At 38.3% G+C, this 72,089-nt stretch overlaps 1 long non-coding RNA gene across 7 annotated transcripts; it reads left to right on the forward strand.

Moving 5' to 3' along the window:
- The first annotated feature begins 25,953 nt into the window (after positions 1-25,953).
- LOC147359072 (uncharacterized) lies at positions 25,954-44,055 on the forward strand. Of its 7 annotated transcripts, none has more exons than XR_015140166.1 (5): positions 25,954-26,105; positions 30,277-30,354; positions 37,216-37,290; positions 37,373-38,127; positions 38,736-38,892. It is a non-coding gene; the product is annotated as an uncharacterized LOC147359072 (long non-coding RNA). The 7 variants fall into 7 exon arrangements; XR_015140167.1 differs by having other exon boundaries at positions 37,373-37,475; XR_015140168.1 differs by lacking the exons at positions 37,373-38,127; positions 38,736-38,892 and adding an exon at positions 43,007-44,053.
- The last annotated feature ends 28,034 nt before the right edge of the window (positions 44,056-72,089 follow it).

The raw sequence follows: 72,089 nt of genomic DNA on the forward strand, positions 1-72,089 counted from the left end.
TATGAAAGGATAGCAAAAGGGAACAAAAAGAAGAAAAACATGTTAAATTTATTTTTAAAATTTCTTTGCCTTAGATGGGTAAAAGGGCAGGCAGTGATTTTCATGGCTACATTCCTGTATATTGAATTAATTTAATCATTAAAGGATAGTATAAATCAAATTAAGGTTTGTAATCAATTTTATTCCATTGAAGTATAAAATTACATTTAAAAAATTTGACAAAGGACCTGAAAGACCTGTTCTCTGTAAAGTGTAAGACTTTGCTGAAGGAAATTAAAGATGACGTGTATAAATGGAAAGATGTATTGTGTTTGTACGTTCAGTTCAGTTCAGTTGCTCAGTCATGTCCGACTCTTTGGGACCCCATGGACTACAGAACGCCAGGCTTCCACGTCCGTCACCAACTGCTGGAGCTTGCTCAAACTCATGTCCGTCGAGTTGGTGATGCCATCCAATCATCTCATCCTCTGTTGTCCCCTGCTCCTCCTGCCTTCAATCTTCCCAGCATCAGGGTCTTTTCCAATGAGTCAGTTCTTTGCGTCAGATGGCCAAAATATTGGAGTTTCAGCTTCAGTATGAGTCCTTCCAATGAATATTCAGGGTTGATTTCCTTTAGGATTGACTCGTTTGATCTCCTTGCAGTTCAAGGGACTCTCAAGAGTCTTCTCCAACACCACCGTTCAAAAGCATCAATTCTTGAACACTCAGCTTTCTTTATAGTCCAACTCTCACATCCATACAAGACTACTGGAAAAACCATAGCTTTGACTATACAGACCTTTGTTGGCAAAGTAATGTCTCTGCTTTTAAATATGTTGTCTAGGTTGGTCATAGCTTTTCTTCCAAGGAGCAAGCGTCTTTTAATTTCACTGCTGCTGTCACCATCTGCGGTGATTTCGGAGCCCAAGAAAATAAAGTCTGTCACTGTTTCCATTGTTTCCCCGTAATTTGCCATGAAGTGATGGGGCTGGATGCCATGATCTTAGTTTTTTGAATATTGAGTTTTAAGCCAGCTTTTTCATTCTCCTCTTTCACCTTCATCAAGAAGCTCTTTAGTTCTTCTTTGTTTTCTGCCATAAGGGTGGTGTCATCTGCATATCTGATGTTATTGATATTTCTCCCGGCAATCTTGATTCCAGTTTGTGCTTCATCCAACCTGGCATTTTGCATGATGTACTCTGCATATAAGTTAAATAAACAGGGTGACATTATATAGCCTTGATATACTCCTTTCCCAATTTTGATCCAATCTGTTGTTCCATGTCCAGTTCTAATGTTCTTGACCTGCATCCAAGTTGTGCATTGGAAAAAGTATTAATTGTCCATATTCCCAAAGCAATCTATAAATTCAGTGCAATGTCTATCAAAATGTGTTAATATCCAAAATATATAAAGAATTCACAATATCAAAAAACTCAAACTACCCTATTAAAAAAAATGGGCAGGGGGCCTGCATAGAGACTTTTCAAAGGAGGACATACAGGTGGCCAGCAGACACATGAAAAGATGCTCAGCATAACTAGCCATTAGGAAAATGCAAATCAAAACCACAATGAGGCATCACCTCACACCTATGACAACGGCTATTATCAAAAAGGCAAGAAATAACAAATGTTACTGAGGATGTGGAGAAAAGGAACCTTTGTGCACTATTGGCAGGAATGTCAATCAATGCAGTCACTATGGAAAACAATATGGAGTTTGTTTTCAAAATTAAACTCAAAATATTAAAAATAGAACTACCATATGATTTAGAAACTCCATTTCTAGGTAGTTATTTAAAGAAAATGAAAACACTAACTCAGAAAGATATAGGCATCTCCATGTTCACTGCACATTATTTAAAAGCCAAGATACGGAAACAACTTAAGCGTCCATTGATGGATGAATGGATAAAAAGTTGTGGTATATATGTGTGTGTGTGTGTGTGTGTATTAATATATGTGTATGCACACATATGCATTTACATACATACATTTACAATGGATTATTGCTCAGCCATAAAAAGAATGAAATCTTTCCATTTGCAACAACATGAATGGACCAAGAGGATTTCATGCTAAGAGAAACAAGTCAGATAAAGACAAATACTATACAATTTCACCTATGTATAGAATCTAAGAAATAATACAAAGAACAAAGTAAACAATACATAAAGAGAACAAACTGGTGGTCACTAGAAAACCCAGGTGTGGCAGGGTTGGATGAAGTGGGTGAAGCGAATTAAGAGGTATATGCTTCCAGTTTATATATATATAAACTGTTATATATATATATAAAAACAGTTTATATATATATATATATATATCACAGGGATATAATATACAGCATAAGGAATATAGCCAATAATACTGTAATAATTTTGTATGGTGACAGATGGTTATTATACTTATCATGGTCATCATTTCATAATGTATTTAAATGTTGAATCACTATGTCAAACCTAAAACTAAAATAATATTATACATCCACTATACTGCAATAAGAAAGAAATGTAATGACTATCCAATTGCTTTTGTTGGAATGTATTTGAGAATAAGTCCCTTTTATTTAATAAACATCGATTCAAGTAAACTGCTATAATTATTATCAGTAATATGCTAGAAATAATGATCTTCAGGGTTGGGGTTAATAACCTGTGGAAATGACTGGATTTGATACCTTGGTTCTTGAATCCTCCCAGCACGTCACCAAGAATGACAACCATTTTAGACATTTTGACTTGAAATTAGGCTTGAAAATAGCTACCCTCTAGGGGTGAGTTAACATTTAATGCTGGGCAAGTAGAAATGACTGCTGATTTTCATTCTTTATATTAATTCCATGGGGAGGGTGAGCTAGTAAAACATTTGTGTGAGCTGGTCATTATTTGAAATTTATTTACCAAAGTGGCTTACGTAATAATCAGCCCTGTGCTAAATCAGTCAGTCAACAAGTTTTTATTGAGTCCCCACTGGATTAGAGTAATGTACAGTAATGATGTATTCAGTAGTGTACAGATGTATGCAGCAAAGATTAGACATGAGCTCGACCCCCAAGGCCTTACAAGCCATTAGAGGAGACAAACAGACACATATCATCAGCTGAAATGTAACCAGATGACTTAACTCTCAGAGCATGGAGGAGGAATGGCTGGGCTGGGGTTGTTCTGGTGGGTGATGGGCTGGGTGAAGTGTGGGAAACGTCCATGTTGTAGGTGCCTCGGTTTGGGTTAGGTAAAAGAAAGTTAGTGGTTTGGTAGATGAGGAAAGGGATTTACCTTAGTGAATATAGTATAATTCAGACAAAGACTGAAGTGGGGAAGAAAAGTCTTAATTTATCTGGAGGGTAGCAAGATAGACGAGCATATAAATAAGACAGGTAATGGATAAAGTTATTTGAAATCAAAGTTTGAGCCGGGGATGAGTCGTGTATCACAATGACAAGGTCCAGTTTAACTTTGTTAAATGCAGGGCCCTTCACGAAAAGTAATTAAATGAGAGGCTTTTCTTTGGGGATTGCTCATGTGGGAATCTTCCCCATGCTTCCCATATCTGACTAATTTGAGACAGGCCTTGACTTGACAAGCATCAAAGAATGAAAAATTTGTTTGCCATCTGGAGGTTTCTGGATGAACATCCTTTGCTCAAGCAAACCCACTGGTTCCGAATTGACCACCATCACTCAGCATCATGCGAACGTTGTCGGGCCACTTTCCCTTTTATTATTAGTTCCTTCTCACACTTTAATACTGTCCCATATGGGCACGTTCAGTTACATTCTATTTTTCCTGGCATTCTACCTTCTTTTATAATTTTAAGGAAATAGCCAGTTTTAGTTAAGAAGACTTTCTAACTTGCTTGATTATGGAATGAATGAGGACAGCTGCTTAGCACACTTTATGGTAAGGTCACCCAACTAAGACAGGCAGGGTCAGTAACAAGCACTAGTTGCAGGGAATGACAAATTTGCACTGGTAGCTGAGCCAAGCAACTCCAATCTGAGCCTCATGTGCTAACAAGGTTCAGTAATCACTAAGCACCGCCTTTACAATTTTTATTTTATATTGGAGTATAGTTGATTAACAATATGGTATTAGTTTTCTCCTTTTTCTTCATTAGGTATAAAATGGGTATCAGTTTGGCCCCTAATGATGCTGGTAAAATCATTCTCCAACTTCTTAATCTTCGATTCAGAAACTCTTTTCTGACTCTTAACGAGATCTACAATTGATGGGTCACTTAACACTAACTGGCAGCTTTCTTGGGCTTTACTTTTAGTATCTTAAACTACCCAGCAGGCCTGTGAGGTACGTACTATTAGCTCTGTCTTAGGACCCTTAGCTATTTCTCGTGCTTGAAGCATCCTTTCTCACCTCTTCACCTAATTAGTCTCTAAACTTTCTTTAGATACAGCTCAGGGGAAAACAAGGAAACCTCATCTTTCTGGGACATTTTCTCTGATTCCTGTCATTCCACAAACATTTATTAAGCATTTACTATGTTGGAGAAGACTCTTGAGAGTCCCTTGGACTCAGGAGATCCAACCAGTCCATCCTAAAGGAGATCAGTCCTGGGTGTTCTTTGGAAGGAATGATGCTAAAGCTGAAACTCCAGAACTTGGGCCACCTCATGCAAAGAGTTGACTCATTGGAAAAGACTCTGATGCTGGGACGGATTGGGGGCAGGAGGAGAAGGGGACGTCAGAGGATGAGATGGCTGGATGGCATCACCGACTCGATGGATGTGAGTCTGAGTGAACTCTGGGAGTTGGTGATGGACAGGGAGGCCTGGCGTGCTGCGATTCATGGGGTTGCAAAGAGTCGGACATGACTGAGCAACTGAACTGAACTGATGTACTGTGAACATAAGATCTAGCAGAGTGCCTGATGTTAATGTGGGAGTGTATCTTTGCCTCTGATAGGTATTATCTTGTCACATTGGGTCTGGAGCTTCAGTTTTTCATTTTTTCCTTTCTCTCTCTACCTCTCTGTGTTCCCCGCTTACCCTTGCATAGAGAGATACATATATAGATGGATAATATATATGTGTATATAGAAAAATAAATGTTATATATATATATATGGTATATGTATATGTGTGTGTATCAAGTTTTTGTGATGCTTTCCAGTTGTATATTGGTGAAATTGATTATGATATAGGGGATAAAGCTTACAATGGACTTAAATTGTGGACTATAATCTTAGATAACATTAAAAATCACAAGTGCTCCAAGATGCTGAGATAGAGGAAAACAGTATATGTCGGGGGAGGGAGCTGGCTAACAAATGTGTGAAAAGTGTGGGGCTTTGAGTCAGACTCTCTCAGATCAAATGTTAACTTCATTACTTACCAGCTACATGACAGAGAGCAAAACATTTAATTTTTCCACATCTCAGTCCCTTCTGCATGTATCTCAGTATGCTCAAAGGATAGTTTCTGTTCAAGGGATTGTTGTGATAATTAAATAAGATGATGTATTTAAAGTTGTTGTGCCTAAGGCATATCAAAGACTCAATAGGTGATAGAAAAAATAGAGAAGAAAAATAGTTCTTTATATTGCCTGAAAAAAAAAATCAACCTTCAAGGCAGTGAAATGGGACACAATGATGTCAAAGTCAAGTTTAGAGGTTGTTTGAACACAAATTCTACCGGAATTTGAGATTGAATTTTACTGCGCTTTAGCCAGTGTCAAAAATATTTTTACCAGAATGAAATGGTTGTTGTAATAGCACTTGCTGCTGTAGGATTTGACTTAGATTCCTAAGTAGTTCAGTTAATAGTGGAAAAAATGAAGAATCCTAGAGTCTTAAATGTCTTAATATCTTCTTCACCACTTTTCACATACTTCATTTTCCATGGCAATTCAAACTAGAGGGCATTATTTTTCTACAATATCTAAGAGGCTTCTATCATATTAGTTAAATAGCTGTGCAAAACTTGTACATTACTGAAAATGGTTTGATATGTTCTGTTCTTGTCTGCTCAGTTGAAGGACTTTTAAATAAGCCACGGGAACAACTATTACTGGAAAATAACTGGCTGCCTCATCTTTGGCTCAGGTGGTTCCAGTATCGTCAATTTCTAGTCTGTTTCAGAATAAACCAAGGGAGTCTACCACTGATGCAAGATTTAAGAATATTGCTGAACTTGGTTTTGAAGGTACTTGGGATATTACTTATAATTTTTTAATGAATTCCAGCAGCTCTTTTAGATAATTAGGGAATAAGCAAAGCCCTCAGCAGCATGCCAGTACAGTGGAGTAATGGCCGTTAAAGACATGAGCTTTGGGACTATTTGGAAACAAATGGTCATTTCACCAGAAAAGTAAAACAAACTGAGCAGTTTTACTCAACTTTCCTTCTTCGGCTCCATGCCATATTTATAGGTCAACTCCAGCTAGTCAGTCCTGGTGAGTTTTTTATTTGTCAGCTGTAGGAACTTTCACTATGGCAGCACCTAGCTCTGTTCCAAGTCTCTGCTCTGATATCAACTACATGTTTATTTTCTTTATTTGAAGAAAGTGCCCCACTAATTTTTTCATATGAGATAAAATTATGAAATCATTATGCAAAGTCAAAACTCCTGCTCACCCTGGGCAAAGACTGCAGATAAACTCATGTGGATTTGTGTCTCCCTGTTTGGCCTTTTAAGTATTAGTAGCATTTTGCTTTAACCCATTTATATTAAAGGAAGCATTGTAAGTAATTTTAAGTGATAGATATTAGTTCCTCTACCTCATTCAGGTGGGCTTCCCAGATGGTGCCCTGGTAAAGAATCTGGCTGCAACACAGGAGATGCGGATTCGATCCCTGGGCTGGGTAGATTCCCCTGGAGGAGGAACTGGCAACCCACTCCAGTATTCTTGCCTGGAGAATTCCAGGGACCAAGGAGCCTGGTGCGCTCCAGTCCGTGGTGTCACAAAGCATCAGCCACAGCTGGGCGACTAACACACACAAACACAAGGACCTGCTGTACAACACAGAGGACTCTACTCAGTACTCTGTAATGACCTACATGGAAGAAGAACACGAAAAATACTGGATATATGTATGTGTGTAACTGATTCACTTTGCTATACAGAAGAAACTAATAGAACATTTTAAATCAACTGTACGACAATAAAATCTTTTTTAAAAAGTGCTGTGACAACTAATGGCAATTCACATGTAAGCCATTACAGAATCCCATTGGCCATCCTTTCCCTACATACTTCTTAACAGCTGTCCAGGACTACCAAAATGTCCCAACTGACTATTACATATCTAGAGGACATAGGGAGTTACAAAAGCTTATTTGGCACCTCAGATGAACCTACAGCTCACCCAGAGTGAAATCTCAAAAAAAGCTTGCTTTTAACTTAGCACATTGTGAACATTCATTTCATTTATTTATTCATGAACTCATTTACTGAATAAATTAGGGATAAAAATATCAGACATAGTCCTTGCCCTTCTCTCAAGGGATTAATAGACAGATAAATCAATGTGATTCAGTATGGAAAATGTTGTATATTATATTAAGAACTGGAGAAGACTAAAAGAGGAAGTAAAGGGTTATGAAGAGGTTTTAAAAAAGAAGTGGTTCCAAGATTGAGTAATACTGGGACCTGCTGAGAACATGAGGACATGCTGAGAAGATTTTTACTGGGGGAGGAGCCTCAATGAAGTCATAAGAATGTGACAAAAGAAACATGTGTGGGAAATGTTGGGTTGTCCAGTGAACCAGAGGGTAGGGAATATGGGGAGACTGTTGAGAAATGGGTCTAGACAGGCAGGATGAGGTCAGATCATGAATGTCCTTGGTTAGCAGGAGATTGGTCTTTGGGAGGCCTGGGAGACACTACATTTATTTTACAACTATTTTTTCTCCAGTTAAAAATGAGACAAATTAATTATTTAATTATTCAAACAATTTGAACATATACAAAGAAAGCTAAAAAAAATAACAATCTGAATCTCTAGAAATAACAATCATTACAATTAAATGAGTGAACGTTGTTCAGTCATGTTGAACTCTTTGGGACCCCATCGACTGTAGCTCACCAGAGTCTTCTGTCCATTGGATTCTCCAGGCAAGAATACTGGAGTGGGTAGCCGGTCCCTTCTCCAGGGGATCTTCCCGACCCAGGGATTGAATCTGGGTCTCCTTCTTTGCAGGCAGATTCTTCACCATCTGAGCCACCAGAAATAGGTGAACACTATTCTAGATGGCTTTCAATGCACACATACAAATAGATAAAAATAAATACTTTTAATTAAAAAACTCCACATACTCTTCAGTTTCACAATTAAACCATAAACATGCTAGATACAACACATAAAAATAAAGTCTAAATATAGAAATTGATTTGAAAAAAGATCATTTCTGGCGTACTGTCATGTCAGAAATAAAGGCAACATGAGATCTGAGCAGTAAACTTCTGAGCAGATGCTGTCATGGTCTTGAAAAGTATTAGATTGGTTAAGGGGATTAGAGATTGAGGTTTTAATGTCCATGTAAAAGTGGGCTTTCCAGGGGTCTCAGTGATAAAGAGTTTGCCTACCAATGCAGGAGACACAGGTTTGATTCCTGGGTGTGGAAGATCCACTGGAGAAGGAGATGGCAACCCACTCCAGTATTCTTGCCTGGGAAATCTCATGGGCAGGAGAGCCTGGTGGGTTACAGTCCATGGGGTCTCAAAGAGCCCGACATGACTTAGTGACTAAATAACAACAGACGTAGGAAATATGGCACCGGGCTTGAGTGAGGCAGAGATCCTTACTTTAGGATCATAGAAAGAAAAGGCTGCTTTCTTGGTAAAAGGAGTGAAAACTTACCAGTTCAAGTCATGCAGCTAGAAAGTTTATTACTTTTTGAAGTTCTGGATGGGAAGGTGTGAGAAGAATTAAAGCTCTCGGTCACCAAAAATCTTGTGAAGTTGGAATTTATAACATTGATTTAATGCTGAAATGTCCAAGATGAGAAATTAATATCAAAACTAATTCTAGACCAAAAGCAAAAGTAAAGTGATTTTGTAGCAAGACTGTTACACCTCAGAGTGCACAGGCATTTTGGAGTAAAGGAGGAAGGTGGGGAAATAATTAAAACTTATAAATTTTATGTGAAAATAATCTATTCCAAAAGAGTCAGCAGACACTATAGATAGGAAAACTACTATTCCCATGAACTTGATGTGATAGGGAAATCCAAGAAAGAATATAAAACAACTGTTTCAAATGGCTAAAGGGATAAAAGGAAAAATGAAAATTATAAGGAGAGAGCAGTACACTGTGAAGAGACAGATTTGAAGAACAGATAAAGCTTCTAGAAATGCAGACATGACATTGATGCCTTTATGGATGAGTTAAATACTAGATTTTACACAGTTAAAGAAAGAATTAGTAATTTGTGACACAGAACTGAGAAAACTACCTAGAATTCAGCAGAGAGAGAGTTAGATAGAAATAACAGAGGGGGCAAAATGGACAAGAGTTTAAGAGATATAGACGACAGACTAAGAAGAGAGAATGGAGATGGGGAAATGCTTAGAATTTTCCAAACATATTAACAAAAACCCACACACACAATTCACCAGCTCTTAGTTCAAAGAACCATGTACTCAGTGGCACACTGATAAATGTTCAACAACTAGCTTGTCAAGATAAAAAGTTAACTCTGATTTACAGTGTTTCTTGGCTGCTGTACTGCAAATATTGTCATCATGGAGGATTTCAGATTACCAGCTGAATTTAGGTGAATTACCACCTGAAATCAGGCTGCTGCTTTGATTGTGGTGTTAGAAAGAAATATGCATAGCTGGCTTTTGTGAGCCAGTTTGAGCTGACTCCAGCATACAATTGCATATGCCGAATCCATGTGAAATATAAGTAAAAATAAATCAGTACATAGGTGCATTGTACTGCAACATCAGAAAAGTATAATACCTTAATCATGGACACAAAAGACAGATTTTCTTCCCCCCAAAAAGTATCTGACAGCAGACTTACTGGGAATGATAGCTGGAGGACAGTGGAATACTGTCTTCAAAGTACTGAGTAAAACATTAACCTAAAATCCTATACTTAGTTTTATAATTTTTTTAAGGATTGAGGTTAGAGGAAAATTTCAAGCAAATAGTGTATTTACTAAGTACTTATCGTTGCTGAAAGAAGTGTGTATTTTAGAAAGAAAAGAACCAAACTAGAAGGAAAGGCCTATGATAAATGATAAATTTATCATAGGCAAACTTAGAGCAATGATAAATAAACTCATGAAAGTGAAAGTTGCTCAGTCGTGTCTGACTATACAGTCCATGGAATTCTTCAGGTCAAAATACTGGAGTGGGTAGCCTTCCCCATCTCCAGGGCATCTTTCCAAACCAGGGATCAAACCCAGATCTCCCGTATTGCAGGCAGATTCTTTACTAGCTGAGCCACAAGGGAAGACCAAGAATACTGAAGTGGGTAGTCTAACCCTTTTCCAGTGGATCTTTCCGACCTAGGAATTGAACCAGGGTCTCCTGCATTGCAGGTGGATTCTTTAACAACTGAGCAATCAGGGAAGCCATAAAGAAAATCATAATCATGAGTAAATATAAATAAGCATTTTCTTACTTTATTCTCTATAAAGTAAACCCATGGTAATTAATAATTTGGAAGAAGATTTAACATCAAAGGTAGAATTTAAATATTATATTACATTTAAATGAAAGATGAGATCCTTGTAAAGCACTGTAATGACTGGTTAAAGTGCAGAAAGCAGGAGAGACAAGTGAAAACACCAATTCATATTGATGTATGGCAAAACCAATACAATATTGTAAAGTAATTAACCTCCAATTAAAATAAATAAATTTATATTAAAAAATAAAATAAAAAGGAAAGTAAATATAAAACAAAATAAGATGGTAGAAATAAATTAAAAAGTATTAGTAATCCCAATAAATGAAAACACTTTGAATTCACCTATTGAAAGAAATAGATTCTCATATTGAATTTGAAATATCCAGCTATAAGTAGATTACAGAAAAATGCAAATATATGATACAGAGATTTGAATGCAAAACATGGGGAAAGATATAATAATATCTAATGCTAAATACTCAAAATACAGCATATACTCTCACATACACAAAACAATATTATAATAGCAATATTGCTGTCAGACAAAATAAATATTAAGACACACTCCCACCCTGCACACCCACCTTGAGAAGTCTTTCAGTGGAGTGTTGTCAGTATGACATCTACTTGTGACTAGCTCCTGGAGTTGGTGATGGACAGGGAGGCCTGGAGTATTGCAGTCCATTGAGTTGCAAAGAGTTGGACACAACTGAGCGACTGAACTGAACTGAGCTTTCTCCGGTATCCTAGAGGGTGAATTTCAGCCAGTTCCCCAAATATTTTGAAATATAAAGATTTAATTTAACATCCACTGAATTTATTAAGAGAGAAGTGAAGTGAAATGAAAAAATTGCTGTGTATACATGTATACAGCATACATATATATGTATACATACACACATATACATACACACATTTATGGTAGTTCTCACTATAAGAAATATTTCTAAAACTTCTCTGTAGATTTCACATACACCCCCCCAAAATATAGGATAATTTTTCTTCAATATTCCCAGCAAAAATCTTAAAATTTACCTGATTTGACACATTTATTTCCCATGCCCAACCTGAATCAACACCCATGGAATTTGCAAGACTGATATAAACCAATCAAAAGTGACCCTTGGCATTGGACATTAAAGCATATAAGTCATGTGGTGGGAGTGGATATATAGAAGGAATAAGGGAAATGGATATCCAATGGACAGACTTGGTATATACACATCATTGTGTATATTTCTAATCTGCAGACTCAAAGTTTTCTTCATTTGGGGGAAATGTTTTCTTCTCATAATCTTTGAATGATTTCGTCTCCCATGTTTTGGATTTTATGCCTAAGGAATACTAATAACATCTGTTTTATTCTGGGCTATCTTTGTCATTCTTATATATTTTACTTTTATTGTTCTAATCTCCACTGTTTTCTTCTGCATTTCCTAGGATTATCTGAAGTTTTTGTTAGTAATTTGATATTCAACTGAATTTGTCTTTTTATTTTCTTAATTTTTCAGCTCCTGTTTCATTTTATTCACTTTGTCTTCTTGAATTATCACACCCATGAAATTATTATATAGACTAAAGTGCTCACTGGGAGCTGTCTTCTCTTCCATAATTATGTTTTTGGGCAAACTAGGTTCTTTGCCTGTCTTGCCTGTTGAATTGCTTCCTTTCATTCCTTTCCTGTTTGTAATCTGTTTACATGATTAGCACACCATGTTTCCATCGTGCTTATGTTCAACATAGTGAGCTTGGTTTGGAAATTTTTTTGCATTGATATATTATAGATGAATTATTTTGACTCACTCATCTTTATGTTCATTGTATCTAGTTGGAGATATATCTTCCTACGTTGGGGATATACTCTTGAGCTTTGGAATATTTTCTTCAATCTAGTGTAGAGTCCTAGAGTCATCATTCCCACTAATGAGAGCCAGATCTGTTTATTTCACTTCCTAACCGTTATCTCCCCAGCAACCTCAAAAGAAGGAAAAGATGAGAGAACTCCACTTAAGACCTTTCTTTCTCACATCAGGAGTATCAGTAGGAATTTTCAAGATTCTATGAAATCACCAGTTCTCTCTCTGGGAGACTTGGGCATATATTGTGTCAGAATACTCTTTCTTCAGCTTTCAATTTTTGATAATTATGGCAGTGAGCTTTTTTCCTTTGTTTGCTTGGTGGATGTTAGTGTTTACCTTGCAACTGGCCCTCATTTTTGTTAAGAGTTATAGTAGAGAATCATGTGATCCATTCTAGTTCCCACACATTTGACCAGAAATCCATTGAAGGTTTTAATCAAGGGAGACTCATGTCTTAAACCATGATAGCAGGCATATGGAGATGATTAGAAATGTTCGTGAAATAAATGAATGAATGAGTAAACAGTAGAGGTTCATAAATGAAAGTGTGGGCGGAAGAGAAGGCATAATGTGTGGAGTGGGGAAGGAAATTGGTAAGTTGACTTTGGAACTCTGTCCAGCCATATTGGCATTCATTTAACCTGCTCTCTGCCTTTGGGTAGATAATAATGATTTGTAGAGGCATTAATCTTCAGCCACAGAGGCAGTTGTTAGAGGAGGGAAACAATTAGTGACATAAGTGGAAGCCCATGGACCTAGTCACACTTTCGTTTGGTTAGCGGTGTGATAGACCAAGTTCTGACTTTCAGGGCCTTTGGTGATGCCTTGCCTCATCCTCTCCCGACCAACTGTCAGCACATGGACCTTGACTGACAGATCTGCTCTACACAGAAAACAGCACTAAGTTCTAATAACTTGCTCCCATAAATTTGGTACTATGAATCTGAAGTCATAAAGAAATTAATTAGCCAGAGGTAGGCTTCCTTAAGTTGGAGAATCTGGTTTCCTCTCATCCTCCTGGTGAGACTTTGACTTTGCTTGATGTCCAACAGATTATAAAATTGCAGACTTCAGAGGATGTGGTGGGTTGATCAGAATTCTTTTCCTTGAAAGTGTCAGAACTCCAGTCTGAACTGGCATAAACAAAGTGAAACTTAAGAGAAAGATGCTCTAGCTTATGCGCTGTGGAGGAGAGGCTGGCCTCTGTGTGGTTTGGTCTGTCAGGCACACCAGGTTTCCCTTATCATCTCTCATTTCTGCTTCACTCTGCTTTTAGCCCTGTCCTCTCATGACTGACTTTATGATACTCTAGGAATCCAAGATCCTATATTCTCCCAGTGGCAGGACCTGAGAGGAAGGAAAGCCCTGTCCCTCCAGATCGCGTGAGAAATCTGTAAGAAGACTCCGACTGGCTCATAGTGGTCACGTGTTCACCTGTGTGGTGAGATTGAGGGACAGTAAATTTTGTAGCTCCCACCAGGAATATATTCTCTAAAAGAGCAAAGGAGGAGGTGATAGTCTGAACACATAAAATAACACGTTTTCCATGAAGGGAGGAATAAAAGCCTCCATGTGCTTTGCAGGAACTAAATTCACCCCTGCTGAGCTGTCAGGGGACATGACCCTTCATTTATGTCCAATATGTCTGGATGCCATTTGATACCTTTACATTGCTCCCCTTTGCCAAGCCCAGAAAATGGCACTTGTTGATTTTGTAACTTCAAATAAAAATGAACCCCAGGATGTTCCTAGGTTCCACTTAATTCCAACCTGTTGTCACTTCTTCAGCCCAGGAGCTGGTACGAAAGTAGGCATTAGGCATCTGCTGCCTTGTATTATGACTAATGCATGAGAGAGATGCTTTTTCTAGAACCAAAGGACCCGAGGAATACCACTGAGGATGAAGGAAGACTGTAGGGGACCAACTGGTTTTCGTCTGGACCATGATTAAGAGAAGGCTCACTTGCTCTAATGCTTTTAAAATTAGCTCTGCTCCAAAGAACTTGGGTTACGTATTTGCCATCTTGCAGAAAAATTCAGCATTTGAGATTCAAGCCAAATGCTTTTCAGCCCTTTTAGAAAAAGACATTGCTACCATGGGCCCTGCCGGCTTCATGGGCAGACTCGGCTGGAAGCCAGCTCTGAGGCTGACCATGATAGCTCATGCCATTTAATATGAAGGGAAGAATGGTGATGGTTTATATTAGGAGCAATGCTAAACATTTATTGGATATCTTACACATGGCCCAAGCACTTTTTTAAAAAGCCGACTTTCTCTCATTATTGAATAGTAAAATCTGACATTTTAAAGGGTACAACTACATGTATTATTTTACTCTTGAAAAAGTTGATATATAGCAAATTGGTCTCCCAGATTCATAGATTAAAAATCAATGCCCTGAGAGAAAATGTAACAAAATTATAAAGACTATAAGTGGAAAGATAAGGAGTTACTAACTTGGTGACCTTAAGTTTCATGAGGGTAGAATACTGCTTTCTTGTTTTGTTTAATTTTGTTTTCCTGTTTTATGTCTAGTGTTAAGCATAATGCTTGACACATGGTAGGCACTCATCAGACATGAATATATAAAACCTTTTAGGAGGAAGCACTGACCAAAGAGTAAAATGAAAACCCCAGTAACACCAAGTCTAAATTTGAGCTTCTTTACAGAGACAGTTGGTTATATGAGAGAAAAATCTATTTAGCTGTCTCTATACAGAAAACGAAGATCATGGCATCCGGTCCCATCACTTCATGGGAAATAGATGGGGAAACAGTGGAAACAGTGTCAGACTTTATTTTTTGGGGCTCCAAAATCACTGAAGATGGTGATTGCAGCCATGAAATTAAAAGACGCTTACTCCTTGGAAGGAAAGTTATGACCAACCTAGATAGCATATTCAAAAGCAGAGACATTACTTTGCCAACAAAGGTTCATCTAGTCAAAGCTATGGTTTTTCCTGTGGTCATGTATGGATGTGAGAGTTGGACTGTGAAGAAGGCTGAGCACAGAAGAATTGATGCTTTTAAACTGTGGTGCTGGAGAAGACTCTTGAGAGTCCCTTGGACTGCAAGGAGATCCAACCAGTCCATTCTGAAGGAGATGAGCCCTGGGATTTCTTTGGAAGGAATGCTGCTAAAGCTGAAAGTCCAGTACTTTGGCCACCTCATGTGAAGAGTTGACTCATTGGAAAAGACTCTGGTGCTGGGAGGGATTGGGGGCAAGAGGAGAAGGGGACGACAGAGGATGAGATGGCTGGATGGTATCACTGACTCGATGGACGTGAGTTTGAGTGAACTCTGGGAGTTGGTAATGGACAGGGAGGCCTGGCGTGCTGCAATTCATGGGGTTGCAAGGAGTTGGACACGACTGATCTGATCTGATCTGATACCTTTTTAAATCTGGAGTAGAAAAGTGGATGTCCTAAATCCTCAGACAAATGAATTGTTCTTCCAACATGTCTGTCTTACCAGAAATTCCTAGACATTGTATGACTTCAACCTGCCAGTTTTCTTGCTATGGTTTCTTAACTAAAGTGTTTCAAGATAAATTTGGATAATTTTTAGTCAATTGCATGACCCAATTGCATACACCCAAGTGTAAAGAGTAACTTAGAATCTCAAGTTAGTTTTGGTATTAAATATTTATAAATTTGGACCAGTTACATAATTTGTGGGGATTGGTACAAACTGAAAATGTGGGGCCCTTGTTCAAAAATTACTAAGAATTTCTATACAGCAACAGCAGAGCATCATTCCAAATGTAGGTCCTTCTAAACTGGGGATCTGTGTAACTATATAGGTGGCATGTCCACAAAACCAATTCTCTATAGATTGCTTGTTTTGGGGGGGCCCGAAACATTGGTGAGGTTCACATTTAATGAAAGAGTCCATGGAAATTACTAGGTCATTTGATTATTTTCAACATGGAGATGAGAAGTAGGGAAAATGTAATGTATTGGCACAGATGGGACTAAAATGTAGGGTTGAGATTATGACCAAAAATTTTCATGTATTTAGCTTACCTCCATTCATTATCAAAACAACATTTTTAGAGTTTACATTAAGCATTTTGCTTTTGAGTAACTTGAGAGTTGAAATATTTAAGTTGAAAGACTTAAAATGTCTTTGATAAATTTCATTCAAAGTGTAGTAATTGCAGTCATTAATTGAAACAGTAATGTTGCCATGTTGTATGACCTTATTTTCTAATGTGAAACAACTCTACCATTATGAACTAGCTGAAACTAAGCTTGCAGTTATTTTTCTAAGACTTGGTCTCATCTGACCATACTTTATGAAAGCTTACTGCAGAAGACTGAAGTGTATCCTGTTGGCCCAGAACTGGAGATCTGAGCCTTTTGTGCACTCAATTGTGTCCAACTCTTTGCAACCCCACGGGCTGTAGCCTGCCAGGCTTCTCTGTCCATGGAATTTTCCAGGCAAGAATGCTGGAGTAAGTTGCCATTTCCTCCCCCAGGGGATCTCCTAAACCCAGGGATCAAACGCATGTTTCCTACTTTGGCAGGTGGATTCTTTACCACCTGCTCCACCTGGAAAGGTGAACTGGAGAAAAACGAGTCCTTTTGGCCTTGTAGGCTAGTAACACTCAACAAATGTTTCTTGCATGATGAAAGTGAATGAATGCACAGGCAATTACCATAGATGCTCATCTATGACAGTAATATTAAATGATGCCTCATCTTTTAACAAGTTTTATTGTGGTTAACACTTTAGAAGTATGTATTCTATTCTGAAAATTTATCATTAAAAAATTCAATAATTCAAAAAATGTGCAGAATTTTGTCCAGATTCAATCTGAGTGCCATTAAAACAATGATTCACAAGATGACTTATATGCAGTCAATTTTGGATTTGTTGTGATGCTTGTTTTTGGTTTATTGAGTTATAATTTACATATCATAGAATTCACCTTTCTTTGGTATACAGGTCAATGAATTTTGACAAACTTACATGGTCATGCAGTTGCCTCCACAATTAAGACAGGGAACATCTTCATCATCCCAAAAGTTTCCTTCAAGTCCCTTTGGAGATAATTCCTTTTCCCCTCTCCAGCTCCTATGCATCCCACTCCAGCCCCTAAGAACAGAAAATATGATTTCTGCCCTTCTAGTTTTGCCTTTGATAGAATGTCATGTAAATAATTGGGCTTCCCTGGTGGCTCAGATGGTAAAGCGTCTGCATGTAATGTGGGAGACCTGGATTCAGTCCCTGGGTTGGGAAGAGCCCCTGGAGAAGGAAATGGCAACCCACTCCAGTACTCTAGCCTGAAAAATTCCATGGATGGAGGAGCCTGGTAGGCTATAGTTCATGGGATTGCAAAGAGTCAGACATATTTGAACAACTTCACTCACTCACTCATGTAAATAATTTATATTATTGTAATTATTGTGTCTTTCACTTATTACACTTTGTTCCACATTCTCACCAGTGGTATTTGGTAATTATCTTTTTAAAAAAGCCCATCTAATAAGAATGTAGTGGTATCTCATTGGGGTTTTAATATTCAGTTCCCTGATGATAATGATATTAAGCATTTTTTTCATGTGCTATTTGCTCCATGTATCTTCTTTGGTACAGTATCTTTTTCAAATCTTTTTCTGTTACTTTCTTTTTATTTATTTATTAAAACTATTTTTTCAATTAAAAAAATTTCCAGCTTTATTGAAAAGTTTAAGGCATAGAACATAATGATTTGACATATGTATGCCTTACAAATGATGACCACAATAAGTTTAATTAATATTTATCAACTTACATTGTTACAAAATATTTTTCCTATGAGGAGGACTTTCAAAATCCACTTGCTTAGCAACTTTCAAATGTACAATATAGTACTGTTAGTGATAGTCATCACACTGTACATAATATCTTATAACTAGAAATTTGTACCTTTTGATCACGTTCACTTAATTCCCACCCCTCTCCCTCACTCTTTGCTTCTCTATTTGCTTTACTCTATTTCTGGAAAGTGATACTGAAATCTTGTTAAGGCTTGCATATAGGTGGCTTTGGGCTGTATGAACATTTTAGCACTATCAACTGTTTCAATACATGAATGCAAGATTTTTTTTTATTTATTTGTGTCTTCAATTTATTTTGTTAGTATCTTATTAACGTAGATATCTTTCACTTCCTTGGTTAAATTTATTCCTAAGTATTTTATTATTTTTGATGCTATTTGGATTTTTAAAAATTTCTTTTTTTGATAATTCAGTTAGTGTACCCATGAGTTTGGTATGCTGATTTCATATCCTGAAACTTTACTGAATTCACTTATTAGTTTTAGCAGTTTTCTTTTTGTAGCTTCTTTGGTATTTTCTACATATAAAATCATGTCATCTGAAAATAGAGACAATTTGGCTTATTTCCAATTCCAAAGCTTTTCATCTATTTATTTTGCCTGATTTCTCTGGCTAGGACTTCCAGGACTTGTTGAATAGGAATGGTGAGAGTGGACCATTGTCTTCTTCCCAGTCTTATGGGAAAATCTTTCAATCTTCCCTATAGAGTATGTTAGTTGTGGACTTATATATGGCCTTTATTATCTTGAGACATGTTTCTTCTATACTAATTTGTCAAGAGCTTTTTTAAAACCATGAATGGTTGTTGAAATTTGTCAAATATTTTTTCTGTGGCTATTGAGATGACCTTGCTGCTGCTGCTGCTACTGCTGAGTCACTTCAGTCGTGTCTGACTCTGTGCGACCCCATGGATGGCAGCCCATCAGGCTCCCCTGTCCCTGGGATTCTCCAGGCAAGAACACTGGAGTGGGTTGAGATGACCTTACGATTTTATATTTCATTTGATTAATGTGATGTATTACATTTATTGATTTGTGTACATCTCAAGGATTAATTTTTCTTGATCATGGTGTGTGATCTTTTAAATGTGCTACTGTATTTGCTTTACTGGTATTTTGTTGAGAATTTTTGAGTCAATATTCATCAGGGATAAATAGCATTTTCTTTTCTTATAGTGTCTTTATCTGGTTTTGGTATCAGGGTGATGGTGGCTTCATAAAATGACTTTGGGAGTGTCCCCTCCTCTTCACTTTTTTGTAAAAGTCTGAGAAGAATTGACATAATTCTGTAAATGTTTGATAGAATTCACCAGTGAAACCATCTGGGCCTAGGCATTTTCTTTTGGGAGGATTTTGGTTACTATTTCACTCTCCTTACTCATTATTTTTCTGTTTCAACTTTCTATTCCTTCACGATTTAGTCTTGGTATATTGTATGTTTCCAGGAATTAAAGCATTTCTTCTGAGTTGTCCAGTTTGTTGGCATAGAGTTTTTCATAGTAGTCTCTCATGATCCCTTGTATTTCTGTGGTATGTTATAATTTTATCTTTTGTTTATAATTTTATTTATTTGGGTCTTCTCTCTTTTATCTTGCTTAGTCTAGCTAAAGGTTTAGGTTGTTTATCTTTCCAAAGAGACAACACTTGGTTTTGCTTATTTCTTCTATTGTTTTCACATTCTCTATCTTTTTATTTCTGCTCTAATCTTTATTATTCCCTTCCTCCTGCTAAATCTGGACTTATTTCTAGCAAGGTACTATTTCCAGTAGCTTGAGGTATAAAGTTATCTTGATTATTTAAGAACGGTCTTTTTTCTTAATGTATGTGCTTATCACTGTGGTACATATACACAATGGAGTATTACTCAGCCATTAAAAAGAATACATTTGAATCAGTTCTAATGAGGAGCCTATTATACAGAGTGAAGTAAGCCAGAAAGAAAAACACCAATACAGTATACTAACGCATATATATGGAATTTAGAAAGATGGTAACAATAACCCTGTATACGAGACAGCAAAAGAGACACTGATGTACAGAACAGTCTTTTGGACTCTATGGGAGAGGGAGAGGATGGGATGATTTGGGAGAATGGCATTGAAATACGTATAATATCATATATGGAACGAGTCGCCAGTCCAGGTTCAATGCACAATACTGGATGCTTGGGACTGGTGCACTGGGATGACCCAGAGGGATGGTATGGGGAGGGAGGAGGGAGGAGGGTTCAGGATGGGGAACACATGTATACCTGTGGCAGATTCATTTCGATATTTGGCAAAACCAATACAATATTGTAAAGTTTAAAAATAAAATAAAATTAAAAAAAACAACACAAACAAACAAAAAATGTTCCTGTTAGTTCTGCATTTGGTTCATCCAATAAACTTGGCATATTTCCATTTTTTAAATCACAAGATGCTTTAAAATTTTTCCTTTAAATTTCATCCTTGAGCTATTGGTTGTTCAGGAGTATGTTAATTTATGTATTTTATGGTTTTTCCAGTTTTCTTCCTGCTATTGGTTTCTAGTTTTATACTAGTTGTTGTTGTTCAGTTGCCAAATCGTGTCTGACTCCTTGTGACCCCATGGAGTGCAGCACGCCAGGCTACCCTGTCCTTCACTATCTCCTGGAGTTTGTACAGACTCATTTCTATTGAGTCGGTGATGCTATCTTACTATCTCATAATCATCACAGTTTCACACTACTGTAATCAAAAAGATACTATGATTTCAGTCTTAAATCTGCTAAGAACTATCTGGAGTGTAATACAATCTGTTCTAGAAAATATTCCACATATGCTGAAGAAGACTGTGTATTCTGCTGTTTGTAAGATGGAATGTTCTGGGTAGGTCCATTTGTTCTATAGCATGACTCAAATCTACTTTTTCCTCATTGATTCCCCATCAGGATTATCTATCCACTGTTGAGAGTGGTGTGTTACATTATTATTGTAATGTTGTTTATGTCTTCTTTTAGTTCTGTTCATATTTGCTTTATGTGTTTATGTGCTTCAATGTTGACTGCTTAAGTATTTTAAATTGTTATATATTCCTTTTTTTTTTGAAAGTGTTATATATTCTTAATAAATTGGCCTCTTTATCATTATATAATGGTTTTCCCTGCCTCTTTTCACCATTTTTAGCTTAAAGTCTATTCTGTCTACTAGAAATACATCTACCTTTGCCATCTTTTGGTTATCATTTGCTTAAAATATCATTTCAACCCCTTCACTCTCACTGTATGTGTTTTAAGATTAAAGTGTGTCTTTAGTAGGGTAAATGTATTGCTTGATTTTTTTTTACTTTCTTAATCCAGTCTGTCTTTTGATGGCATAATTTAGTTCATTTACATTTAAAGTAGTCATTGGTAGCTTAAGGAATTTATAAATTGTCATTTTGTTGTCTTCTGAATGTTTTGTATATCCTTAGTCCCTTGCTTCCTATTTGTTCTCTTCTTTGTGATTTGATGACTTTTTGTAGTATGTTTTGACAGCTTTATCATAATCTTTTGTGTAACTACTGAAAGTTTTCCCTTTGTAGTGCTATGAGGCTCACAGAAAATATATTACATCTTATTGTAAGCTGAAAACTTAACTTTGATAGCATTTGTAAATTTTATACTTTCCTTTTCCAACATTACTCACATTTTAGGTTGTTGATGCGATAGTTTATACACTTTTTATTTTGCATATCCAATGAAAAATTATTGTAGCTCTGGTTATTTTTACCACATTTTCTTTTTTAATTTTTAAACCAGAATTGCAAGTGAATTATGCATCACTGTCACAATATTAGAGAATTTGACTTTGAGTATATATTTACTATTACCAGTGAGTTTTACATCTTTATCCATATGTCTTTATGTTGTTAATTAACAACATTTCTTCTTGAAGAACTCCTTTTAGCATTTCTTGTTAGGCAAGCCTAGTGGTGATAAATTCCCTCAGCTTTTGTCTATTTGGAAAAGTCTATCACTCTTTAATTTCTGAAAGACAGTTTTGCTAGGCATTATATTCTTGGTTGACAGCTTTTAAAATTTTTCAATATTTTGAAAATATCCTCCCATTCTCTCCAGACCTGAAAATTTTCTTTTGAGAAACCCACACATCAGTCTTATTGGGACTAGGGGTTTCCCCTTGAATGTGACATGTCATTTTCCTCTTATTGCTTTTGTATTTTTCTCTTTGTCTGTAAATTTTAACAATTTAATGTGTCCAGATCAGATCAGATTAGTCGCTCAGTCGTGTCCGAAGAAACACCTGGAGTAACAGGCAAATTTGGCCTTGGAATATGGAATGAAGCAGGGCAAAGACTAATAGAGTTTTGCCAAGAAAATGCACTGGTCATAACAAACACCCTCTTCCAACAACACAAGAGAAGACTCTATACATGGACATCATCAGATGGTCAACACTGAAATCAGATTGATTATATTCTTTGCAGCCAAAGATGGAGAAGCTCTATACAGTCAGCAAAAACAAGACCAGGAGCTGACTGTGGCTCCAATCATGAGCTCCTTATTTCCAAATTCAGACTTAAATTGAAGAAAGTAGGGAAAACCACTAGACCATTCAGGTATGACCTAAATCAAATCCGTTATGATTATACAGTGGAAGTGAGAAATAGATTTAAGGGCCTAGTCTGATAGAGAGAGTGCCTGATGAACTATGGAATGAGGTTCGTGACACTGTACAGGAGACAGGAATCAAGACCATCCCCATGGAAAAGAAATGCAGAAAAGCAAAATGGCTGTCTGGGGAGGCCTTACAAATAGCTTTGAAAAGAAGAGAATTGAAAAGCAAAGGAGAAAAGGAAAGGTATAAACATCTGAATGCAGAGTTCCAAAGAATAGCAAGAAGAGATAAGAAAGCCTTCTTCAGTGATCAATGCAAAGAAATAGAGGAAAACAACAGAATGGGAAAGACTAGGGATCTCTTCAAGAAAATCAGAGGTACCAAAGGAACATTTCACGCAAAGATGGGCTTGATAAAGGACAGAAATGGTATGGACCTAACAGAAGCAGAAGATATTAAGAAGAGATGGCAAGAATACACAGAAGAACTGTACAAAAAAGATCTTCATGACCCAGATAATCACGATGGTGTGATCACTGACCTAGAGCCAGACATCCTGGAATGTGAAGTCAAGTGGGCCTTAGAAAGCATCACTACGAACAAAGCTAGTGGAGGTGATGGAATTCCAGTTGAGCTATTCTAAATCCTGAAAGATGATGCTGTGAAAGTGCTGCACTCAATATGCCAGCAAATTTGGAAAACTCAGCAGTGGCCACAGGACTGGAAAAGGTCAGTTTTCATTCCAATCTGAAAGAAAGGCAATGCCAAAGAATGCTCAAACTACCACACAATTACACTCATCTCACATGCTAGTCAAGTAATGCTCAAAATTCTCCAAGCCAGGCTTTAGCAATATGTGAACCGTGAACTTCCTGATGTTCAAGCTGGTTTTAGAAAAGGCAGAGGAACCAGAGATCAAATTGCCAACATCCGCTGGATCATGGAAAAATCAAGAGAGTTCCAGAAAAGCATCTATTCCTGCTTTATTGACTATGCCAAAGCCTTTGACTGTGTGGATCACAATAAACTGTGGAAAATTCTGAGACGGGAATACCAGATCACCTGACCTGCCTCTTGAGAAATTTGTATGCAGGTCAGGAAGCAACAGTTAGAACTGGACATGGAACAACAGACTGGTTCCAAATAGGAAAAGGAGTTTGTCAAGGCTGTATATTGTCACCCTGTTTATTTAACTTCTATGCAGAGTACATCATGAGAAACGCTGGACTGGAAGAAGCACAAGCTGGAATCAAGATTGCCGGGAGAAATATCAATAACCTCAGATATGCAGATGACGCCAGCCTTATGGCAGAAAGTGAAGAGGAACTCAAAAGCCTCCTGATGAAAGTGAAAGAGGAGAGTGAAAAAGTTGGCTTAAAGCTCAACATTCAGAAAACGAAGATCATGGCATCCGGTCCCATCACTTCTTGGGAAATAGATGGGGAAACAGTGGAAACAGTGTCAGACTCTAATGTGTCCTCATGTAGCCATTTTCATGTTAAACCAATTTGGGGTTCTCTGGACCTCATGAATCTGGATGTCTATTCTCTCCCCATATTTAAATATTTATTGATTTAAATATCTTTTCTGGTTTTTAAATATCTTTTCTGGTTCCTTTCTCTTATTCTTGGCCTGGAATTCCCATCATGTATATATTTCTTAGTGGTGCCCACAAATTTCATAGGTTTGCATCATTCTTTTTCATCTTTTTTCTCCTCTGACTGGATAATTTCAAATAAACTCTCTTCTAGTTCTCATTATTTCTTCTACTGGTCAATCTATTGTTGAAGCTCTCTATTCAAGTCTTCAGGTTAGTCATTCTATTTTTCAGCTCTTGTAGTTCACTAAAATTCTTAAGAGGATTTTCTGAATTCTTTGTCAGGCAGTTTATAGATCTTCATTCTTTAGGGACTATTATTGGAGCAAGCAAGGTAAGGCTCAAAATTCTTCAAGCTAGGCATCTGGTCCTTCTTGGAAAACAGATGGGGAAAAAATGGAAACAGTGACAGGCTAATCACTGTGGATGGTGGTTGTAGCCATGAAATTAAGACACTTGTTCCTTGGAAGTAAAGCTGCTATGACAAACTTAGCATATTAAAAAGCAGAGATATCACTTTCCCAACAAAGGTCCATATAGTCAAAGTTGTAGTTTTTCAGGTAGTCATGCACAGATGTGAGAGTTGGACCATAGAGAAGGCGGTCTGCTGAAAAATTAATGATTTCGGTGCTGGAGAAGACTCTTGAGAGTCCCTTTGACAGCAAGATCAAACCAGTCAATGTTAAAGGAAATCAACCCTGAATTTTCATTGGAAGGACTGAAGCTGAAGCTGAAACTCTAATCCTTAGGACACCTGATTTAAGCAAACTCTGGGAGATAGTGATGGACAGGGAAGCCTGGTGTACTGCAGTCCATGGAGGTGCAGAGTCAGACACAACTGAGTGACTGAACAGCAACAACAAATAGGAGCTTTATTTGTTTCTTTTGGTAGTGTCATGTTTACCCAATTCTTAGTGATCCTTGATTTCTTACATTAGTATCTGAGCATTTAAATAAGTTGGCCCTCCTCCAGACCTCACAGGTTCACTTTGGCAGAAATAATCAACTCAGCTTCTGGACTGGTCAGCCAGTAGTTTTTTTTGGGTAGTTGGGGCTTGCCATTGGGAGGTGTCTTATTTGAGGTCACTGCCCAAGGTAATGAAGTTCAAAGTAGTGCTTCTGGTTGGGAATATTTGGGTACGACTGCTGTCTTTGTTTCCTATATTAGCTAGATTGTATGATAGACTCCATGGTTGCACAGATTCTCTGGTTGGGATTCCTAGTCAAGTGGGACTTAATACTATATTTGGCAATTGGGGAGATCTATGAACTTGCTGTCCTGAACAAGTAGGGTTGTAGAATATTTCCAAAGTCATTATTACTCAATGGCTGGGGACCTGAATCTGACAGGACTGCCCACCAAATTTCCTGGCAATATGGCACCATGAGTTCAGATCCACCAACGGGCAGGGCAATTGGCTGGGCTCTCTGCTCAGGTGATATTTGTTGCTGAGGCTGTAGAAGGGCTATGCAGCTTTCCAGGTGCTCTGGTTTGGATTCATGGTCAGGTGAGACTAGTTGATACATTTAGCTCTAGGCATGGCTTCAGATTTGTTTCCCAGCTCGTGTGTGTGTGTGAAGCTATAAAACAGGTGCCATGGCTAGCATGGCCCACTGTCTGGGGAAGAAAATCAGGTATAACTGTCCACTGACCTCCCCGATCAGGTATGGCCAATAGCAAATCTCTGCAGATGGGAAGAGCTGCTAGCTGGGCTCTCTGCTTGGGTGATTCTGCTGGTGGGTTATAGGATGCAGCTTACTAGGTACCTTGGTTAGTCTTCCTCATTGCGTGAGACTGAGGGCCATGAGCCTACTTCCCTGCCTGGGCAGGGAAACAAAACACATTCCAAGGCCAGCATAGCGTGCTGGCCAGGAACCCAAATCATGCAGAACTGTGCACTGAGCTCCCTGGGGAGACAGGGCCACCAGCTGAGCTCTGCAGACAGGCAGAACCTCTGGCTGGGCTCTCTGCTCAGGCGCTGCTGGGTTACATTGCTTCCCAGGTGTTCTCGCAAGGTTCTCCTGGTCAGGCAGGGTGAGGTCTGCACTTAGCAATGTGTGGGGTTATGAATTAGCTTCTTGGCCTGGGTGGTATGGCAGCATAGGCTCCAAGCCCAGATAGGCTCATTGCTTTGGATCCTGAATCAGACAGAACTGCACACCAATTTTCCTAGCCAAATGGGGCCACTGGCTTGGCTCTGCAGATGAGCGGTTGGCTGGGATCTCTAGTCAGGCACTGGTGTGAGAAGGAACTTGGTCTACCAAGACCTGAGCCCTTATTGCTGTAAGCCCTGCTCATCTCTTCATCACAGTTTGATCGCCAGTGGTCAAGCCCTACAGATTTTTCTCTGTGATCCCTGTGAAGTGACACCGAAATGGGCCTCCTGGAAAAGGACTCGCAGTACTCAGGGAGCTGAATGTCCATCTTGGGCCCTCCATTTCCCACTGGAGAAACCATAGGCCTGGGGGTTCCTCTTAGTTCAATGCTGTTCTGGCCTGGGGGAGGGAAAATGCTGTCAGAGTGTAGCTGTTGCTCCCACCCTGATCAGTTTCTGGGGTCTGAGGGGATGCTTCAGCCTCACTTCCATGGTCTGGTATCTTGTTTATACACAGATGCTAGTTGGTCTTCTTGCAAGGAGGGGGACCGAAGTTGGGAACAATCTATGTTGCTGTCTTGATAATGTTATTCCTTTTTTCTTTGGTGCTGTTGTTTTCATATTATTGAGTTTTCAGAATCCTTATACATTCTTATTACTAGTTCTTTATCAGATATATGTTTTACAAATATTTTCTCCTAGTTTTCATCATTTGTCTTTTCATTTTCTTCACTTTATCTTTCAAAGAGAGACTGTTTTGTTGGTGGTAACATAGGTTGGTGCAGCCACTATGGAGAACAGTATGAAGATTGCATTAAAAATTAAAAATTAAAAATAGAGCTACCATGTGATGCAGCTCCTGGGCATATATTCAGATAAGATAAAAGTCTATTTAGAAAAGATACATGGAGCCTGATGTTCATAGCATTTACTATTGTAAATAGTATTTACAATAGCCAAGACATGAAAGCAAACTAAATGCCCACTAACAGAAGAATGGATTAAAAAAGTGTACACACACACACACACACACACTGGAATATTATGCAGCCATAAAAGAACAAAATAATGACATTTGCAGCAACATGGATGAACCTAGAGGTTCTCATACTAAGTGAAGTAAATCAAAGATAAATATCATATGATATCACTTATTTGTGGAATCCAAAAAAATGATACAAATGAACTTATTTACAAAACGGAAACAGACTCACAGACATAGAAAACATTCTTATGTTTATCAAAGGAGAAAAAGGAGGAAGGATAAATTAGGAGTTTTGGGTTAACATATACAGACTACTATATGCAAAATAGGCAGAAAACAAGACCTACTGTATAGAATAGGGAACGATATTCAATATATTATAGTAACCTATAATGGAAAAGGATATGTAAATGAATTATGTATGTAGGTATATGTTCTTAACTGTACACTTGAAGCTAACACAATATTGTAAATCAGCTATAGTTCAATAAAAAAATTTAAAAAACACAGAAGATGTTTTTAATTTTAATGAAAGCCAATTTATCAGTTCTTTCTTCTTTTATGGTTTATGGTTTTATTTTTATTTTTGGTTTTATATAAGAAATCTGCATAAACCAAGGTCATAAATATTATTCTTCTGTTATCTTCTAGAAGTTGTATAGTTTCCTGTTTTACATTTAAGCCTATGATTTTTTAAAGTTAATTTTTGTACATGGAGCAAAAGTTTGGTGGTCAAATTTATTTTTTTGCACTTGGATATACAGTTGTGCTGGTGCTATTTGAAGACATTGTTATTTATCCATTGACATTTGTAAAAACCAGTTGTCTATATATGTGTGGATTTATCTCTGCACTCTGTTTTGTTCCATTGATCTGTGTGTTCATCTTTTTACAAAATCATGATGTCATGGCTATTGTACCTTTATAGTAAGTCTTGAAATTCGGCCTGTAAGTCTCTCAACTTTGTTCTTCTTTTTCAAAATTATTTTGAAGTTTGTACCAACTAGATCCTTTTGCTTTTCCTGACACATTTTTTTTGAATTAGCTTTCTGATTTCTAAAACATCCTGTTGAGATTTTGATTAGGATTGCTAAAATTTTTTTAGTGACAGAAATTGTCTTGACTGTCTTAAAAGGCATTTCTGCAATTATTCCCTAAAGTTTACCTCTTTTTTCCATTTATATTAACCCTTATACCCTGGACCTAATACGTAGTGGACCCAGAAAGGCATTCAGCCTATGGAAGTAGGATGAAGGTGGTCTTGCAATTGGGATTGGGGCCTCAGGTCTCAGGCTGCCTGTAAATGTGGGGGAGTTAGGGCTCGATAAGTAATTCTGGAGGCAGCCGGAGGTGGGAATGTGCAGGAGGGAGACCAACTTTGTGTTGTTTCTCTGAGCCTTGAGTAGATTGGAGCTAACTTCTTTGGCTTGTGCTATACTTCTCAGAGGAAAGGCATGACTAAAATGTGAGAAACAGTACTAGTCTCTTTGATTATTTTAAAGTCTTCTCTTCTCCTTGTTTACTGCTATTTTGAAAATCTCACTCATTCATCATTTACTCCAGTTCTCTCTTATTCTATCCCCTTTATCTTTTCCTTCCCTTACTCCAAATTCTTCCTTGAATTTCAGATGCTCATTATAAAGATGACCCTCTAAAGATTAGAAATATAAAGAAAATATATTTTGGTAGAAGTTTTGAGATTAAAAAAGTAAGCATTAAATTAATCAAAGTTATTAGAATGTGCTGATTATGATTAATTGTTGGATAAAATGTTCTGACAACCTAGGAATGTTTCCCCTGGATTGACTCCAGCATTAATCCACAACCTCATCCCCAAATAGCAGTATCTCTGTAGTGCATCTTTTTACAACTTAGTGGAATTACTGAGTTTCAGATTTTCTTTCTTCTTCATGCCTGGCAGCCATGGACCAGTTAATCTAAAAATATGAACATTTGAGAAAGATATTCTTCAGTGACTCAGCAGGGCAACAGATGGCAAAATGTTTAATGTTTATTTCAAATCCATTTCCGTATTGGATTCACATCCAGGAGTGCTTAAAAACATTTTTATTTGGATAGAAACTGTTGTTCACTGTCAGACAACAATCTGTGTTGAAAACAGCATCATTTGAATTGCAACTTATTTGACAGGTTTGAGGCAGACATTGCAACTTCAAGGATTTTAAATGTAGCACCCTATCTTTTCTGCCTCACAGTCTATTTTGCTTACCAAAGATTTATTTACAAATGTTGTTTTTTAATAGCATTCATTAATGCAAGTATTTGTTCATTAATTAATTCACAAAACTTGTATTGAGCACTTGCTATATTTTATGAGTATTCTGTCTACAGATGAAGAGACAAAACAATGAAATGGTCTACATCAAAGACTCTAAGTCTATTGGATATAGTACCTTCAGCAATAAGGTTTAATTCTCCTAAAAGATTTATTTTACTGGCTAACTCTGCTTTTGTTTTTTTTGGGTATGCCTTTCATCCTGCAGTGTCTTGGAAATTGTTTAGGGGCGCTGGTTTGGTGATTAACTACCAGAGGAATATTTATCCAGAAGGGTATCAAACTTATATTTCAGAGTCCCTGTTGCTTGCATAGATCTTGTCCAAGGCTCTATATGGAGAGCCTATATGTGGAGAGTGGACCTATATGTGTGTTTATATGGTCATAGTTTCTGTAAAAGTTTCAGAGTTAAGATATTTTAATTGCAGTTGGTTAAGATGCTGTTCCCTTCTACTCTAGATTTCCCTCTGCCATTCTCCACACACCAGATGATAATGGAGGGACTATGGACATTCTGGGGACCCAGCTAAGTGGAAGGTGAGTTAAGATTCTCTTAGTTTGAGTTTTGTAAGTTATATTTATGGGTTTTAATTTATTCCATGAACAGTTTACTAGTTGTCCCATGTAGTAATAACATAGAAATATTGCTCACTGAAATGACTCCCCCAGTGTTTCAACATGAAGTTGCAAGAAGAAAGTCAGGGCACAGCAGTGCCTGAGAACCGTGTGGTGTGAAAGAAGAGTTTTGAGATGTGAATAGCTAGAAGCTAGGGTGGAAAATTCTTTCACCCTGTAGATGTGCAAACTTGTAGGCCATAAATTTAATTCTCATAAATACTTAAACAAAATGGAAGTTTTCTCTCTTGATGAAATTATATTCCTATGTGCAGTGCGTGCAATTGGTAAAAGCAGTATACAGCCTTTTCTTTTCATTATTGAGAACTACATGGAATAGAATTGATCAGAATTTATATCTTTGTAGAACACAATCTGAAGCTGTACTCTAGATGACATTTTTGTAGTGTTTGAATTCCATGGACTGTATAGTCCATGGGGTCGCAAAGATTCGGACATGACTGAGCGACTCTCACTTTCACACTTTATGTGTTATGCATTCTAATGTATTAAACATCTTAGCATATAATTACAAGCAATAGTTATGAAACTCAAATAAACTAATTTAAGCTATCAAGCTTGAAAAATATGGGGCTGGCAATAAGTTCGTTCAGGTTCTCCCATAACATCTTACAGAAAAACCTGAATGAAATTTTTGGCCAACCCAACAAATTTGGAACAATTATTCTGGAGGAATTTAAAATTTTCCTGAATTAAAAAAATACATATAGAAATTAATATTATAATATTCTTGTCATATGAAGAGACAATCAAACAAAAGATATAGGACAAAAATATTTAACAGATGTGTCAGCTTTTTAGTGAAGAAAAATATGTTGAATTTCTGGATTTTTGTGATTTTTTTTCTTAGTATTTTAACATTGTAGTTTGTTGTAATTTCTTTTCTCATTTTAAATAAATATTTATATGTCCACCTAATTTTATATTAGTAAATTTTCACTATTTCTCTTAAAGATATCTCTCAAAATATATACACTTTTGCTGCTGCTGCTGCTAAGTCGCTTCAGTTGTGTCTGACTCTGTGCGACCCCATAGATGGCAGCCCACCAGGCTCCCCCATCCCTGGGATTCTCCAGGCAAGAACACTGGAGTGGGTTGCCATTTCCTTCTCCAATGCATGAAAGTGAAAAGTGAAAGTGAAGTCGCTCAGTTGTGTGCGACCCTCAGTGACCCCATGGACTGCAGCCTACCAGGCTCATTCATCCACGGGATTTTCCAGGCAACAGTACTGGAGTTGGGTGCCATTGCCTTCTCCGATATACACTTTGGGCTTCCTCAAAACTGGATCTGCTATCTGCTCCAGATTTCATTTTGTTTGTCCCAATGATTACTTGAGGAAGAGTTTTTAAGGATTGTATTATCTCTATAGGAAGAAACACAGAAAAGAATTGGGGGGCAGTGCAGTGAAGAGTGAGAGTAGGACAAAAATGAAGAAGGAAAGTTAACGTGCTAAATACTTACATGATTGATTTAAGATTGATAGTGAATTGAGAGAAGGGAAACAGGGACATAAGAGAAGAAGAAAGGGACAGCAAGTCTGTTTAGTAGAAATAACACAGAAACTGGAATCAAACAGCAGTTTCCTTAATCAGTCCAGCTGTAGGTATGACCTTGGTCAATTCACTTATTGCCTCTGGGCTTCCTTCTCCTTCTTTGTAAAGTGGAGCTAATTAATTAAATGCTTATCCTGTGGATTGTCAAAATTGAAAACAACTACGTCAAACCCCTAGCGCACAGCAGGGTCTCATAGCCTCATAGCTGCTGCCACTGCTGCTGAGTGAGTCAAACATTGTGGAGGCATGGAGGGAGGTTCTGTAAAATGCAGAATCCCAAATCTCAAGGAAGACTTAAGGAACAAATGTGCACGCATCGTCCACTTTGAAGGGAAATAACAGAAAAGTTAAAGCTTGAGAAGAGACACAGATTAGAGGAAACAGAAGAATGATTTGGGATATATCAGCTTAAAAGAGGCGGTCTGAGAAAACAGATTCTCCATAATCTCATCCCTATATGATGGCAGGAGAAGGACAATGGATCCCTCCTTGATGGAAATGATGGAGGACGTCCAGGAGGAAGATGGGGAAGATTTTACTGGACTCTTGGGTTAAACAATTCGAAACTGGTAGTGTTAACAGGTACATGGCCATTTGGCCAAAATGGTGATTGTCAATGTATCTGCCTCTATCAGGCTGATGAATCAGGATCAGGTCTAAAGGAAAACCCAGAGATTCCATTCAGATAATGAGAACTCTGGGTTACTGGGTTACCATGGAACTTTCACTGAAATACTAGAGTCAGCCAATAAAAATTTCAGGTTGTATCTGATCAGCTGTCATTTTGCTGGGTTGGGGAAAATAATGAGTTTAAAATAGTGAAAAAGAAAAAGAGAGAAGTTCATTATGGAAAAACAACACGTTACCTTTGGGATTAAAAAAAAAAATGTACTCCAGGTGGCTTCCATTGTAAAGAAAATTAAATTTGAAATGTCGACTTCTTGGTCTATAAATTAGAATCTACCTATTCACATGTTCCATTTACAAGTGAAATGGAAGGTTTGAATGGAAGGTTGAATTCCATCTTGCTTAACAATGCTTAAAATGTCATTCAAATTCTGAAATTTCAATTCGTGGTTGACTTCTGAGTGACATGTATTGCCTAAACTAGGACCCAGGAAACATATATGTATATATAAACGGGGGGTGGTAAGAAGTGGCACAAGTTTGGCTGAAATAGAGAAACTGAGGAGGGCCCGAGGCTAAAGCTTAACATCACTTAGTAATGTGATAAAGACACTCTCCTTGCCCAAACTTCCGTCAGGTGCCTCTGAGCCCTATTCTCCATTAGGCCTCAGCACTGGGACCCTGTCCCTATTCCTATTCCAGTCCTTCCTGGATCTGCATAGCCCAGTTTTAGTAAAAATACTGCTAAGTCAGTTTAGAGAGACTCCCCGATCTTTGATATTTGATCACCCTGGCCTGGCTTCAGCAAGAATCTCCCCATCTTTCATGTCTTCTCTTAGTAATTTTCCATCCTTCAACCCTCCCAATCCTCTCCTTGGCTATGAATCTCCACTTGTTCCTGTTGTATTGGGAACTGAGCCCAGTTCTATAGTGAGGTTTCTTTTCCTCTGTTGCAATAGTTCCTGAATGAAATCTGTCTTTACCTCTTTAACTACTGTCTGGTTCTGGTTTTCTTTAACAAACATAAGATTGTGACTGAACCATCATTCTGGGCTGGTAACCACTGAGTCAGCAAGCGATCCGCTGTGTTGCATAGTAAGTACACTCTACCTGAATAATTTTAGTAACACTCATAATTGCCACTTGTATGCAACCAAGAATTTCAAAGGCTTTCCACATAGATTATTTTATTTTGTCCTCACAACAGCCCTTGTGAAGCAAGGCAGAGTCTTACTCATGAGGAAACAGGATCAGACCAGTTGCTCATCTTGCAGAGAGTCACTCAACAAGCAGGACTAGAATCAAAGTTTTCAGAATCCTCACCCAGTGCTCTGAGCTACAATTAGAATTTCAAATCGCAAAGAGAAGTTTTTCTCCCTTTTTCAGCAGAAAGTGGATTATTATGAAGATAAAGAATTTGCCAGCTTTTAAGCAAGACAATTAAAGAATTAGGTGGTGAATAAATAACTTGCCTTAGAGATTAGAATGAATAACCATTTCATGGCTATCTTTGAACAATTTACTTCTTTCATGTAGAGTCAGAGTTTCAGTAGATTTAAACTGTAGCAGAAGTTACTTAGGTATACTAGGAACAAATCTTGGCTGTAAAGCTGATTATAGGCTCAATATACGGTATCTCCATTATTCAACAAACTCATTGAAATATCCATGATTCTCAGACACTGGATCAAATGCTAGAGGGAAAATGATGGACAAGATGCAGTGCCTGCCATCTGAAGTTCTTGGCTAGTTTGTGCAGGAGTGACATGGTCAGACATTTAGTTACAGAAGAGTTGGGAGAAGTGAGCTATTCTCTAGCGTGGAGTGTGCTGATTGAAAGCAGTCCTTGGTCTGCTTAGCTGTGTGCCTGTCTATGACAGGAGGCTGGACCTACCGTTCTCTGAAGTTCTTTTCAGTTCTTCCCACCCCGCCCACCCCCCAGTGAATTGTAAATCCTGATTTCACAACAGCTGCTGTTTCTATTGCTATGAAAATGATGGTGATGTATGTCACAAATTCAAATATAACACGATTACAGGACCATGCAAACAGAAGGGGAAACCATAGAAATCGTGATAGATTTCCTCTTCTTGGGATCCAAAATCACTGTGGATGGTGACTGCAGCCATGAAACCAGAAGACAATTGCTTCTTGGTGGGAAAGCGATGACAGACCCAGACAGTGTGTTGAAAAGCGGAGACATTACTCTGCTGACAAAGGTCTGTATAGTCAAGGCTATGGTTTTTCAGTGGTCACGTATGGTTGTGAGAGCTGGAACGTAAGGCAGAGTGCCAAAGAATTGATGCTTTTGAACTGTGATGCTGGAGAAGACTCCTGAGAGTCCCTTGGACAGCAAGGAAATCAAACCAATCAATCTTAAGGGAGATCAACCTTAAGGGAGCTCAGCTTTAATATTCACTGGAAGGACTGATGCTGAAGCTCCAATATTTTGGTCATCTGACGTGAACAGACGATTTATCAGAAAAGTCCCTGATGCTGGGAAAGATTGAGGGCCGAAGGAGAAGAGGATGTCAGAGGATGAGATGACTGGACGGCATCACCAATGCAATGAACATGAACTTGGCCATACTCCTGAGGGAAATGGTGAGGGCCAGGGAGGTCTGGCGTGCTGCAGTCCCTGGGGATGCAAGGAGTCAGACACAACTAGGAGACTGAAAAACAGCAACGAAACAATAGGACCATGAGGAGGAAAAGATGAGCTGTAAAGGGCACAATTTCCTCCAAGCCAATCACCTTTGCTAATGAGCAAGTATGTTAACATGAAATATGAAAAACATATATGAAGGCCATTGGCTGGGAGAATAGGATATGTAAGCGAGAGTCTTCAACAGATGTGCCTGGACTGAGCTTGGTAGATAAATCTTAGCACCTCCACTGGAACATTTCTCAAGCCAAAGTGTTGCTCCCTGGACAATCCAACAGCTGCAGTCCCTTGTTCTGAGGAGGCTGATAGGTCTTTCCCTGGATAAAGAGGGAGGTTAGCTACCTTTTGCCTCTGAGCCCTGTCCCCTCCAGGTGGGAGGTGATGCCTAACTTTAGGAGCCGCTGAGCTGGCCTCAAGACAGATGGTACTGTGATGAGAAAGACCATCCTCTCCCTGAAGCATTTTCGGATGCATCCTCATTGGCCTGGGCTTGGGGAAACACTGTCCAAGCACCACCGTGACATGCTCTGTCCTTGCCTGTCCCCTGTGAGAGAGTTTCAAACCCACTTCTGGAACTCCCCTACCACCCGCATGTGCAGAGAAATTCCAGTGTGACTTGACTCTCCAGCTGAGATGGGTCTCAGGAGAGGGCCTGGGGATGAGGGCCCAAGGTCAGCATCAGAGCTTTCACAGTGAAGCAGCAACCTCTCTTCTGAGCTGAGTTGGCCGTGCGCTTTCATCTTCCCCACCCTCTGGCCTGGTCTTTGAGGATGTCATGGTGAAAGGAAAGGAAACGTTGTTTAGTCTGCACCACAGCCTTGAATAGGCCATAAAAACTCCCCAGGCTGTGACCGAGCAGACTTGGAAAGCAGACCTCCACTCGTCACCTATGCACCTTCTTTGTCACTGCGTATTTTGTGTGCTGTTTCTCTCTCCACCCTGGTGACCTGTAAACACACACACACCCACCATCTGGAAGTTGCCATGCTGATGCTGTGTTCTCCAAAGCCCCATGCATGTGTTGATGAAATAACGGGATATATACTGTTGCTGTTACCTTGAGGGGATGGGATTAAATATGGACATTTGGAACTCAAAAAATCAAGTGAATCATTTCTAAGATAAAATCTCCTCTCTTGAAATCTCTCTGCTTCAAAAATGCTAGTGAGTGTTTTCATCTTAACATCTTAAGATGTTAAACATCTTAAGGCTTAAACATCTTCATTATGATTCCAAAGACTGTAACACAGGTCTTAATCAGAAAAACCTTGATTTCTAATAGTTTCTGAAAAAAGAATCTCCATACCTGAGCATTAGAAAATGTGCTTCGATAGGAAGTGCCTGGAAGATTCCTTCTGTGCAAGTCCTCCTTGAATTTAGTTTATCTAGAGCCATGTTTTGTTTTTATTTTTTTAAAACATTTTCACCATGGGTAGAAGGTGGAGGAGGAGGGTGAGGAAGAGGAGATGATGTTGGGGGCAGACAGAAGACGGTGGAGATGGAGAAGACGGAGAAGGTAAAGGAGAAGGAGAAGAAAGAAAGTTTGCTGCTGAGCTGAGAATTCCACTAGAAAGCCAAGGCCCAGCTTGGAGCAGAGTTTTATGGCTGAGTTATAAAGTCTGAAAATAGGGCTTTATAATGGAAATGTTGACAGACTCTCTACTATAACTGGGCTAGCGGATGCCCGCTGTAATGTACTGTGTAATTTATAGGAGTCACCTGTTAAGCCATCTGGGAAAGAAAATTTCCCTTCTTTGAAAATGTTAATAACTTAATTAACCTTTTGAACTTTATCATTATTCCAAATGGAGTCCGTGCAAGCCAGTTGCTGCTAGCCGGCCAATTTATATTTGCAGGTAGAATTTGGGATTAAAAAAAAAAAACATACCGAGTGGCTTTCTTATTCTTATTTTGTAGGAAAATGAGCTGTTGAGGGAGAAGCTGCACCTTGAAGGGCTGGTTTCGGCAGACTCCAGCCTGCCCCGAGTCAAAGTGAGCAAGATGTCTCTCTGTACCTGAATCCACATGTGTGGTTATTTTCTTTCCTTACTTTCCTCCCTCACTGGTTTTTCAGGCATGAAACCAGAAACTGAGATCTCTTCTGCCCTCGAGGAGAATAGATATTGCTCACTCTGGGAACCTTGACTCTATGACTTTAATGGATTGCTAAATGTCTGGTATATACAGTTTTATGACTGCTATACTTGTTGGACGGAAGGTCCCCATACATCAGCTCTCTTGTTTTTCTATATTCTTTCATTTTTAGTACTGCTCTTATTCCTTACTGAAATATTTTTATGAAATCTCTCTGTTCTCAACATTCATTCCATAAATGACCAGCTCCCAGGCTGGGCTCTACTAGCCTGCCTCTGTTATTCTTAGGACCTATCCATGTGGATTTTTGCCCCTTTTGGAACAAATCTGTTTCCCTAACAAATCTAATTGGGTTAGAATTCCCTCAAACAGCAATAGAACACATTAATGAATGCTAGATCTGTCTATGTTGTAGGAAGATTCAGTACTTTCTGAAGATGAAATCACTCAGCTGGAATTTTCTGATTTGAGAATGTCATTTTAAACACAGACCAAGGCTCTTGTATATATATGTTTCTGTTTAATTTCTCTGGACTGATCACGTGTGTGTGTGCATGCTCAGTTGCTCAGTCATGTCCAGCTCTTTGCGACTTCATGGACTGTAGCCCACCAGGCTCCTCTGTCCATGGGATTACCCCAGCAAGAATACTGGAGTGGGCTGCCATTTCCTCCTCCAGGGGAATCTTCCCAACCCAGGGATCAAACCCCCGTCATCTATGGCTCCTGCATTGGAAGGTGGGTTCCTTATTACAGAGCCACCTCGGAAGCCCTCTGGGCTGATTATTTTACTGTTAACCTGGGTTACAAGTGCTTTTATATGAGGGATACGTCACTGTCTTTCTTGTTGATTAAATCAGGGGATCCTTTTCTGTATTTACCCCAGAACACTAAAGTAGTTGTGCCCATAGTAAGTCAAATAAAAACAATTATCTTAAGCAATGTAATCCCGAAAGACCCAATCATGTGAAGTCACAATTTCCTTTAATCTTTTGATCTGAGAGATAATGCTTACCAGAAGGGCATACTGCCCAAGAATATAAGTATCTTATGGAAGAGTAAATATATGAAATCCTTTTGCACTTTCTGGTGAATTCATCTCTATTTGTTGTTCATTTTGACAACCAGTCATCCTGTTGTTTTTCTCTGTGATGCTACTGATTTGAGCACCAAAAGCCCCGCATCTCAGGAAACCTCTCACTTGTAGGCAAACTAGCACAGTTGGTCATCCTATTCTTACTGAACAATTTTAAAAAAACGTCCTTTGTTATCCGATGATAATAGCACAAAGGGAAGCTAGATTTGTATGAGACTTAGGATAAAGAACTATTTTCTTTTTGCCACAGTATTCACGGATGATTTGGCTTCCTGGAAATACCGTAAGCTCTCTTTCACTCAGAATGTTCATGCAAAAGTGGAATGGCTACCTTCAAGGAAGAGATCTACTTTGGCAGGAAGATTGGACTTTAGGATCTTTAAGTGTCTTTCCAACTATACATTAAAAAAATTCTGGATGACTCCAAAAGACAGAAACATGAGAGCTATAGGTAGACAGCGGGAATCTTAACTTTTGGTATCTTTATGCTTTACATTTTTATGTTAACCTGGTTTTGTCTTGCCCGGAGCTCCACTGTATGGATGTGCATAGTATGATTTTAGTTTATAACAGTACCCGCACTTGGATTCTACTGATCTCTTCTGTGATTTTCAAATACTCATCCATTGATGGGATGGAGCCTCGACTCTTTATTGGCATATAATGTTCATTAATGCCTTGACCGTTTCTCTGCTGAAAACATGGTTCTCCCACTTGCAGCTTGATGTCATCCACCCTTCACACGCTCTGACATGTATACATTTCACAGATGTGTCAAGAAAGGCCTCATGATGTTGAGAAGAAAAGTTTGCCAAGGCTAGAGTGAGATTGTGTGGCACTGCCAAAAACGAAAAAGTAAAAATCTGGCTCTGAGTACTGTTTCTAATGAGTAGATGCCCCACTCCCTCATTGGAACAGATTTGCTTTTAATGCCTTGAAGGGGCATAGAGAACTGGTTGGTTTACAACATCAAAAAATATTCTTTCTGCTAGAGCAACACAGCTTTCCCTGCTACTGTGTCGAGGGAGATTTTGACCCTCCTGATAGACAGTTTCCCTCCTGCCCTGTCCTTCCTTCCCAGACATGTTCATCACTAAATTTCTCCTAAATTCTCTAGATATAAGCTTATCCTGATACTAGTTTCTTAGAGCAACAGAAATTTCTAAAGTTTGCAGAAATGTTTGCAAGTGCATCGAGTGATACAGAATCTAGATTATTGATACTTAGGAGTTCATATCTTTTTAATGTCTCTATTGAGATCTCAGAAGATCTGGAAATAAAACACTTTTATTCATTCTATGTCTAAGGTGAGCTTTCCTGCCTTTAATTATCAGAGGAATCTTGCTTTATGGAAACTAAAACTTTCTGCATTTAATTCTTCCCTTTTTCTTTGGTTACCCTTTGTCCTCCTCCCCTAGATGGTTGGGTTCTCTTTGATACTTTCCTAAGCATTTTCATTTATTCATTAAGCATTTATTGAGTGCCTACCACATTCTGTGTAGTATGCTGGTTTGAGAAAGTAGAGTAAGTCATGTCCCTATATCCTTGAAGAACTCACTTTGTATATGATGGTGGTGAGACATAGAAAAACCTCTCCAAGCAACTAACAATAATGTAATTTGTTAAGTGTTCACAGCTTTAAGCTGAAAGGCATTTAGACTTTTCTAGAACAGGCAGAAAGACAGCTGCTGTTTGTCCATTAAGAGGATCTGCTGGTTACTTAATATGTTTGCCCTGATGGTGGTTTAGTTGCTCAGTCATATCTGACTTTTTTGCTATGATGATATGAATTTAATTATATGGTAGACAAGCACATTCAAGCTCATATCTATCCTTCAACAAACCAGACCATCAGAAACACTTGTACTGGACTGCATCAATATTGGCTTTCTTTAGACGTGATTTCTGACCTTTGCTTTGGTGTGATGCAAAGGTGTGATGTGAGGCCTTATTTTGGGATATCATTTTAAAAAATCCCATGAAATATGTCACTGTGTTTACTGTAATAAAGTATTAAAAATACTTTATATGGTGTTTTCTCTATCAGAACCATGGGGGGATTATTTTCCAGGCTCAGGATTAGAAATAGTTACATATTTCGGAGAACTGATTTCTTATTAACTTACAGAGATTATTACACTTTAACTGACTGTTTTCCTTTTTGAACTAGGTCTTGATAGTCATGTAGTTTATTCATTCCTATCCAACTACATCCCCTTTACTAGATGAATAAGGCAGTGTTTTTCAACCTTTTACATTGTAGTCCAGGAAAAATATGTTTTACATTGTGACCTAGTGCACACACATAATTAAAAATAAAGTTTTACAAAACAGTACTAATTACTATTGCAATGCCCTATTAAAAAAAAATTCTCTTCTGTTCCATCCTCTTCCATCTCATCCCATTCCAATCCATCCTACTTTTTAAAAAATGGTGGTTACAACCCACTAAACTGATTTCATAACTCTTTAATGAGTTGTAACTCACAGTTTAAGAAATACTGATTCATTCCTTTCCTTGAACACTTCCAGCTACAGAAAACTTAATGCTTCCCGAGGAAGTCCATTTTATCACTGGAAAATTTGGAGAAACTTCCTTCAGTTGAGGTTAGCCCTGCCTTGTTGGAAGATCTTGCCCAGTACCCTCCTTGTTCTATCTTTCAGTTTCACGCAGAACAGCATAGTCCTTCTTATTCCTGACCACACTTCCAATAGTTGAAGAGAGTATGTCCCCATGAAGACTTCTCACCCATTTATACTTGGTTGTGGCTCCAGCAAGAAGCTTGGTGGCCAGATGTCAACAGCTGAAGAAAAGTGTTAGGCCAGTGCAATTAGAAATGTTCCCTGAAGCATTTGAGTAATTTGAAGGAAAGTGTTGCTTTTTAGAAATGTGGTCAATTTAACTGAACAATTGCCCCAGTTCCCTAGTTTACTTCAGCTTTGGAAAACCTGGCCCAACTTTTGCTGCACATTGATTTTGCTCAAAGGTGGCAAGTGCCAACACAGCCATTACATAAATGACATGAGAAAACAGCCTTCTTCCCCTAAGGTATTTAGCACACTCCACAGATGGCGACGACCTAATTCAGTCCCAAGAAGAAACAAGTGAAATCATTCACTCAATTACCTTCATTGGGTAGAGGCAGTGTGGCTCTCTCAACTCTCCCAGAATAAAAAAAAAAAAAACCAAAAAAACCCTTCCTGAAACTGCCATGCACGGGCAATTTCATTACAACAGAGTTCCAGTCACCTCTTATTTTCTTAAACTTGTATTATTGAAAGATTAGTCTTCTGTTTATGGTTACATTGCCAAGTATCCAAAGCAGAACTCTCTCCTTCATTCGAAGTTAATCGAACTGAAATGGACATGGCATTACCAAGGCCCATGGCCCTATGAGATCAGAAGAATTACTCAATCTGTACCACTTAGGATAGAAAATTTTGAAAGACATTAGGATAAATTGACAAAAATTACTTACCTCAGACTACAGAGTTCAAAATGCGGTTCAGAAAGACTTTATTATAATTGCATGCTGTAATGGGAAAGATTAAAATGTGTGGCTGGATAATAGTCCTCACTTAAGTGATGGCTAAATCCAATGTTGAGAGGTGATCAAGAGTAATCACTTTGTTCTCAATTCCTATGTTCAAAAGTAAGGAGCAAATCTGTGTCCTTGAAGGGAAGTCTTGGAGCAAATGATTCCCTAAATTGATGGCAAATTCTCTGAAATACATTGATATTGAGAGGAATACGGTTGTCTTTGTAACTGTTTAGCTAGTTACAAAACTAAAGAATAAAGAATAAAGCGTGACTATTTAACCAAACTGTTGAGGATGACCCAAGATTTCAATTCTGTGATAGCTCCTTGTTATTTTCAGATGGCTTTATTTTATTTTTTTTATTTTTAAACTTTACATAATTGTATTAGTTTTGCCAAATATCAAAATGAATCCACCACAGGTATACATGTGTTCCCCATCCTGAACTCTCCTCCCTCCTCCCTCCCCATACCATCCCTCTGGGTTGTCCCAGTGCACTAGCCCCAAGCATCCAGTATCGTGCATCGAACCTGGACTGGCATCTCGTTTCATACATGATATTTTACATGTTTCAATGCCATTCTCCCAAATCTTCCCACCCTCTCCCTCTCCCACAGAGTCCATAAGACTGTTCTATACATCAGTGTCTCAGATGGCTTTATTTTAAGATTGGTTTCATTCAGAAAACATACTGAGAGACAGAACAATTATCCCCTAAACAATCTTTTCTTAGTAGTTTTCTGTTTCTCTTTCTCATGTCTAGTTTGCATAGTATTTTAGTCTCAGTTTTTATCTATTCTTGGCCAAGATTTCTTTTTTTTTTCTTTTTAAAATTTATTTATTTTTTAATGGAAGGATAATTACTTAGAATTTTGTTGTTTTCTGTCAAACATCAACATGAATCAGCCATAGGTGTACCTATGTCTCCTCCCTCTGGCCAAGATTTCTTGTACTTAATTTCTTTATTAAATTTGAATTTAGGTATTTCAACTTGGAGCTCTTGTGAAGAGTGGCAACCAGGAGCCTTACTGAAGTCTTGGCTAAAGTCTAAGTCCTTTGACAGCAGAAGGCCAAGAAAGTGGGAATTGGGAAAAGAGCAAAAATCTATGTTCTTTCTCTGAAATCATTTAATATAAGGGAATGGTGTTCCTGGCATTGCCCAGAGACGACTACCTTAGAAGGGAAGATACTGCTATTAGAACACAGAGGTACAGTCAACTGGGTGGAACTTTCAAGAAGCATGAAGAATAAAGCCACACAGTGATTTAGGAAAGATTGCTTTCCCTGCAGTTAGTAACTTCTTTTATTGCATAATTCTCTCTTGTTTTGAAATAGCTGGGAAAAATCAAGATTTGGACAAATTCATTGTGGAGATTGTAAGGTACTGACCTGGAGGCTGAAAATATCCTGAAGATGGATTCTGTTTGTCACATGCAATGTTAACAACAAAAAAAATACAGTCATTCATAAAGTGTTTTTGTACATAAACAGCATGTACAAAAATGTACAGCTAACATTATATTTAATGGTGAAAGATTGAATGCTTTACTACTCAGACCAGGAAAAGGGTAAGGATGTCCACTCCTATCACTTTATTCAAAGAGAACTAGGAGTTATGGCTGGTGGAATAAGGCAAGTAAAGAAACTCAAAGGCATACAACTTGGAAAGAAGAATGAACACTGTCCCTATTTACAGATGATCTGATTGATTGTTTATGTAGAAAATCTAGAGAAATTGACTGAAGAAATCTTTGAATTAAGTTCTTAGGTGATAGGATACAGGATAAACATACAATAGCAGTGGACATGTGTATACTGAAATTAAAATACCTTTTGTGTTGTGCTAAATCACTTGTGTTATGTCCAAGTCTTTGAGACCCTACAGACTATAGCCCGCCAGGCTCCTCTGTCCATGGGATTCTCCAGGCAAGAATACTGGAGTGGGTTGCCATTTCCTACTCCAAGGGATCTTCCAACCCAGAGATTGAACCCACATCTCTTATGTCTCCTGCATTGGCAGGTGGGTTCTTTACCACTAGCACCACCTGGGAAGCCCTAAAAGAACTACTTAGGTGTAAATCAAACATAAGCAGGACTTGTATGTTGAAAAGTAAAAAAAAAAAAGTTGATTAAAAAAACAAAATAAGGTCTAAGGAAATGGAGATACAGTGTGTTCATGGATTGAAAGACTTAATGTACTAAAGATGCTGTGTATATGTAACCAATAATGTCCAACCAGGCAAGAATACTGGAGTGGGTTGCCATTTCCTACTCCATGGGATCTTCCCAACCCAGGGATAGAACCTTCTTCTCTTACGTCTCCTGCACTGGCAGGCAGACTCCTTACCACTGCACCACCGGGAGGCCTACTAAAGATGCTAGTTCTCCTCAAATTGACATATGGTTTTAATTCAATTGAAAATGCCAGCATTATTTTTTGAAGATGTAGAAAAAATTATTCTAAAATTTTATGGAAAGGCAAAGTGAATAGGACAGCTTATATTCTCTGAAAAGAAGACCACAGAAGGAGGAATCAGTCTGCCAATTTTAAGACTTATTGTATAGTGACTGTAATCAAGACTGTGTACTGTTAGTAGTGGGATAAACCCACCAGTGGGCTTCCCTGGCGGCTCAGGGGGTAAAGAATCTGACTGCACTGCAGGCGACTTAGGTTCAATCCCTGGGTTGGGAAGATCCCCTGGAGAAGGGAATAGCTACCCACTCCAGTATTCTTGCCTGGAGAATCCCATGGATGGAGCACCCTGATGGGCTACAGACCATGGGGTTGCAAAGAGACAGACATGACTGAGCGACTAACACGCACACATGCAAACACATAAATAAATGGAGTAAAATACAGAACCCAGAAATCGACCCTCGTAAACATTCCCAAGTAAGTTTGGACAAAAATGCAAAAACTAACGTTGCTAGAACAAGTAGATATCCAGGCACACAGAAATAAACCTCACCCCAAGTCTCATACTTTTTGTAAGAATTAACTCCGAAAGACTTAACTGTAAAACATAAGCCTCCAATAATCTTAGAAACAATACAGGAGAAAATCTCTGGAAACTAGAATTAGGCAAAAAGTTCTTAAACTTGACATCAAAAGTATTATCCATAAAAGGTATGGATAACCTGGATTTCAAAAATACAAATAGCTCTGTGAAAGGCTATTAGGAATGAAAGATAAGCTAGAAAGTGGCTGAAAATATTTTCAAACGACCCAGAGGGAGGGTATGGGGAGGGAGGAGGGTTCAGGATGGGGAACACAGGTATACCTGTGGCGGATCCATCTCGATATTTGGCAAAACTAATACAATATTGTAAAGTTTAAAAATAAAATAAAAGTAAAAAAAAACTACATTTCCAACAGAAAACGTATCTAGAATATATTAAAAAAAAAAATCTCAAAACTCAACTAACAAAACACCAAAAAATCCAGTTGGAAAATGAGCAAAAGACACAAAGAGACAAAAAGGATATACAGATAGCAAAGAAGCATTTTGAAAGATGTTCAACATCATTAGCAGTTAGGGAAATAAGTTAAAACTACTATGAGATATCACTACTCACCTGTCAAAATGGCTAAAATGCAAAGCAGTGACAGCAAATGCTGACAAGTTTACAGAGAAAGGATCACTCACATACCACTGGTGTTCAGATCAGATCAGTCGATCAGTCGCTCAGTCGTGTCCGACTCTTTGTGACCCCATGAAGCGCAGCACACCAGGCCTCCCTGTCCATCACCAACTCCCAGAGTTCACTGAGACTCACGTCCATCGAGTCGGTGGTGCCATCCAGCCATCATCGCTGGTGTAAATATGTGTAAATCACTCGTATACCACTGGTGTGAATACGGTGTGAGTATTTTTAAGAAGCCATTCAGTTTCTTAAAAATCTAACCATATAGCTAATGTATAACCTGGCAATTGTACTCCTGGGTATTTATTCCAGAGAAATAAAAAATTTTGATTGTACCAAAAACCTGTACATGAATGTTTATATCAGTTTTATTCATACTTTAAATGGATGGTTAGCAAATGGTAATACATCAGTATCATGGAATAAAAGGAAACAAAAATAATGACAAACACAGTAACCTGAGTAAATCTCCAGAAAATAATCCAGAGGTAAAAATAACAGTTCTAAAGGTTTATAAGCTGTGGTTCATGATTTGTAACATGGCAAAATTATAGAAACGGAGAACAAATTAAGAATTGTCAGGCATTCAGGACAGAGTGGGAATAGGAAGTGGGTGTCATTGTAAAAGAGTAACATGAGGGAATCCTTGCAGGGATGGAAATGTTCTGTATTCTGACTATACCAGTGAAACTATCCTGGTTGTGATGTGATACTATTGTTTTTATTTTATTTTATTTTATTTTTTTTTTACTTTACAATATTGTATTGGTTTTGCCATACATCAACATGCATCCGCCATGGGTGTACATGTGCTCCCCATCCTGAACCCCCCTCCCACCTCCCTCCCCATACCATCCCTCTGGGTCATCCCAGAAGGAATCTAGGTAAAGGGCACATGGGATCTTTGTATCATTTCTTACAACTGTATATGAATCTATAATTATCTCAAAACAAAAGTTTTTTAAAAAAGCCTTTCGGCAGGATCTTCAGTTCACCAGAGATTCCACTATTTTCAACTTCATCCATTAAATTATATTACCCTCCCTGGAACTTTCACTTAATTTCAACTATTTTCAGTTTAATTTCAAAGCTAATAGTTTGCTGTGCATCATTTTGTTTTCTTTCGGGCACCTATAGGCATGTGAGAGAGAGAAAAAGAGAAAAGGATCTTGCTAACAAAATACACAGAAGAAATGTCATGTTACATTCTTCTGTTGGTGACAGATGAAAATGGGGTGGGCTTTAGCATTTGGAGCATTGGGTTCTCACACCAGTCCAGAGACTCACAGTTGATAAGGGGACCCATTGTGCTCTAAGGATCTTAGTGTGTCTCTCTCTTCCATTAAATTCCTTGAAGGCAGGAACCATAACTTATTTGTTCTTTTTACTCCCCTCCCCTCTACTTACTTCCCGCCACCTAGCATAGAGACTTGATCTAGCATTTAATAGGGGAGAGAATAGATTTATAAGTTGATTAGTAACACGGAATGATCACTATACTAATCACAAATATCCATGCTCTGGTAACTACCTTTCTAACCTTAATTTACTTCCCTCAAGGTGCCTAGTGATTAACCAGCCTGAACTGCTCCAGACTGAATACATGTTCGGGAGTTTTCACTGCTTTTGCCCACACAATTCTTTTGCCGGGTGTTCCTTCCTCCATCTCCACAGGTCCAAGAAACATTGATCTTTTAATAGTCACTCTGCAGCTGCTGCTGCTACTGCTAAGTCGCTTTAGTCGTGTCCGACTCTGTGCGACCCCAGAGATGGCAGCCCACCAGGCTTCCCCGTCCCTGGGATTCTCCAGGCAAGAATACTGGAGTGGGTTGCCATTTCCTTCTCCAATGTATGAAAGTGAAAACTGAAAGTGAAGTTGCTCAGTCGTGTCCGACTCCTAGCGACCCCATGGACTGCAGCCCACCAGGCTCCTCGGTCCATGGGATTTTCCAGGCAAGAGTACTGGAGTGGGGTGCCAGTGCCTTCTCCGAATAGTCACTCTAAAGGATGTCTATTCCAAGAAGTCTTCTGTGCTGCAAATTCTATTTCCTGGTCTGTCTATATCTTTTGTCACTTTCAACCTTGTAGGAGCCTTGGGCTCACTCTGTGCTGCTCCAAAGCCAATGGGGCCACTATGTCCTGGTCCTTCTAGAACTTCTCACAGAAATGGGTTCAGTACAGTGCCCACAGCAGACCCCGTTAAGTGTGCATTAAAAGAGAAAGAAAGATTAGAATGCTCAGTAATGCTTAGGTAAGGAGACTCTTGAGGTAGCCAAATAAAAATCACAGAAAACTAGAAAGGAATTTAAGAGTGGATCAGAAGCAATAGCAGATGATGCTAAAATGTTGCAAGACTGATTTTATGTGGCATTGGTAGAGATTAGGCTGCTCACCATAGCCAGTTTCACTGTAAATCATGTAACAGACCTTGTAGAAATGCCAAGATAGTAGAAGTCTGCTTAAAACGCTGAGCTCCAAGACTCGCTTGACTTGAAACATTGTTTACTTTCTTCATTAGGAACCAAAGGGAAGCAAGTACAAGGCAGTGGGTAGCAATTACCTAATATCTTTGCCAAAGGAGAGATTTTTCAAAATGTGCTTTTCTCACTAATCCTTGAGGGGAAATGAGGTTTATTTATGGTGTCAGGAGAGAACAAGGCATTAATAGTAAAAGATTTTATATGACTTCATGTTTTTAGGAAAGTCATTTGTTTACAAATCCTACTCAATCAAACCCAAAGGTATTTAATACAGTCCAGATTTGAATGTCACCTGATTTTGCACCCAAATTTCAGACTAAAGGAAGTAATTATGATAGAGAGTATACACTGATATAAGAAGATAAAGATTATAAATATTTACTTACCATAGATGAAAATCTTAGAGTTAGACCTTAGAGTTCAGGGAAAGAATGGACTAATTAAGTACATTCTTTTTCTCTCTAGCTTTAACTAAAATTGCATGGGGGTAATGGAGATGTCTGAGTGACTGAACAACAGCAATGGAGATGTCTAAAGTTACTGAAATGTTTTGCTTGATAGTTCAGGATAACAGTCTTTCGACCAAGAAATAATCACATAAATAAGACAAACTGAAGTCCAATTATATGAAAGTAATTATGGCTTGTTTTATTCCCTTTCATTTGCATGCTTGCATGCTAAGTTGCTTCAGTCATGCCCGACTCTTTGTGACATTATGGACTATAGCCTGTCAGGCTCCTTTGTCCATAGAATTCTCCAGGCAAGAATACTGGAATGAGGTGCCATTTCCTCCTCCAGGGAATTTTTCCAACCCAGGGATAAAACTTATGTCTCTTACATTTCCTGCATTAGCAGGTGGATTCTTTACCACTAGTGCCAACTGGGAAGCCACCAGTTCTTAAAGAAGACCTCCAATCATTAAAAATGATATCTCACGCTTGAACAAAACTTTGTACTTTTCTAATTCAATCATAAGAGAATATTATGAATAACTGTACACCAACAAATTGGACAACTTAGGAAAAATGGGTGAATTCCTAGAAACACTCAATCATCCAAGACTAAATCTGGAAGAAATATGTAATCTGAACAGATTGATTATTAGTAATGAAATTGAATCAGTAATAAAAAAAAAAAATCCCCCCAAAGGAAGTCTTGCACCAGACAGTTTCACAGGGGAATTCTAACACACATTTTAAAAAGAATTAATACCTAGCCTTTTAAAACTATTCCAAAAAGTTGAAGAAAAGGGAATAATTCCAAACTCATTCTGTGAGATCAACATTATGCCCAAACCCTGTTCTCCACTATCAGAATTTGCTCAAATTCATGTCCATTGAGTCAGTGATGCTATCTAACCATTTAATCCTCTGCTACTTCCTTCTCCTTTTGTTTTCAACCTTTCCCAACATCAGGGTCTTTTCCAGAGAGCTCTTTCCATCAGGTGGCCAAAGTATAGGAGTTTCAGCTTCCGCATCAGTCCTTCCAATGAATATTCAGTGTTGATTTCCTTTAGCATTGACTGGTTTGATCTCCTTGCTGTCCAAGGGAATCTCAAGAGTCTTCTCCAGCACCACAATTTGAAAACATCAATTTTTCAGCATTCAGCTTTTTATTGTCTAACTCTCACATTTATACATGACTACTGGAAAAACCATAGCTTTGACTATGTGTACCTTTGTTGGCAAAGTGATAATAACCTAAATGGGAAAATAATTTGAAAAAGAATAGATATATTTATGTGTAAAACTGAATCACTTTGCTGCCACCTGAAACTCTTAAGATTGTAAATCAACTATAAATTTAATATAAAATAAAATTTTTTAAGTTAAAAAAAAAGAAAATTGAAGATAATAAGAAGATAATACAAATTGATAGAAAGATATCCCATTCTCAAGAATAGGAAAAATTAATACAGCTAAAATGTACATACTACCCAAAGCAATATAAAAATTCAATGCAATCCCATGACATTTTTTCACAGAATTGGAACCAATAACATTAAATTTTGTGTGGAACCATAAAAACAATTTGAATAACCAAAGTGGTCTTGAGAAAAATTAACAAAAGTAGAAATATCAAGCTTCTTGACTTTAGACTACACTACAAAACTACAGTAATCAAAATGGTATGGTACTGGCACAAAAACAGACATGTAGAGAATGAAACAGAACAGAAATTGCAGAAATGAATTCACAATCACATGGTCAATTAATTACGACAAAAGGCAAGAATTTATAATGGGGAAAAGTTTTTTTTTTTCAATAAATGGTGTTTGGAAAATTGAATAAATGAAACGGATGAAATAAAATGAAACTAGAACATTTCTTACACTGTATACAAAAATAAACTCAAAATGAATTAAAGACCTAATTGTAAGACAAGAAACCACAAAACTTCTAGAAGAAAACATAGGCAGTATACTCTTTGATATTTGTCTTACCAAAAAGTTTTTTGGATCTGTCTCCTAAGTAATGGAATCAATAGCAGAAATAAATAAACAGGAATTAGTCAAACATAAAAGCTTTTGTGAAGGAAAACCATCAGGAAACTAAAAAGGTGACCTGCTAAATGGGAGAAGATATTTGCAAAACTATGTGTCTTATAAGGAGTTAACATCTAGAATACATAAAGAAATAATAAAATTTAATATTTTAAAAAACCCCAGAGAATGGATATGTGTGTACGTATAGTTGAGTCCATTTGCTGTTCACCTGAAACCGTCACAAAATTGTTAATTGGCTATACCCAAATATAAAACAAAAAGCTAGAAAAGCTCAATCAACCTGATTAGAAGACTAGCAGAGGATTTGAATAGGTACTTTTCTAAAAGAAGACATAGATGGCCAACAGGCATGTAAAAAAGTGCTCAGCATCACAAGCCATCAGGGAAATGCAAATCAAAGCTATGATGAGCTGTCACTTCGTACCTGTCAGAATGGCTATCATCAAAAAGACAAGAAGTAACACGTGTTGGCAAGGATGTGGAGAAAAGGAACCCCTCATGTACTGTTGGTGGAAATGTAAATTAGTACAGCCACTATGGAAAACTATGAATTTTCTCAAAAAATTAAAAATAGAACTACCATAGGATTCAGGATTCATAAATACTCCTGGATATTTATTTGAAGGAAAAAAAGACTAATTTGAAAACATAATTGCACTCCAATATTCATAGCAGCATTATGTATGATAGCCATGATATACAACAGGTGAATGAATGAAAAGATATGAATATGTACACACTTCACTACATAAAATAGATAAGTAATAAGAATCTACTGAATAGCACAGGGAACCCTACTCAATACTCTGTAATGACCTATATGGGAAAAGAATAGAAAAAAAAGTGTATATATGTAAATGTATAACTGATTCACTTTGGTGTACAGAAGAAACTAACACAACATTGTAAATCAAATATACTCCAATAAAAATTAACAAAAAAGACATATGGTGTATATATATATATGTATACATATATATCCACACAAACATAGACACACACACACATGCATACATGATGGAGTATATTGCTCAACAATAAAAAATAATGAAAATTTGCTGTTTGGGACAATAGATGGGGCTGCTCAGTGAAGTAAGAGAGAGAAAGACAAACACTGTATGTTTTCATTTGTCTGTGCAATTTAAAAACTAAAACAAATGGACAATTATAGCAAAACAGAAACAGATTTACAGACACAGATAACAAACTAGTGGTTACCAGCAGGGAAGGGGGTGGGAGGAAGGGCAAAAGAGGTGAAGGGGAATAGGTGAAGATGTACAAACAATTAGGTGTAAATAAATAAGTCGTAGAACTTTCTTGGTGGTCCAGTGGTTAACAATCCGCCTGCCAATGAATGGGGTGTGGGTTCAATGCTTGGTTGGGAAACTAAGATATCACATGCTGCAGGGCAGCTAAGCACTCACTCCACACCTAGAGAAGCCCATATTGCAGCTACTAAGCCTGTTCACTCTAGAGCCCGAGCTCCACAACAAGGGAAGTCCCCCCGCCACCCACCACCCTGCCTTGGCAACTAGAGAAAGCCCTGCTGTGGTACAGCATCAAAGAGCCCGTGGACTGCAACCAAGACCCAGTGCAGCTAAGATAAATGAAGTTACAAGGATGTGATGTACAGCATGGGCTCCCCAACCCTGCCCTCCTCCGTGGCTCAGCAGGTAAAGAATCTGCCTGCAATGAAGGAGTCACAGGAGCCACAGTTTCAATCCCTGAGTGGAGAAGATCCCCTGGAGAAGGAAATGGCAACCTACTCCAGTATTCTTGCCTGGAGAATCCCAGGGACGGGGGAGCCTGGTGGGCTGCCATCCATGGGGTCGCACAGAGTCAGACACGACTGAAGCGACTTAGGAAACTAAGTAACAAAGCAAAACACCACTCACCAGTAAATGATGGATTAGATTTTAGAGTTGAAAGGCGTTTTATGAGATTACACCTGTGAAAGCATGATCATATGTAGTATAATGTAGTTGCTCCTGTGGTCTTTAGGTCTAGCTGCTTAGCTTTAAGCTGTGCGGCGTTCCTCTCCAGTTTTGTAGATAAGACATCTGAAGTCTGACCAGATTGTGCCTTGGCCAGGTCACATGACTGAGACATTGTGGCCACAGTATACACACTGGGCAGTGGGCTAGGGAGCTCTTCACAGATTTCACTCTGAATCAGTTAAGGTTTGGTTCCAGGACATCCAAATTCACTTGTGTATCACAACTTTCTACTTGTATCTGTGGAGAGATGTGACAGTAGAAAAAAAACGCTTGCACCTATAGGAAACAGCTATAACCTTGGATGTAAGAAAAGTGGTGATATATCACGGGGAAAGGAATTCTATGCCCTGAAGCAGCTGACATGGCTTTGCCTAGGATCCCGAGGCAGGGGAGCCACTGGATAACCCATTCATTATGCAGGGGCCTCTACTGTTGAAGGCAGCACATATTGACTGAGAATTTTGGGGGTGCTGATGAAGCTACCGCAATTCACTGAGAGCAGAGGTGTATAACAGAATCTCCTAGAGAGCGGCTGGCACAACAGTCTTAAGTATAAGCTCGGCATGGAAGCACAGAGCCTCCTGTCTACAAGGAGACCTTCTGGGCTGGAACCAGAAACATATTCACAGTGAGTGGTAGGAGCTGAAGATGAGAGGGCCCTCTTTAAATATGAAGACCAGGGAAAGTCTCTTGACACTTTTGAGTAATCCTGGGGTCAGTGGAAAGAAATACCAATGATAATGGAAGTTGGATCTCTTGCCATTCAATGTCATCTGGCACAGATTAAATCTGATTTAGAGAAATAAATGTGACGTTTAGTCTATCTACCTATCTAATAAAAATAACTTAATAAAAATAAGTTCTTTAGAGTTTGCACTATACATTCATACCTGCTGTCTCATTGGGTACTAAGAACACTGTAAAGGGGTTAAAATTGTGGTTATATCCATTGTATAAGAGATTTTCCCAAAGTGCCAGAGTTTACAACTGGCAAGGTAGCTCTCATTGAGAGAGCAGCCCCTCCTTCATGTCTAAGCCATTTCATACAGCTCCCTCTTTTCCCATCTGTAAGTGAAGTACTCATTTAACCAACGCTCCCTCAGGAACTATAACATATCAGGCACTGTATAAAGCATGGGCCTCCAAAGTCTAATAACACACTGTCCCTGCCCTCAAAGAATCTTAACCTTGAAGAGAAGAACTCTGGAGCAGAATGGGGGGCCATGGTGAGAGGAGCTGATAGATGAAGACGCAGAGAAAGCCAGAAACCTGATGAATGAAAGTGCTTCAGGATTTTATCCCAGAAACTATAAATAGCCATTAAAGGAGTTTGTCCTTTTATTATTTTAAATTATAGAAACCATTGAATTATTAATTAATAAACCAATTCAATAAATATTTTAGGTGCCAGGACCTGTATGATGCCAAGGACTTAGTAGTTACCAAGATGGAATGAGTCTCTGTCCTCACAAACTTTATATTCTGTTGGAAGGGGATGGACAAAACTCATGTTAGAAATAAACATAAGAAATTCATTAAGAACTGTGATGATGGCATGCCATGAAGGATATACACAAGGTCCTGGTATGAGGAGAAGTAAGTGTTAAACAATCAGAAGCATATTTCAAAAATCTCTTCTAACTTCCATCTCCATTTCCCCTGTGGTACACATTCTTTCACATGTTTGTTATATTGTTGAGTCTTGAAGATGTGTCTTACTCTTTGCGACCCAATGGACTTCAGCACACCAAACTCTTCTGTCTTCCACTATCTGAGTTTGCTCAAAGTCACATCTATGGAGTTAGTAATACTTACCTAACCATCTTATCCTTTGCCATCCTCTTCTCCTTTTGCATTCAATCTTTCCCAGCATCAGGGTCTTTTCCAATGAATTAGCTCTTCCTATCAGGTGGCTAAAGTATTGGAGCTTCAGCTTCAGCATCAGTCCTTCCAGTGAATCTTCAGGGTTGATTTCCTTTAGGATGGACTGGTTTGATCTCCTTTCTGTCCAAGGGACTCTCAAGAGTCTTCTCCAACATCACAGTTCAAAAGCATCAGTTCTTCTGTGCTCACCCTTCCTTATGGTCCAACTCTCAGATCCATACATGACTACTGGAAAAATGATAGATTTGACTGTAAAGACCTTTGCCAGAAAAGTGATTCTCTGCTTTTTAATATGTTGTCTAGGTTTGTCATAGCTTTCCTTCCAAGGAGTGAGTGTCTTTTAATTTCGTGACAGCAATCACTATCTGCAATGATTTTGGAGAAGGGCAGTAAGGTGCTGGGTTTTGGGGTCTAGGCCACAGGAGAATGTTCTGGGCCGAGCAGTGGCTGAGGAGCTTTGGTGACACACAGGTGATGACTGACTGCAGATGTGGGAGTGAAGAAGATGCTCTGAGGGATGGGGATTCTGAGGGTCCCAGAGATCTGAGAAGAAAGCTCAGGGCGCTTCATACTCAAACGGTTCACTGAGCAAAGGAGCTGCTAATGAAGACTCCTGAAGCCAGATGCCTCTCACTGGGCACAGAAGGGCCCTTGGGGCTACTCTCTGCCCCTGGTGTCAGTGTCTGAGCAGAGGGCTGTGATGTTAGCACACCTCCTCCTGTTGTAGACAAGTCTCTCCCTTCTCCTTTGTCCCCACTGCAGCCTGGGGCAGGATCAGAGATTCTCACCAGGTGTCCCCCCACCACTGAAGGATGTACACCTGAGTCTCACTGGCCACTTGTTTGATTTCTCCTGGCTGGCAGCCAGGAAACCAACACATGCCATCGGATCCCGCTTCCTCCACATTCTCCAGAGGGCCCAGGTCTCTTTCTGACCTCCACTGCAGAGCTCATTTTACCATCTCAGAAAAGGTGGTGGAATCTTTCACTCGCTCACTGCAGCTTAATTTATGCCAAGGAAGTGAAATGAATTCTCCTTAACAAAGTTCCAGGGAATGAGCTCAACCCCACATTTGGTTTTTGATTTAAAAGACCACTCTGAGATCTGGCTTGTCCTCCAAATACCAGAAAACTGGCTCCTGCCCATATGGAAATATTTGTTGTGTAAACTGGACTGATAGGCAGCAATTTTAAAAATTACTTTTACCCAATTTTTGTCCAGTGGGACTAAAGGAGTTCTAGGTAAAACAGAAAGAGAAAACTTCAACGTTTGTCTCGGTTGATAGTGACATGGTTTACAGAAGGACTTGTGAATGTAGACATGATCTAAGAAGCCAAAGTTTATGGAAGAACAACACACGCTATGTAAAACACCTGGTCCTTTAAAGAGGAACCTGATACTTTCTCATTTATCCAGCTAGAGCTTGCCGATTAACTCATAGTCTCTGGCTCCGTGGCTGTTTGTCTCTCCACTTTGATGCAATGTAAATTTGGCATAAATCTAGGGCCATCCGTAGCTGAAGACTGCCATGGCAAATGAGTCATAAGCACTGAATGTTATGGTTGGAAGGGGCTTTAAGAGACCATCTAGGCCCACCCCCTCATTTTTCAGATGAGGAGACTGAGAATAAAAACTTATCCACCATCACATGACTAGCTGATATACTGGATTTCCCTTTGAATTCCCAGTCTCCAGGCTTGTGGAATTAGGACACCTCCATGCTGTTACTCAGCTGCTGCTGCTGCTGCTAAGTCGCTTCAGTCATGTCTGACTCTGTGCAACCCCATAGACGGCAGTCTACCAGGCTCCCCCGTTCCTGGGATTCTCCAGGCAAGAACACTGGAGTGGGTTGCGATTTCCTTCCAGTAGTCAGAAAAGCTGGCTTTTGATTCTTCCTCCCTACCTGCCCCTCCCTACCTCCTGTGCCTCCAAAAAAGCAAAAAGTTAAACCCTTGCCCTTGCTGAGAAAATTCAGTCTTAGACAAGCGATCTGATGTCCTCTCCAAGCTGATGGACAGTTCTAAGAAAGCTCATATACAAATTTTGGAGTCACTGCTGACTTTGATCATGAATGTTTGGATGATGAATCTGGCAGGAAAATAAAGGGTAAATATGGAGTGAATAGAAGTATTTAAAACTGTTGGAAGCCATTATAATACACTAGACACTGTATAATAAAAAAGCACACCAGACCGCAGGGCTGTCCATGGTTCACTTTTCATGGTTCCACTTTCATACGTGGCTTCAGTGATGTTTGCAGTGTGTTTAACACTCGCAGAGGGTCATTAAGAATAAATATCTTCCCTCTCTAGGCTAAGTGAATTAATGAGCTGAATAATAGTAATGGCCAGAAAAGAAACACAGTGCAACTTTTATTTTCTTGGTGTGTGTGTGTGTGTCTATATATATATGTATGTGTATGATCATACTAGTGAAAATAAATAAATATTACAGTACAAAAAGGAAAAAAGTAGTGGAGCAATACTTTTAACTATATTAGTATGTTTTTGCAAAAAAGGAAAATCTTTATACCTATATTGGTCTGAAACTGGAGTGAGTATTACAGCGCAAATTTGTCAAGGACAAATTTATCTTCTTTGCTTATTCACATTCCAAAAATAGTATAACCAAATCTTTTATCCTATCTTCACTTATAACTGATGGAAAACAGTCTATTAATTTCAATTTTAATTTTTTAATGTGAAGCAACATATATATGAATAGAAAATTCTTGCACGTAAGGATAGATTTGGTAGAAATTCACAAAAATTTCAATCACAATGTTCTAGAAATTGTAATACTGTTCATTTTTGTTTTTAACCTTTTATACAGGCACATTTCTAGTGGTTCTGAAATATCTCTAAGCAATAACATCTCCACCAAAATATCTTCACTAGAAGGAAAGTTTATCAGAAATATCTATTGTTTCTGGTAAGAAATTCCAAAGTTTTAAATCTGCAGAAATCACTTGAAAGTGACTAAATTACAAAGGAAATTGACATTTTGGACCCATAACTTTATTTTTTTAAATGTAGTTATTTATTTTAATTGGAGGATAATTACTTTACACTATTGTGGTGTTTTTTGCCAAACATCAGCATGAATTGGCCACAAATATACATGTGTCCTCCCATCCTGAACCCCCTCCCACCTCCCTCCTCATCCTATCCCTCTAGATTGTCCCAGTGTACTGACTTTGGGTGCTCTGCTTCATCCACTGAACTTGCACTGAACATCTATTTACATATGGTAACATACATGTGTCAGTGCTATTCTCTAAATAGAATATGTGTCTAATTCTAGGTGAAAATTTGTGGGATTCAGATATTATTGTCTAATTGCTTCCTGTAATATAAGAGCATTATTTTTTTTGTGGTTTCTCCTGTCATTCTTCAAAATTTCATTCTTTTTTTCCCTAAGAAATGTCCATTTCCTTGTATTTTTTGATGCATGGTTAATAGCCTTACACAGTCTGAGTAAGCTGACCTAAAAGAGTCCATTTTAAAGTTTGATGTCTGACTATGCATTGCTCAAAGCTGATGCTGGTTGTTTGCAAATATTTTTGTGTTTGGTTGATCTCATCTAAAGTTTTACATTAGAAAAAAAAATCAGACGAGAAAAATTGCATAAAAATAAAAAATTTGAACTGCTTTCCTTGTGCCGTGTTTTCTTTTGTGTCTTTCTGTGGGCATAGCTTCATCTTCCCTGGGAAAGCCCTGGGAAAGCCTTCACTGTTGTACCTACCTTCTGCAGCGTTTTCCAAGGACACAATCCTGGAGTGAATGAATTGTCTTTTTTTTTTCCTGAAAGTTCCAAAAAAGTAAAAACTTCAAGTGCTCACACAGAATGACAAATTGAAGTATTTAAAATTCTCTTTCTTTGCCTTTACAATCGCTATGTTATCATTGTTTATTTTTATTTACTTCCTAAACACAAGAATATGTAGTACCATGGGTTTGGGTTGGAGAGTTGACCTGTGTCCAAGGTGAGCTACAAAGATTTATTCTAAACTATTACTGACTTACTCTCAAAACAAATGTGTGTTGCTGAGTCTACTTGTGGTGAGGGCTGACTATATAACTAGGAGTTTTATGAATTAACTTTCATGCATAATACAATAACTATTAAAGAATAATTAATGAAGATGTATTACTTTGAGGCTTGCATATTAATGGTAAAACTCAATGGAAACTATAATAATTGTTTAGAGCTTAGACAAAAGATTTTGGGAGGAAACAGTAGCTTCTCACTGATCTTGTTTAGAGCTATCAATGCATGATGATAATAAGAAGTAGATCATCTTTTTTGTCAGCTTTATTATTGTTTATAAATTCTCTGCAGGAAATGGGCCACACAAAGTACTGCTCAAAGCAAGAAATCAAATATTTCTATCACAGCAGAAAATTCCCTCATTATTTGTTCACTGTAGAACTTGAATCCAGGTCTGCAGACTCTGGTTCTTGTCAAGGAGTCTAACGGAAGATGGGAGATGGTAAAACTGGATCTGGCAGGAGGAGTAGTGGAAAGTGAAATACTGTAGCCCACCAACTCCTCTGTCCATGGAATTCTCCAGGCAAGAATACTAGAGTGGGTTGCCATCTCCTTTTCAAAGGGATCTTCCCGACCCAAGGATCGAACCCAAGTCTCCTACATTGCAGGCAGATTCTTAACCATCTTAGCCACCAGGGAAGCTTCCCTGGTGGAGTAGTGGGGTGATACGGTATTCTAGCCCACAAAAAGCACTGAAGATCGCCTGACAGATAGATTCACGAATAGCCCTTGTAATCAAGGGGAAGAATTTAGTCCTAAAAGAAGACTCAGCTGTACTGAAAAGATTAGGAAATAAAAATGTTAATCAGGTGCAGAATTTTCTCTGGTATAGAAGGAATATTTTCATAGTCTCTTTAGAATAGGCAGTTTGAACTCTGAGTCTTCCAGATTATGTAAGGAAAGGGTATATACATATCATTACTTCTTTACCCCTGACTTGTGCATAGAACTCTGGACCTAAGTTCCTGGAAGCAAGGATCCAGGGTCTACCATTGGACCAAAGACCCAGAAGCAGCTTTTGACCAGCAAACTTTGGGAAATAGTGGAGGACAGGGAAGCCTGGCATACTGCAGTCCGTGGGATCTCGAAGAGTCGGACACGACGGACAGGGAAGCCTGGCATACTGCAGTCTGTGGGATCTCAAAGAGTCGGACACGACGGACAGGGAAGCCTGGCATACTGCAGTCCGTGGGATCTCAAAGAGTCGGACACGAATGAGTGACTGAACAACAACAGGTTTCCCAGGTGGCTCAGTGGTGAAGAATCCACCTGCCAAGGCAGGAGACGCAGGAAACTCGGGTTTGATCTCTCGGTTGGGAAGATTCCCTGGAACCTGGTGGGCTATAGTCCATGGGGTCGCAAAGAGTCAGACACGACTGAGCACACACACATTCAGGGCTCCTTCAGTGACGTTACCCAGCTGAAAAGCTAATGCTCTTGGAATATTTGCAGTTCACACTAACTATGATAAATCCTTATTGCCAAACTATTTAATGGGATACTGATTCAGGGGAAAAACTTTGAAAGCCACACTGCTTGCCACGTTATCAGTGAACTTCTGCTCAGCACCTTCTCTCGTCACGTCTTTTTAAAAATATGTTGATGCTATACAGCTGTGAAATTGTGTAATCTGCATGTGTGTAACCTTTGGTACTTGAATCTTAACTAAGAATGTTCTATTTTGCCAAAAACTTTCAGCTCACTTAAATGCATTGCAATAACACTGCACTATTAACGCCTTATGTGCTACGAGAAACTTGATGTCTAGCAGCTCAAAGGTTAAGCCTATAGTGTTGGAGTCTTGTGTGTGAGTGTATGTGTGTCTGTGTATGTATAGTAACTAATCATTTATTTTAATAGGATGCTCATTTGAGAGGGAGGCAGGCACTCTAGATTTACATAGAGCTTTTAAGGAGATGAGTGAGTATGCACATGTTAAATTGCTCCTTCAGTTTACCAGAAGACTTATTAAATCATGAACTGGAGGAAATTCTGACTGAGTAAGTTACAATAGGCTGATAAGAAGGTCTGAGCTAGAAGATACTGGTCCTGGGGACCTTGTTTCATTTCAAGGATAATTTTGGAAATAATTTCAAAAATCTAGAATTAATTATTCTGAACAAGAACCGCAAAGGCAGGGATGGGTTTTTGTCCAAGGTATCATCCTTGGAGATCTCCTGAATTATGTCAGACCAATATCAAGGCCTAAGTTTACTAAAGCTGCTAGAGAAACTATACGAGGAGTCTGTCACAATGTACTCCCATGTCCTGGGCAAGATTTGCAGCCATCACATTTTATCCATTAATTAAAAAAGAGGAAGAGAAGTACCTTCAAAGTCAGCTACATGGGACTGGCGGGCGTATGCACAGGGCTGGACTGGGTGCTAAAAGTGGGCAGACTTGGTGTGTCGTACAGGACAACTCATTTTCCCAGGATAAAAAGAGTTCATACATGCCGTCTCCCTGTACGTGAGAATAATGTGATTTTCATTCAGGAGTGGTTTTTGCAGGGCACATAGAGAATAAGTGTGAGGGTCAGCTGAAAGCAGCACTGTGACAAGTTAAATGTGTTTTCAGGCATGATAAGGATGCCTCAAAGAGGGGGAAGGCTCTGCTGGTAGGACTTCAGACTATTGTGAAGTTAAAGTTCATTTTGTTTGAGGGTCTTCATTTCCACTTGGGTGCTTTTTCTGCAATTAGAGGGTTCTAACACCAGATGGCACCTTTGTTATAATCATAAGATCTGAAGACCAGGAATTAACCAACGTGTGTGTGTGAGTGTGCATGTGATATAAGTATCTATGTAAATATATATGTATGTGTAAAAGTATAAATGTATTTATACATCTCATTGAGTGTATATTTACATATGTACTTGTAAGTCGACCGTCCGGAGTCAAAGTTAAGTTCTGTTATCAATTTGCCTTGATTTTGGGCAAAAAACAAACACCTATCTATACCTTAGTTTCCTCATGTGTAAAATGAGGCTAATAATAGTGCCTGTTTTGTGGTGCCTATTATACTTTTTAATGAGTTCATATATTTAAATACTTAGTGTCTGGTATATGATAACTGTCTGGTGTAAAAGTGTTAACTCTTATCACCATATAATTTGTTCAAAAGCTGATCTATGACTATCCCTCCAACAATAATTCCAACTCTCTGCTGTTGCATGGCAGCCATGTGGTGTGGGAGAAGGATTTAACCCACTACCAGCCACAAGCGAGGGACATGACCTCTGTAATTTAAGCAGATGGTCTCTGTTGCCACAGTGACTGGACCACGTATTCCAAACACAAGTATATGGCATTTTCCCAAACAGTGGAATTTGTTTGGGTGCAAGAAGGGATGTTGACCTACATTAGGTCAACAAAATGTGGGTGAAGTTTTCCTGGGGTAAAGAAGTTCTCCTGTGAGGTATGAGTACAAACTGAAGATGCTGCTAAATCTCACAGGGGGAAGAAGAGCAAGACCAAAGGCCATTCCTTGAGGACTCAGTGTAGCATTTGGGTCAAGCCAGTACTGAGGTTTGCCTTCTCTCTGAGACCAATAAATCCCCTTCAGTAGAGATGCTTCTTCTGATAGAGTCCTAACTGTTACAAGATCACAATATATATTTTTATTAAAAGAGCTGAACAAGGCCATTATTAGTCATTACCATTATGAATGATTGAAATTACTATGATGATTCCTTATATGAAAAGAGGAAACAAGGCAAACTTGTAAAAAACTAGACTTGTCTCTTGTCACCACACTTGTCTCTTCTCATTAATCCTTAGCTTCTATATATAATTCTTCCTTCTTTTTTCCTTAAAATAAGTTTGAATTTAATAATCAGATTTATCTAAGAATGACTCAAGCTGGCCTTTGTGGACTGAGGAAGGGACACTTTCTCCTTTCGATACCCAGTGCCAACGTCCTGTGTAGGTTTAAACACTCGTGCGTGTCACAGGTCACAGGAGGGGTGGATTCACCACCTTGCCCCAAAATAGCAGCATTCCAGAGGTTTCTTCACAGACCGTGAAATGAAATGATCGGTCCACTTTGATGATGGGAGGCATGGAATAAGCAGTAATTTTTGACAGGGTTCCTGCCACTGGCTCAGTTCCTTTTTCACTAACCTCAATCGTTGCTCTTTGTAAAACCTTGGCAATTTTTAGATTTCTTGTAGTGACTGAGAGTTCACACAGGTCAGCCCAGGGTGAGAAGGTTCAGCCGATTCCCATCTGCTTCAGCAGTTCATGCACAGCATACCTTTTGAAAAAATTTTTTTAGAAAAGTCTTTTTATGAATTCAATAATTTTCATAAATAATTTTATGAATAATAAAATTCAGTAATTTTCATAAATTCAATATAATTGTCAGACATTATTAAGAATGTTTAATATTATGCACTGCTACATCATTCACAAGTGTCGTATTTTGTTATAGTTTGCTTGAATCATGATCTAGATAAAAATGACACATTGCAAATTTGGCTGATATGTTTCGTTAAGGCTTTTCCAATCTGTAGATTACTCCAACTCCTTTTTTCCCTTATAACCAATTTGTCAAAGAAATGGAATATTTCTCTCTCGAAAATTATTTCCCACCAACCTGGATTGTGCTGATTGCCCTTTCGTGTTGTTTTACATATTCCTCAGTCCCTTGTAGATACACCTCCTACTTCTAATCTAATTTGAACTTTGGAAAGAAAACTTCCGTTTTTCTGGTTTTCATGTTTCTGAGCCATGTGTCCATCAGGTCTGTGGTCAGACGGTCTTCAAAGGTGGGATGGTCAGCCATCTCCTCCCCAAGGAATGGTGGCAGTTTGAAGATATGGCAATGAAAATTCGTACCAACTGTGGAGGCAAACTTGCCTGCTCAGCACATCAAGGGCACCTTGACTACCTTATACTTGTCCAGATGAAAAATGTTTGTCTTGGGGACAATAAGGTCAAAGGTCTTTTTGCCATCAAAGTCCTCATAGATGAATGCAAAACTCCCTGGACCAGGCCCAGCTCCTGTGGAAGAGGCACTTTCAGAGCTACTTCCTCAAAGAACTTTCCTCCTCTCACCTAGTTAATTCTGGGTTGAACATAGCTTTGTGTGTGAGTTTATATTTAAAATTCCTGGTGCTGTACATCCTCGTAACCCTGGACACAGCTTGTTTCTTAGACTTCTCCTCTTTTGGCTAGAATAAACTTCTCTTCTAGCTAGAATAAACTTCCAGAAGGTTAGAGGGAGTGAGGAAAGGCTTAGTGCAGTTCTCCCTAAACAAAGACATATTGTCCACTTTTCTATTATTAGAAATTAATTATAAACTGTAATTAATTAAAATTAATCAATTACTTCCTATTTCTATGACTTCCCACGTTTACTATTAGAAAACTAAGTTCTACTAGCTAATATTTATTAAAGTAAAAGCAAAACAAAACTAAAATTATTGTGATCAAATCAGTGGAAGATTTGGTTTAATAAAAGTAAACATTTTTTTAACCATAATACCTTTCAAACATGTCAGATTCAAAGCATTTAGTTACTTAGGATAGATACCTAAAGAATTGTAATAGGAAAAAATACTGAAATCTCAGTGGCTTAACATAGTAAGATATATTTCTGGCTCATGATATGGTGCAGTGGTAGAGTTCTTAGGTGGCTGCTTCCAAAATAATTCGTAAAGCCACTCACCTCCATCAATTTCAGCATCCTCAAAGCAGAGCTCTTCAAATCACTCCAGATTTATTACATTCCAGAAAGTTGGAAGTGGCAAAGAGCAGGGAATATGGTACATGGAAGGTTTTTTTGGGCTGATCCAGAAAGTAGCTCATGTGACTTCTACACAGAAATCACATCCCATGGTCCAGAGTTCAGTCACATGGCCATACCTAAGAAGTGAGAAGTAGATTTAAGGGGCTAGATCTGATAGAGTGCCTGATGAATTATGAACAGATGTTAGGGACATTGTACAGGGGACAGGGATCAAGACCATCCCCAAGAAAAAGAAATGCAAAAAAGCAAAATGGCTGTCTGAGGAGGCCTTACAAATAGCTGTTAAAAGAAGAGAAGTGAAAAGCAAAGGAGAAAAGGAAAGATATACCATTTGAATGCAGAGTTCCAAAGAATAGCAAGGAGAGATAAAAAAGACTTCCTCAGCGATCAGTGCAAAGAAATAGAAGAAAACAACAGAACGGGAAAGACTAGAGATCTCTTCAAGAAAATTAGAGACACCAAGGGAACATTTCATGCAAAGATGGGCTCGATAAAGGGCAGAAATGGTATGGACCTAACAGAAGCAGAAGATATTAAGAAGAGGTGGCAAGAATACACAGAAGAACTGTACAAAAAAGATCTTCATGACCCAGATAATCATGAAGGTGTGATCACTCCCACTCACCTAGAGCTGGACATCCTGGAATGTAAAGTCAGATGGGCCTTAGGAAGCATCACTATGAACACAGCTATTGGAGGTGATGGAATTCCACTTGAGTTATTTCAAATCCTGGAAGATGATGCTATAAAAGTGCTGCACTCAATATGCCAGCAAATTTGGAAAACTCAGCAGTGGCCACAGGACTGGAAAACATTAGTTTTCATTCCAATCCCAAAGAAAGGCAATGCCAAAGAATGCTCAAACTACCGCACAATTGCACTCATCTCACATGCTAGTAAAATAATGCTCAAAATTCTCCAAGCCAGGCTTCAGCAATATGTGAACTCTGAACTTCCAGATGTTCAAGACGGATTTAGAAAAGGCAGAGGAACCAGAGATCAAATTGCCAATATCTGCTGGATCATGGAAAAAGCAAGAGAGTCCCAGAAAAACATCTATTTCTGCTTTATTGACTATGCCAAAGCCTTTGACTGTGTGGATCACAATAAGCTGTGGAAAATTCTGAAAGAGATGGGAATACCAGACCACCTGACCTGCCTCTTGAGAAACCTGTATGCAGGTCAGGAAACTACAGTTAGAACTGGACATGGAACAACAGACTGGTTCCAAATAGGAAAAGGAGTACATCAAGGCTGTATATTTTCACCTTGTTTATTTAACTTCTATGCAGAGTACATCATGAGAAAGGCTGGGCTGGAAGAAGCACAAGCTGGAATCAAGATTGCCAGGAGAAATATCAATAACCTCAGATACACAGGTGACACCCCCCTTATGGCAGAAAGTGGAGATGAACTAAAAAGCCTCTTGATGAAAGTGAAAGAGGAGAGTGAAAAAGTTGGCTTAAAGCTCAACATTCAGAAGATCATGGCATCTGGTCCCATCACTTCATGGCAAATAGATGGGGAAACAGTGGAAACAGTGTCAGACTTTATTTTTCTGGGCTACAAAATCACTGGGGATGGTGATTGCAGCCATGAACTTAAAAGGCGGTTGCTCCTTGGAAGGGAAGTTATGACCAACCTAGACAGAATATTAAAAAGCAGAGACATTACTTTGCCAACAAAGGTCCATCTAGTCAAGGCTATGATTTTTCCAGTGGTCGTGTATGGATGTGAGAGTTGGACTGTGAAGAAAGCTGAGTGCAGAAGAATTGATGCTTTTGAAGCGTGGTGTTGAAGAAGACTCTTGAGAGTCCCTTGGACTGCAAGGAGATCCAACCAGTCCATCTTAAAGGAGATCAGTCCTGGGTGTTTATTGGAAGGACTGGTGTTGAAGCTGAAACTCCAATACTTTGGCCACCTGATGTGGAGAGCTGACTCATTTGAAAAGACCCTGATGCTGGGAGGGACTGGGGGCAGGAGGAGAAGGGGACAGCAGAGGATGAGATGGTTGGATGGCATCACTGACACAATGGACATGGGTTTGGGTGAACTCCGGGAGTTGGTGATGGACAGGGAGGCCTGGTGTGCCGTGGTTCATGGGGTTGCAAAGAGTTGGACACAACTGAGCGACTGAACTGAACTGAACTGCAAATGAATGCTGGGAAATGTGATTTGGAGAATAAATAAGTGGATTTTAGAAACACATAGCAGTCTCTGCCATACACATATTTTAAGCCTCTAAGAGAGACCCATGATATAAAACGTTTCTCAGACCTGCTTATCTAAAGAACTCCTTCCCACTCACCATTCTAGTATCCATCTATTCAAGTATTCCATGGACCACACTTGAGAAATACTAATGTAATGTTCCCTTGGAACTTCCTCTTAAACAGTTGCTGTTGAGTTTTTGCCTTCCAACCATGTTGTAGAAACAGAAAAAGACATGCTGCCGTTAGAGATGTCTGTGGATCCTAACTCTTTGAGGATCATATTTTTAGATCAGAACATAGTTTGTTTTCTTAGCCATTTTATACTTTACTTTCTATTTGAAAAGACCTTGCATGTGTTATTTTCCATGTATTTTCCTAGCTCTAGAAGCAGAGTTCAAGTCCAACCAGCAGCATTTCACCTCATGCAGCTATGACCCCAGATGATTATACCTCCATTTAAATAGAAACTTTCCATTTGCTTAATTGGCTTCCTTCTATTTAAAATTGATAACTGACAAGGAGCTGCTGTATAGTACAGGGAACTCTGCTCAATATTATACAACAGCCTAAATGGGAAAATAATTTGAAAAAAAATAGATATATGTATAGCTGAATCACTTTGTACACCTGAAATGAACACAACATTGTTAATCGACTATATGCCAGCATAAAATAAAAAGTTAAAAAGATTGCCTTCCCTTCTCTTCCTATGCCCACTCATATTTCCCAGTGCATTATGGCATCTTCCAGGGCTTTTTTCCTTTACTAGAATTTCCCTTCCCATTATCGCTGATTATTTCAAACTTTATCCATCTCGTCTGTTAACAACACATCACTGTGAAGACATAAATGACTGATAAGCTTCATATATCATTACTTTCTGTAGTATTTACATTTTGGCATGGGACAAAACATGAAAAAAGAAGAATAAATTTCTAATGGTGGAATTTCCAGTATCAGTAACAGACATTGGGAAGATGTTTTGAGAAAGACAATAGAACATACAGGTTGGGGTAACTACTTGCTAGGCTTATTTATGAAGTTAGTCCTTGACCAAAGGTGGCCTGGTATTTCTTCCAGGGAAGGCAGATCAACGCTTAATTTGACCCTCATGCCATTTCTCTGCACATATTGACTTTATTACAGGAGGTTAGGATTTTCTTCCTAGACAAGTTTATGAGATGTCACTTCCTATTACAACGATTACAAAAAATTTAACAAGTTTAATTTCTGTACCTGTTTTATTCCATTTTGGCCTCAAACCTAATTTATCAAAATGTAGGAATATTCTTAGATTACCTTTGCAACACATCTACTCTAGATGTTCAGATATATTTGTACCTGAATATTTGTGATATAACAGGAAATGAATTATTTTACATATCTAATGAACTGCCAATCAGTTATATCAATAAAACGAATACTTTGTCAAATAAGCATTAAATTTGACATTATAAATTGGAGAAATCATTTGTCATTCTGTAGACTCCATTTCAGTGGAGGAAGTTGTTTTTTGGAAGTGCTTTCCTATGGAAGGTTGCATTTGATTAATTTACTCCAGAAATGTTGCCAAGAAAAATTACAAAAGTGAGGTCATAATTTGTACATGAATTTTGGGGAAGCATCATTTTATAAAAAGTTTTTGGTTTATTAAAAAAAAATGAAACAGAATTTTGATTTAACGATTGACATGAATGTACAGTCTAGGTAAAGTAATTGAGGAAACTTTTTTATATCTATAGTACTTGATGCTGTATATGTTTATATGAAGAAAATTAAATTTAAGGTCAAATTCAAGATACTTGATTTATAGTAAGCATAGGTTTTAAAAAGAAAGACCCAGTCATGTTTTCTGTTGTTGTTTTGTTTTTAATTTTATTTTATTTTTAATTGGAGGACAGTTGCTTTAAATATTGTGATGGTTTCTGCCATACAGCAACATGAATCAGATATAGGTATACATATGCCCCTCCCTCTTAAATCTCCCTCCTGCCTCCCTCCCCATTGTTCCCTTCAGGTGTCACAGAGCACTGGCTTTGGGTTCCCTACATCATACAGCAAATTTCCACTGGCTATCTACTTTATATATGGTAATGTACAAGTTTTAGTGCTGTTCTCTCAAATCATTCCACCTTCTCTCTCTCACCTCCTGTGTCCAAAAGGCTGTTCTCTAAGTCTGCATCTCCTTTGCTGGCCTGTAGTTTAAAATATCATCTGATCTTAGAGAAACTAAGAACTGTGGCAGAAAGATCACTAATAGGGGGAGATTCAAAGTATGAATTTTTCTTCTGTGCCAAAAAGAAAATATTTCTTTCTATATTGCATAGTTTAAAAACTTAATTTCCCTCCATGTTTAGCAAGTGGGTTTCATATTAGTTCAACTGGAAGTTTGAATTGAAAAATAAAAAGAACAAACTTCTTCCATTTAATCCATGGACAATGGAAACTTTAAACCCAGAAATGATCATTGCCACAATGTATTTTGGTTTTAATAGCAAAGAGTCAGTCAGACACGACTGAGCGACTTCACTTTGACTTTTCACTTTCATGCACTGGAGAAGGAAATGGCAACCCACTCCAGTGTTCTTGCCTGGAGAATCCCAGGGACGGGGGAGCCTGGTGGGCTGCCATCTATGGGGTCGCACAGAGTCAGACATGACTGAATCGACCTAGCAGCAGCAGCAGCAAAATATCTAGAATTCTGCAATCCTAAGGATTTTGGGAAAAGCAGCAAGTGTCACACTTTACTGTTAAATAACCTCCTCTTTCCTAATACCTCCAGCTGTAGAGTTTCAGTGAGTACACAAATCCAGGGATGATAATCATAGAAGACTCATGTTTTTCAAAAACAACATGGATGCAAGCCTTTTGGTAAATAAGATCATTTTTAAATTAAATAATAAAACTGATAAATTAAGTTAGGCTCCCAGTTTCCTACCTACATAACAGTCTCTGTACAGGTATATACATGTATAGCAACCTTGATTCCACAAGAATCTTGAATTTACATCTACCTTTCTGTGTTTCATAGAACTTGTGTCCTGTATATAGATTACCTAGCAGCTCTCATATTAGTGAGAGTTAGATTTTTCTGCTATTATTTATTCATTTTTTAAAAAAGCCATGGCATCAAGAGTTAAAAAGTTTACTGTGGAACCTACGAAAATACATTTTTTCGGCTGAGTCCATGATGACCCCTTTCTGCTTCCCTTGCTTGGATTCATCTGAATCTTGGTGAGCTTAAGGTAAGAGTGAGACACATCAATTAAGCATAGGGTTGGGGTGTGCCGAAGGTTGCACAACTCTAATTAAAAAAAAAAAAAACCACTGTGTTTTTATGGCAGGATTCTGGAGCCTGCCCTGATTTCCTGACGAATGTTGACAGGACTATTAAAACTGTGAAACAACATCCCTTGAATATGGCACTGAATGAAAGAGCTAGTCTAGCAACACTGTTCTTAGGTGTTATTAGCTGATGAAAATAATAAGCCACTGGGAAAACCATCGATGGGCTATGCATTCATTTTCTCAGCTTTTCTGTTTGCTTCTCAGCAAGTTATTTCACCATGTTGGTAGCTAAGTTTATTTATTGTTGCCTTTAAATTCCATCTATGACATAAAGGATCAGCCTTTTGTTGACCTAAGACACCTGGTGTGATACACAAAAGATATCCCTCTCCTGTTTTTTTGAGCCATAACTTTGACTAGAGTGTGTGTGTGCTTATATTTCTATAGAGGAAGACTTGATTTGGGGCAAATTCATTTTGGCTCTGATCATGCCCTTTATTTTCCCATGACTCTAACTTCTCTGATACTGTTCTCAGATATCAAAAGGTCATGATGATACCGTGCAAGTTTGTCATGGAAGTTAGAGATCATGTAAATTGCCTAACATCCTTCCTGGCATAGATTAGGTATTCAATAAAAGTAGCTTTTGTTATTGAAATAATTGAGTGAGAGAAAAATATACAAGCTAAGTAACAATAACTTGTGTATTTCTCTCTCACTAGATTTTACACATTATTGTTACATAGACTTCCCTGGTGGCTCAGATGGTAAAGAATCTGCCTGCAGTGCAGGAGACCCAGGATAGATCCCTGGGTTGGGAAGATCCCCTGGAGAAGGAATGGCAACCCACTCTAGTATTTTTGCCTAGAGAATTTCATGGACAGAGGAGCATGGTGGGCTGTAGTCCATGGGGTCACAAAGGGTCGGACACGACTGAGTGACTAACACACACATTGTTACATAGATAGGAATTTGGGAGAGGAAGAAAATGGTGTTTCCACAAGTGGAAATGAAATGAAATCTGGACACTTGCTTGGAACTATATTTTAGGCTTTTGGTGAGATTTGGCATAACTTTGAAGAGTTAATTCAGATAGATTTAGGTAATTTGACTTTTGTAATACTTTTGAAAAAATTACATCAATAATTACACAAAATGTGTATTTAAACCAGGAACAGATAATGTGAAAATGAGAACACATCGCAGGAACTGAAATGTAGGTTAGAGCTAAAGCATTACATGACTTTCTAATGAGGTATTGAAATACTGCCTTAGAAAATTGAGAGAGACTTTAAATATTCTTTTCTGACATTTTAAATTTGCAAATTTTGCTGATAAACAATAAGTCTGAAAAAATTTAATCTTCTGAATCATCAATTTCATTTCTATTTATTTATTCTAAGAGAAAATACAAAATTTTAAAAATTACTCTATGCATAAAGATGGATATGTGTATATATGTAACTGATTCACCCTGCTGTCTGCCTGAAACTAACACAGCATTGTAAATCAACTATATTCCAAAGAAAAAGTGTGTAAACAATTTAAATGTCTGAAAATAGGGAAATGATTAAAACACCTAGGCTAACTACCATGTGTATATGTATTGTATAAGCAGGGTATTTGTGAAAAGTTTAGTGGGAAATGTTTCTGCAAAGGAGAAATATATATAAGATTGCATATAAATTATTACTTTAACTATATCACACAGTTATTGAAAAAAAGGCTGGAAGGAAATATTTATTTGAACCATATGAAGTTAATTTTGACCTACTGCAAGACTATTTTGCATGGTTTAACCTAAAACTAACAAATATTTTCAGAAAGTGTTAAAATTTTGAGCAATATTCTCTTTCTATGAGATTTTTGTAATTTTCTATTTTTACAGAAACATTTGTATTATAAAGAATTTTTAATAGAAAAGAACTTAGTCATCTAAAAAGGAGTTGTTTAAATTTAGGCAAAATTTAAAAAGGATAAATTCAATTTCCATTTCTGGTAGCTTTAAAAATTTGATATTCTGAAAAGCCTTCCACTACAGAATAATCCCAGATACTATATAAAGTGTTTGGAAAAACTTTTCATTGCATGGTTGAGCTGGCAACAGAGTAAGGAAATCCCCAGCAGTCAAACATGAAACAAAAGCATAAATCCTGGGAGAAAAGTCTATGGCTGCTTTTTGGGCACCTGTGGATTTCTGGTGATCCGGAGATTATGTTTTAATGGCCTCACAGGGAGAAGGAAACGAAT

The sequence above is a fragment of the Bos grunniens genome, chromosome 14 (genome assembly GCF_055505025.1).
Source record: "Bos grunniens cultivar Pamir isolate PY7600 chromosome 14, Bosgru_T2T1.0, whole genome shotgun sequence".
Taxonomy (NCBI): Eukaryota; Metazoa; Chordata; class Mammalia; order Artiodactyla; family Bovidae; genus Bos; species Bos grunniens.